General features: G+C 52.8%; 2 protein-coding genes across 4 annotated transcripts; both read right to left on the bottom strand.

Moving 5' to 3' along the window:
• Positions 1–292: 292 nt before the first annotated feature.
• Positions 293–20,906, bottom strand: EXOG (exo/endonuclease G). Of its 2 annotated transcripts, none has more exons than XM_084903004.1 (6): positions 20,688–20,906; positions 18,523–18,672; positions 14,460–14,599; positions 12,714–12,790; positions 9,884–9,998; positions 293–1,278 (listed from the first exon to the last, which is right to left on the bottom strand). In XM_084903004.1, the coding sequence occupies exons 1-6, from the start codon at positions 20,890–20,892 to the stop codon at positions 817–819; spliced, it is 1,149 nt and encodes a 382-aa protein (XP_084759130.1). In that variant the 5' UTR covers positions 20,893–20,906; the 3' UTR covers positions 293–816. The 2 variants fall into 2 exon arrangements, with proteins under 2 accessions (XP_084759130.1, XP_084759131.1); XM_084903005.1 differs by having other exon boundaries at positions 18,612–18,672; positions 20,688–20,888.
• Positions 20,907–22,874: 1,968 nt separating this feature from the next.
• ACVR2B (activin A receptor type 2B) lies at positions 22,875–52,722 on the bottom strand. 2 transcript variants are annotated; one of them, XM_084902824.1, is made up of 11 exons: positions 52,188–52,722; positions 39,293–39,500; positions 38,843–38,952; positions 38,537–38,688; positions 38,304–38,447; positions 37,389–37,532; positions 36,641–36,789; positions 35,053–35,167; positions 33,967–34,105; positions 33,708–33,838; positions 22,875–31,929 (listed from the first exon to the last, which is right to left on the bottom strand). In XM_084902824.1, exons 1-11 carry the CDS (start codon positions 52,237–52,239, stop codon positions 31,735–31,737), a joined length of 1,539 nt encoding a protein of 512 aa, XP_084758950.1. In that variant the 5' UTR covers positions 52,240–52,722; the 3' UTR covers positions 22,875–31,734. The 2 variants fall into 2 exon arrangements, with proteins under 2 accessions (XP_084758950.1, XP_084758951.1); XM_084902825.1 differs by having other exon boundaries at positions 38,537–38,664.
• Positions 52,723–52,975: the final 253 nt, after the last annotated feature.

Below are 52,975 nucleotides of genomic sequence, written 5' to 3'. Positions count from 1 at the left end.
ACAAGAAACCAGACGCCTCTGCCCAGCAGATCCCGTATGTGAGTCCAAAGCCTGTGTGTAGGGGAAGATTTGAACGTACCTTGTGGTTTCCTCTTAGTCCTTGTGCCTCATTCCGGGGGGAAGGGGGGGTCACTTCCTCAGAGAGGTAAATCTGGGACTTACCCACATATTTCCTCCCGAGTAAAATGAGGAGAGTGGTATTATCTCAGAGGGCCCATGGCAGAAATCACAGGCCCCAGGAGAAGAGTGACAAGAAACTAATACACAGCGTGGCCTGAAGTAGGCCTACAGGTGTGAGTATGCGAAAGTTTATTCTTGTATTATTACACATTATTGTATGAACTGTAAATCTGCTCTTGCCCCGCCCTGTATCATCCACGTCGACAGGATAATACAGAGGAGCTCCAACAGCTTCTCTGAGACCCACCCAGGTCCTCAGGAAGGAAAATGCACAATACCGGTCCCAGGAGCGCCAAGCCGATGCATCGGAGACGACGACTCGGGGACGTGAAGGTAAGACGCTTCACACACAGCACACTCCGAGGGGCACGGGCAGTGCCATCGCGCACACACCGTCCTCCGGTTAACCCGACCCAAGGTCAGCCCCGGATCCCGGGTGTTGAGTCCCTTTAACAGTTAGTTCCACGTCAAGTAAGATACTAACCAAAACAGGTTTTAGCTCTTTCGTCTTTTAGGGAGTTTAGTCCTAAATTTAGGATTCCATAATGTTTTTAAATAAGCAAAGCCTCTCCCATACATGAGCCCGAAGAGGGCATCTGCTTCACTGCAGGAGGCACCTCGCTTCCGAGGTGAAAACTAGGACGGCTTTCTCTCCGGGAGTCCTGCCTGCTCCTTAGCTTTGAGCTCTTCCAGTTTCCTCTGATAGCAGCTCATGAAGTAGTCGTCGGGCTCAATCCCTGTGCTCTTCAGGTTCTCCAGGATCTTCTCCAGCCTGGGCACTGATCGGGCTCCCTCAATCTTCCTCGTGCTCAGGTACAGAGTGAACGCCTGGAAGTCCAGGAGCTTACAGGTGTCCACAGAGCAGATATTCCTGATATCACTAGTTCTATCCAAATGAGGGAAAAACACCAGTCCCGACAGTTTCTCCAGGTCCTGGAGGCTCACTTGGAATTCACTGAGCTGGGGTTGGAAGCCGATGGCTTCATTGGGCACCACAAAGGCCCCTAGTGCCAGCGGTTCGGTCGAATCTGGGCTCCTGCGAGCCAGGATCACCTTATAAAGGTGTGAGGGGACTGCCACGTTGTCCTCACCAATCACCTAGAAACAAAGCAGCCGTATTAGTGATGCTAATCAATGCTAGCACTTCCCAAATGCTCCCTGTGAGAGCTTTAGATGCATTTCTAAAAATGCACTTAAGAGATACCTCATCGCAGTGAACTTACATTCAACTGCCAAAGGTAATAATAAACCAAAATACAGATTCGCAAGGAAGATGAGCATTTAATAGGCAGTTTCTGATCACATTCTTAAAAATGATGCCACCCCAGAGAGCAGGGGTCACATCTCTGCTGTCTGCAGGACAAAGGAATGCCAGGAGTCCTGGGTTTTTAATGGGCAAGAAAAGGCTGTAATTTTCACTGCATCTCATAATCAGAACTTCTGGCCTCTAAACATGTAAAGGTCAAACTGCCAGCTTGGGCACGCCCACTCTAGAAATAAAAAGATGGCCTGAGTTTATCAAATTCAAGAGGGAGCTCAACAAACAGCCTTTCCTTCTCAGATGAAGCACTAATGTAAACGCTGCGTACTCGGAGGCTCGCAGGCTCTGGGGCCAGACACGGACTTCCGCAGGTCATCAAACCAAACCCTCTGGAAGGTGTCCACACAGCGCCAGGGCCAGGGATAGGCCTGGAAACCTGGCTGCTTGTGTAGCTGGACTGTAATGACAAAATAACAGTTCCATATCTGTTTTCTCAAAAAGAAAACTGCACATGCATTTCCTTGATGGTCTCCCGTTAAACAATACAACCCAGCACCACTGGGCTCGGGCCCCACTGCCCTCCTCCGGCCTCCGTGGTGAGGCCTCCTTCCCCAGGCCCTCCTTCCCCACGGCCCTGCTGGGGCAGATGAGGCAGAGGCCGAGAGCTGCAGAGGGCTCTCTGCTTTCCCCAGGCTCCTACCTACATGGCACGCAGCCTGAAAACTCCTGGCCATCTGCTGTCTGGCACGTACGGAGGTCCCCCTGCCAAAACCAGCGCAGAGCCACAGGGAAGAGCCATCCCAGGGAAGATTTCTGTAACTGTCTCTGAAGTTAGTGAAAATGGCTGATCAGGGAGCAGTTTAAAGTCTATGAAATTATACAATCCACAGACACAAAACCCCCACCCCCTCCAACAAGTCATGTATGCAGCTGGGAGGAAAACACTCTTCGAGGCAAAAACACACTAAAGGTGAACTCCATGGAGGTCTACACTGCGCCCAGAGATCACCAGCAGATGTTAATTCAGCTAAGCCAGTGGTGGGCAAACTGGTAGTCAACAGAGCCAAATACCAACAGTACAAAGATTGAAATTTCTTTTGAGAGCCAAATTTTTAAACTTAAGTTTCTTCTAACGCCACGTCTTCAAAATAGACTCACCCAGGCCATGGTATTTTGTGGAAGAGCCACACTCAATCGGCCAAAGAGCCGCATGTGGCTCGTGAGCGTCAGTTTGCTGACCACTTATTTGTGCAACCCAGGGGTCCTGTGCCTGGCACTGCTGGAAACACAGAAAGGGATGAAGCTTTAAATACCTGCTCTCCAGAGCGCCCATCTAGAGGAGGAATCTCCACACACACAGCTTTCACTGCAGGTGGGATGTGGTGAGACACCCCTGCAGAGCGCAGCAACAGCACTGAGGGGGTCGGTGCAGGGAGGCTCCACTGCAGCTGAGCCATAATGTACAACAAGGGGGGGGGGGGGAGAGTTTAAATGAGCTTCAAGTGTTCCAGGCCCTAGCTGGGAGCCTGAGGTTGAGCAAATCCTTGGTGCCACCTGGCGGACACCCTCCATCACTACAGCACAGACCTCGGACCAGCTGAAAGGAGCCTTGGAGACCATTTGGTTATTTTCTCTCCTCAGGGGCTCTCAGTCTACAAACAAATGGCAATTTTCAAAAACAATTAATTGGTCGTGTTCATTTGCTGCCAACCAGGGCTTCTAACCCAGTTCATTAAATTCCAGCCAAAAGCAAATAAGTTTGACATTTTAAGAGTCGTCATTTTACCTCAAGGAAATGCATCATTTCTATTAGGTTTTCAAAAACTCTCACAATAAATACCTAGAGGACCTCGATTACTACTTTTGAGAAACCTCAGAGACCAAGAAGTTCCTACTAATCACAAGGTGTGATTCTTCCACCCACGACCTTCTCACAGTATTTCAACAAAGAGGGGGGAAATACTATCCCTGGAAATAAAGAGAAAAATGAAAAGTTAAGTCACTATCCTTTCTGAGTCAGTCTGCTTTGTTCTCAAGAAGTAAAAATCTTTAGAATAATATAGAAACCAGTCCTATTTGGAAATTGAGAAAGCCCAATGTTTCTTTCTTAAATTTAAGATTTAAAAAAAAAATCCTGAAGTATTTAGAGCTATCATTATCTTTGTAGACAATTCAACCTACATAATAAATTTTTCCACTTGCGAGATAAATGGAAGACTTTCAGAAATGTTTCTAGACACTACTAGGGTACTGAAGCAGAATGGTTCAGTGCCCTCAATCCCAGAGACCCGGTCAAGGCGTGGCTGTGCCACTAAGCTGTAAGACACGCCCACCTCTCTTCTTCACTGATTCATAAATAAGTAACAATCCCAACTCTGCCCATTTCATAGGATAGTTATGAAGATAAAAAGACATGTTCATTAAAAAAGATTTCTTAATCTGCAAGACTTTAATATAAAAAGGTGTTTTTATAGTACATGTCATTCAAAAGACAAGAATGCAACTCGTACAAAAGCTGGTTCTGCAGAGGGACCGTGGGGAAACCTGGGGTCAAGCAAGACGAGACCAGTTAAGGGAGACGCTAGTGTTTCAGGAGGAGAAAGCATACAAATGACACCCTAAACCACATGTGTCAAACACAAGGCCCGCGGGCCAAATCCAGCCCGCCAGGCCTTGCAATGTGGCCCGCACCGCGCTGTCATCACTGCACTTCGCTGTCAGTTTATGACATTGTCAGTTTATGACTGTTCAGTAAACCATTCAGCCCGCGATTTAGGCTGGATTTTAGATTTTGGCCCCTTCTCTGATTGAGTTCGACACCCCTACCCTAAACAGAGGACATGAAGACTGAACACAAACAGGTGACTTAGGTATAAAAATACTTTACAAAAGAAATCCTTGCCTTTGTCCAAATACCAAAAAGCACTGAACTCTTGTCAAGATTGTAACGAACACTGAAAATCAACTGAGAGTGACTAGAGAATACAATCTAGATAAAACCATACTCTGACACTCACTCGGGACTTGAAGTTAGTTTTAAGAGGTGCTGGCCTGGGTGTGTTTCCTTCCGTGTAAGAGACAGAAATGACAATTTGCTGCCTTCCCCCACCTCCATCTCTACCACCCAAGTCCACACACACAGAGCTGGACCTTCACGATGCATCAGCAACCAAAGACACCAGCAGCAAACAATACCCAATCTAAGGCTGCCGTTCTTCATATCAACTGCCTCAGGTGAAATACTAAGTGGGATCATGAGAAAGACATCTGTACCTGTAGAACCAGACAGAATAAAATACTTGGGTTTCAAAAATAAAACTGTTGGACACATCGAGAGACCAAGCCCTAAAAAAAGTCATGCCAATCAAGTGAAAGAAACCATGATCCTGTATAATAAAGAGCTAATATGCTAATTAGACCAACCAGTAGAACAGTCTGGGCAAAGCCAGGGCTGCGAGGGCCAAGCCCCTTGCACGAATTTTGTGCATCAGGCCTCTAGTAATGTCATAAATCAGGACTCCATACCTGAGAGGACAGAGAACAAGAGGAATCACACAAGGTGAGGAAAGTCAGCAGGAGCCTGTGTGCCATCTGTACTAGCAAAGTCTCTTAAAACAAACAGATACGACAATGAAAAGGTTTCTCTAAAGATATAAAAAGGAACTTTTTTTTTTTAATTACTCCCTGATCACACGTGACGCCTGAAGACCCCTGGGCATGGTTCCATGCCCTCCCCTCAGAGAGTTGGTGACAGTTGGTCAGTAATGCTGTAGAGGGAAAGACTGTTAAGCACCTCTGTTACCACCACCACCGGGTTGTAAAATCTGAAGCTCACTCAGTTGACAGGTCAATTATAATGTTCAGGCCAGAATCTTCAGGTATGTTTCCCTTGTCTGGAATCAATCTCTTCTGGAAACACGCACATCAGAGAAAGCACATGGATGACCTCAGCTATAAAAAAGGGGGTGATTCTGATTAGAGCTGTCAGATGACTCACTTCTGGTAAAATCACTGCTACTAATATTCCCTGAGGCTCACATTCTCTCACGTCCTATGATGCTGTGACCCTTCCCTATATATTCTAAGGGACATTTCTGCCCGCCTGTGAGGAATTCTCCTCTTGGCCCATTTTCTGCTATTTTTGCACGCAAGCAAATGCCACTTCTCACTGCTCTCCATCCACACTATCTTTTTCCTCCCGGCCTTAAGCTTCTGTATATGAGGAGTGCAGCGATCCCTCTGGAGATTTTGAGAGCTTCAGAACAATGCTCTGAATAACTGGCAATTCTCATACAAGTCAACAGACCCATTCTTGCATCTCGCCTTTGACAATTACTAGCTATGTGACTTGGACTTGACCCCTCAAAACCTCAATTTCCTTACCTACAGAAGTAGATAACTATTACTTGTATGTAAGGGCTGTTTGTGAGGACTGAATGAGATAGAAGTAAAGAGCTATTTATTCACTGTGTGGTACATGTGGCCCTCAATAAATACCAGTTCATTTGCTTCACTTAATCCAAAGTATACACATGTATGCTCCATGCTAGATAGAAATCTAAATACCCTTATTTTTATTAGATACATTTTCCTAAGGTTCAGATAATACTTGTAAATAAACAATAAATATTAAGTGGCGGGATCTGAGAAAACAAAATGCTCTGGGCACTCAGAATTCCCTGGGAAATAGAAATTCTTAATTCAAATATTTATTCCTTGTGAGGAACAGACCAACGTGTAGGGCTGAGCAGTGCTGTGCCCTCTTTCTCAGCTTCACTAAAGGACATGGTTTTACCCACAACTGTGTTACATGAATTGCTAGCAAACAGCTGAACTTTTTATCTGGGCACTCAAGGTTTTTAACACCTGGCCCCAACCACCTTTCCTTCTATTTTTGTCTCTTTCATAATATGAACGCTTCAACCCAAATGTCAGGAACTCACTGCTTCTCAGCTCAGATCCTACCGTTTTCTATGTCTTCCGTTTTCCTCCCGTTTCTGTTTTCCTTAACCAAATTATATGTCCATGCATACAAAAAAAATTTCTAGCCCAATTAAAGTGGCAAGCTCTGAGACAATTTTTCCAATTTACTCAGTGATTATATTTTGCTTTTAGACATAGATATATGCTAAAGATTTTAAGTTTAAAATTTCACCTGGACGCAAAATAATGCTAAATCTAACAAAAGCTGTTAGCTGTTTAGAGAAATTGTTAGTAAAAAATAAAATATATAAAGGTAGATTTTACTTTGATATGATTACAAGAATGAAAAACTATATGCTTCACCAGAAATATAGATTCCTATTAACATTAACTTTACATACACCTTTCTCTCTCTCTCTCTCTCACACACACACACACACACACACACACACACACACTATGCTTTATGACAAGGGACTATACATCGCATTCTCAAAAAAACAGAGAAAAATTGAAAATGGAGAGAAAAGGCTCCCGACAGCGAGCCACTAAAGAATAGAATTCACATACTTCTTTCTTAAGGCTCTCTCCACCTATTATAAAAGGCTAAAAATAAATGTGGTGAACACACATGACAAGCCAAACAGCCGACCAAGCACTCAAGAATCAACTTGTCATCCAGATCTTGGTTCTAAATACCAATCTCCATTAAAAGGAACGAGAGCTTCTCAGAAAAATGGATAATCCCAGAGTTTGGCCAAGATGAGCCTGGACAATCATGTTACCCAGAAAGTAGATAATGCTGAAATGAAGATTAGAACATGTCAAAAGGATACAGGCAACAGCTGGAAGAGGCTCCCACTGCCTAATATGGGAAAATCTGAGCATCAAAATGAATACACAGTAAACTGATTAAAACTCATTGAATAAACTAAGAGCCCATGAGTTCACACTGATAATAAATATGACGGATAACCTCTTTGTCAGTAGAATGCCAACTAATAAATGAAATGCAGAAGGGCCCTGACAGGGTGGCTCAGTTGGTTGGAGCGCTGTCTCATGCACCAAAAAGGTTGAAGGTTCAATTCTCAGTTGGGGAGTATGGCAGGCAACCAATAGATGTTTCTCTTTCTCTCTCCCCCCAATCCCTTTCTCTCCTTCTAATATCAATAAACATATCCTCTGGTAAAGATTAAAATACAACGTAGAAGGAATAAGAATTAGAAAATTGTCATTTGGCAACAATTGTAGTAATAACAACTGATTCGGGGAAGAATCATTAACAAGTGCTAAAACTGGCAGGTGAAGGGAAGAAAATTTACATGGTCTCAAAGTATTTCCAAAGATTACTAATTCACTTCAAAGGGGAAATGGTAACCGAGCAGCGGATCTGCAGGAGACCAGTTTGACCACGTGACCAAAGGGATTACCGTCAAGAGCAGGACAAACAACCCATGCATCCTGAAAGGACCACTGAGGCGCACCCAGGAACATCGCTGCGGTGTGCTGTCAGAAACGTGCCTGAACCGAGTCACGAGGAAACCACAGACCCAATTTGAGAACACACTGCAACACCGGCCTGTATTCTTCAAAATGTCAACGCCATTCAAGACAGAAAGGCTGCAGGACTGGCTGCCTCAGGTTCAGGCATCATCCTGGATTGCATCCTGAATCGGTTCTCCACTGATCACTCCTTCCATCAGGTGCTTTCGTCACCTGCCACCTGGACACCACTCTGCTGACTCTTCCACCTCAAAGGTGGCTCCTTCTGTCTCCTTTGCTGGATGACCCTCCTCCTCTCAGCCTCTAAATGTCTGAGTTCTCTCTGGTTCGGATCTCAGATCGGTCCTCTTCTATCTATACAGCTTTAAATACCATCTGAGTGCTGACCATTCCCAACAGCCTCTCCTCTGAAATCCAAACTCACAGCCTATCCAACATCTCATCTCCATGTGCACATCAATAATCGAAAATGTGCACAGCCAAAGCACAGCCCCTAGACCTGCTCCTCTCTGGTCTTCATGATCTCAGTCTGAAACCCTGAGGTTGCCTCTTTCCCTCTTATTCTATTACTAATCCATTAGAAGCCCCCAAGTTCTACCTGCAAGGCACATCCGACATCAGGCCACTCTCACCATTTCTACCACCGCCACCCTACTCCAGTCATCATTATTTCTCACTTAGACGACTCCATTAGCCTCCTAATTGGCCCCCTATTTCCATCTCGTTCTCTGTTCTTCACAGGCAGCAGCCAGCCTGGGCTTTAAAAATGTAAATGAGACTGTGCCACTATCCTGATCAAAACCTTACACGTGTCCTATCTCACTTAACACAACCCAGACTTCTCCCCAGTGCCCCCCCCCCGTGGCTTACCCGCTCTCCTCAGTGCGCTCTCGGCTCCAGCCACCCTGGCGTTCTTGCTGTTCCTGACACACTGAGCTAAATCTCGCCCGTGACAGCTCTTCACATGGGTTGCTCCGTCATTTCCCTTAGATTTCTGCTCAACCTCACTTCCCCGAGTGGCCTAGCCTTTCTTTCCCACCCCACTGTAACTCTCCACAGGTTTACTTTTCCTTGGCATTCTGTTGATGGTGTATCTCCTCCACCATAATGTAACCTCCATGTAGCACACACGGAAGCACACAGAACAGCACCAGGTATGTCTTGGAAGCTTAGTAAATGTTTGTTGAATAAAAGAAAGGGAGAGCGGGAGGGAGAGAGAGAGAGAGGCAGAGAGGGAGTAAACAAGTAGTCTAAATTAGAAAGGAAGTCAGGGGCTCCAAGAATAATGTCTCAAGAAGAAACTGATTTACTTTTTTTTTTTTTTTTTAAATAGTGATAAGGTTAAAAGCTCTGAATTAGAAAGAAAAAGCATATTATTACATTTTTAAAAGCAGTAATTACACTACTGTACACTGCCACCTTTACTTCCCACTTCTCGGTGTTTTGCTTGTGGCAGTACTCATCTCAAGTGGCACAGCCGTAATGATATAGGATTATATCTACTTCTTTACAAGTCCAAACATACTACTTATACATTGCTAACACTATAAATGCTGGTTTTATATTTTCGATAGACCCAGGAGGATAAACCTGACGACCAGCAAGAGCTACGGGGGAAATGTGAGTGGGTGGAACGGGCCGGTGGACTGCGGTGAACCGAAGGGCTTGCGCTCCGCTCGGGAGCCAGCTGCCGCTCTCACCTCGCGAGCGGTGCCCGTGGGAACCTATGCCAAGTGTGACCGAGTCATCTGACGCGTTTAAGGGAAGCTGAACTCTGGGTTTATGTGACAACTCCCAACTATTAAACATTCTCAACTAGTTCAAAAACAACATACTGTGCAAGCCAAATAAAGCCTCAGTTTATGAACTCTGATATAGGCAAAGCTTGGACTAAATTATAGCTAGCAAACATAAATGTTAACACAGTTCAGTAAGTGAAATAAAAAGTAGAAAACCAGGAGGAGATTATAATCTCATACAAAGAGCATAAGACTGAATGTTAAAACATGTCCCTACCTGGTAACTAACTATTTTCTTTCCATCACTTCCAGTCTGAGGTAAGGTCAACGGCCCAGATACAATCCAGACATCTTCAAACCTCTCTGTCAGTTCTCGACAGTACATTTCTATTCTGAAAAACAATGCAAAAAAATGTATGATATTCTCACAGGCTTAAACAGAGAAAAGCAGCACACCATACCACATCCCTAGGAAAGATGCCAAGGATACTTAGAGACATTAATATAAACAAGTGATAGGGCACAAAACATTATAAGCATGTAAGCAATGCTTTTCCCAGTTTGTTTACCACACAAAAAAACTTAAAAATCACACACATTAGCCGAAACCGGTTTGGCTCAGTGGATAGAGCGTCGGCCTGCGGACTGAAAGGTCCCAGGTTCGATTCCGGTCAAGGGCATGTACCTTGGTTGCGGGCACATCCCCGGTAGGGGCTGTGCAAGAGGCAGCTGATCGATGATTCTCTCTCATCGATGTTTCTAACTCTCTATCCCTCTCTCTTCCTCTCTGTAAAAAATCAATAAAATATATATTTTTAAAAATAACACACAGTAATACAATTATCTACGTACATTTTACTCTGTGTACATTGTGTTTATTTTAGAACTGAAATTTTGTTGTTTTCTCCCTTATTTTTCTATGCTGTAGTTCTTAAACTTTTACAAGAATGAAATACCATTCCAACTAAGTTGATCTTTTTAAAAAAAAAAAAAAACAAGTATATATATATATATATATATATATATATATATATATTATTGATTTTTTACAGAGAGAAAGGGAGAGGGATAGAGAGCTAGAAACATCTATGAGAGAAAAACATCCATCAGCTGCCTCCTGCACACCCCCTACCGTGGATGTGCCTTCAACCAAGGTACATGCCCTTGACTGGAATTGAACCCGGGACCCTTCAGTCTAAAGGCCATTGCTCCATCCACTGAGCCAAACCAGCCAGGACTAAGTTGACTTTTTATTTAAGTACTAGAGCACATGTGTCAAACACAAGGCCTGCGGGCCAAATCCAGCCCGCCAGGCCTTGCAATGTGGCCCGCACCGCGCTGTCATCACTGCACTCCGCTGTCAGTTTATGACATTGTCAGTTTATGACTGTTCAGTAAACCATTCGGCCCGCGATTTAGGCTGGAGTTTAGATTTTGGCCCCTTCTCTGATTGAGTTCGACACCCCTATACTAGAGGCTTGGTGCACAAATTCATGCACAGGTGAGGTTACTCGGCCTGGCCAGTGATCAGGGCCGAATGGGGCCTGCTGGCCATGAGGAGGGGGGAGGGAGTGGGAGGTTGATTGGCTGTGGGAGTGCACTGACCACCAGGGGGGCAGCTGCTGTGCTGAACATCTGCCCCCTGGTGGTCAGTGCAAGTCATAGTGACCAGCTGACCGTTCTTTTGGTCAACCAGTTGTAATGGTCGTTTAGGCTTTTATATATAGAGATTCCTATTGTGGGGCAATTGGGTTTATCCTCATACTTCTTATATAATGCAACATTATATTAATTCCTTAGGATAAATTTCAAGGGCCAAAATTACTTTATTGAATATTTTAGTGACATTTCATTATATGTTATACTAATATTTTTAATGGAATTGTCCCACTTCACTCTGTAAACTGCAAAATGACACAGAAGTTTTACAGCAATCTTTACCACACTGGGATGTGTCACTTAAAAACTGTTTTTGCTTATTTACTGGATAAAAATGGCCAGTAGTTTCAATATGCCTTCTTATACTGCAATTGAGCTTTATGAGAAAACAATGCATGTCACCATTCCTGTTTCATTATCTAAAAAGTAAAGTCATAGCATATATGCCCAATAACAAAGTAGAGTTTTCCTCCCCAAAATATAACTCTTAGGATGTTAAACACTTCCATATATCTGCAATCAGACAGCATATGAAAAGGAAACCATAGGACAAATATCCCAGATTTTCAACAAATAATTTACAAGGGGAAAAAAAAGGGGGGGTGGGGGGGGAGACACACTTATAGATTAAAAGGGACTGAAGAGAAATATCACCCAAATCTACATGTAGACCTTGGTTAAAGTCTGACTCAAACCAATCAACAACAAATTAAAGACAATCAGGAAAACTTGAATACCGACTGTAAAAGTGGTAATAAGAAGTACTATTAAAATTTTGAGAGGCAATAAAAGAATCTATCTTTAAAAAATATGTATTGAAATGGTAAAATAACATATCTATGACCTGCTTACAATAATCTAAGTAGAGTAAGAGGGGTATGTAGACAACACAGATGCTGCCACAACTGACAACCACTGCAGGCACCTTGAGTGCACAGGTGCTCTCTTAATTATTTTATTCCACAAAAGTACTATTTGGGGAAAACACGTCAACTGGAAACAATCTCATTCAGTGCTAGTTTTAAATGCTTAAAGAGATACCCTGACAGAACTCATTTAAAACTGGTTAATGGTTATATTTAGTTGTACCAATTTCTTTTTTTAAAGCTAGCAACTCTTGAAATACAAGTAGAGAAAAACACAGTGTTTTCTGGAAATATTAAAAAATATTTGATGCCTTAGCAATAGTACTTTCTTCGAGAATTTGACTTCTGACCAATGGCAAACAGGATTAAAATGACTGGCTATGTTTTTGAAGTCTGTCCTCCCATAGCAAACTATACTCCTGAAATACAGCAAAGAAAACTAGTCTGAAGCACTTCATGAAAGTTACTTCCACTAAAAATGGCTTTTGAAAACAAAGACAGAAACAGCTGATAAACAACTAGCAAATTCTCCTCACATCATTCATCTCCCACAGAACCACACCTTTAAAACTCTCACCTCACCTGTTCCAATAGCCAGCATTATTATCATAATCCTGAGGCACAATATTAGAAAGGTAGAAGGTTTCAGCCATGGCTTTCTGTGAAAAGAAATAACAAGAGTAACTTGTAGTGAAATGCCTGCCCCCTAGAGATTTTACAAAGCAGAGAACACTAGCTCCTTATTAATGCAATTACAGTCACTACTTACTTAGATAAAGGAAAGCCAGAGGTATAGCAGGACACAGAGTCATTATTTTCAATAATGATTATTCAAAATAAGGACTATAACAAAATAGATGTGCTAGCTTTCTTCATAATTTATAAAGCTCAAACCTTTAGTGTAGATTCTAAGAACTAAGAGTTTCCAATATGAAGCTAAAGAGTTTTACCCTAAATTCTGGTTTTAAGCCTCTGGCAGTTTTTCCAAGGTCAACTTTCAGGAATTTTACTTAAGTAGTACAGTACATATTAGTTCAACTGTGGCAGAGAAACATTCTTGTTCTGGCCACTACGTGTTCGTTCATTTTGCACGTCTGACCTGTAAGCACAGAGTTCTGTAAGTGTATTTCCTTTCATTGAGCTATACTAGTGGTTGGCAAACTCATTAGTCAACAGAGCGGCAAACCACGGCTTATAAGCCGCATAAGGCTCGTGAGCTGCAGTTTGCCGACCACTGAGCTATACTAATTGCCAAAGCCAATTATCTTCTCTTCGAGAAGTGACTCCCACCCTTGGCTGCACACTGGAATAACCCAAGGAACTTTAAAAACAGTTGGTTGAGCATCCATCCTGTGTACCAAAAGATTCCTGGTTTGGTTCCCAGTCAGGGAACAGCCCTGTGTTGTGGGTTTGGTTGGGGTACATACGGAGGGCAACAAGTTGATGTTTCTCTCTCTCCCTTCCTCCCTCCCTCTAAGCATGTCCTCAGGTGAGAGTGCCTGGGTCCCACCACCAAGAGTTCCTGACGTACCTGCTCAGGGTTATAGGTCTGGGCATCAAAAGTTTTTAAAACTCCCCTAGGTGACTACATTGAGTACCTCAAGTTGAGAACCACCATCTTAATGATGAAAGTCACCAGCAATTCATGCAGTAAATGTCAATGTCATAAAAGACACGTATCTTCTTTTTTTAGTGATTATCCTGAATTAAAGGAGACTGGAGACATATGACAACTAAATGTATTATGTGATTCATAATTAGATACTAGATCCAAAAAAAGCTGTAAAAAACATAATTAGAACAATCTGACATATCTGAAATGCAAACTGTGTATTGGAAATTATTGTACAACTATACAAAAACACATCTTGCACACATTTTTGGTTATAATGACATCTTGTCATAGCTACATATATTCTTTCTTAAATGGTACCATCTCCTAAGCCATATATTTTGAAATGAAGTGTTATGATGTCTGTGACGGTTAAAGTTTTATATACACACACTTGTAAAGTAAATATATCACAATGTGTTTGCTGTCCTCTCTTTTCCGCTTTTCTATAGGCCTGACATTTTAAAAATAAAAACAAGTAGCTTTTGCTCCTTTTGGCTTTTAGTTCCCTTTACATAGGATTTGCTTTCCTCAACCTGCTTAAAACTGTCTCAGCATCTGAGCAAGAAATAAAATCAGGGGGGGAAACAGAGTATAGAAAACCTCAAGTTTTGCAGTTTGGCTGCTTGGTTAATCTCCAAGTCCCACGGAACAATGCCAGCCCACAGGCCCCTCCCTCCCCCCCCCGCCCCCCCCCCCCGACACAATATGCCTACTGGTGAAAACTTGTTATTTCCTGCTGGAGCCATGTGGCCTCGGGACCACCCACTTCCAATGTAGTCCTTGTTGAAGGCACTGAAGGTTGGAGGGATGTTGGGATCCGGCTTGAATTTGCAATTTCTTCTGTCCGCAGCACCTGAAGAAAAACACACAACATGAGTAAGTTATCAGTGGACAATGTCCCTCACAATCCTCTAAGCAAGGCAAGCTGGTTGCTCTGGCCAGTATCTCTCTGAGCAGCTAGCAGTTAGTGACTGCATGCATGTGTCAAGTTCCTGGGATAGTTCAGATACTTCATCTGAATTTAGCAAGGACTGGTCTAGGAAAGAATGCTTTTCATACAGTGTAGCCATCTCATATAGTACTTTTGTTTCTGGCCTTTCAAGTTAAAGGGGAAAATATTTCCCAGATAGTATTTACATAAAAACAATAACCAATTAAATAGCTGAGCTGTCTAAATAAAAAGTTTAGCTACTAAAGTCTCGCTTTTTAAAAAGACCCTCATATACTGTATTTTGCACAACTGTATTTGACAAGTTTACATGGACTGAAATAATGGATATATATAGACACAAAACAATTTGTTCTGGGCAGGCACAGCCTCGCGGAGGGGGAGAGTGTCTCTGATATCTTGCTTACTGCCTCTTAAGCCATGACAAAACAAATATTTAAGTTATGAGCTTAATCCAGAAAATTCCTGAAATAAAATATCTAAGTACCACATGGGAGAGAAGAAATCTCAATTTTACTTATATTCTGATACCTCCAGAATAGTGTGCCACAGTGGACATCAGCAAATCCTAGCTCTACATTTTCTATCATTAGGACAGAACTTATTAAATTATAACAATTATGAGGATAGATGGAATATACTGACTGCTACTGAAAAAAAAAAAAAAAGTAAAATGGAGATCAATAAAGTTATTGACTGCAATGTCATTTCATTCAACCAAGAATAATTTTTAAATTATTTGATTTCAGCCGGGACCGGTTTGGCTCAATGGATAGAGCGTCGGCTTGGGGACTGAAAGGTCCCGGGTTCGATTCTGGTCAAGGGCATGTACCTTGGTTGTGGGCATATCCCCGGTGGGGGGTGTGCAAGAGGCAGCTGATCCATGACTCTTTCTCATCGATGTTTCTAGCTCTCTATCTCTCTCCCTTCCTCTCAGTATAAAATCAATAAAATATATATTTTTAAAAAATTATTTGATTTCAAGGTTCAGAGTAAAGTATCCAATACCTAGCTTTTTAGAATCTTCATTAAAAAAAAAAGTTACTGGATATACAGAAGAATCATTAGTAAACTTCTCCAAGTGTCACTACCATTGAAATCGCTTCCCTGCATGCCTGATGCTCACTGTCCTTGAAAACTCATTTGTGGGCCTTTCTAAAGGCCTGGGATGAAGATGCCTTCCTGGAGCATGCATACACACTCACTTCTTCGACCAGGGGAAGATATTTTAAACCAAGGCGTCAGCAGGGGAGGATATTTTAAACCACGCTCAGGACTGAAGCTTCCTTGAGCTGTCCAGGCTTTAGGCTATAAGTCTGCATAGGCAGTCTGTGGCCTTGACTTCCCCAGCAGCTTTTATTCTACTTTTTGACCCTTCTCTGCTCAGGGCAGGAGAGCCTGCCATGTAGTCCCCTAAGGTGGGCAGGCAAGCTAGTTCTGATTCACCCTAAGGTGCAGCCCTCTGGGGATCTGAGTTAATGCTGGGAGGGTCTCCGATAAGATAAGCTACTTGGGTGAACCCTAGGTCTTGCCTTCAGACAACCTCACCCTGAGGCTGCACTGTGGCTTTGGTTTGCCGGGACTGCCCTGACCTCTCTGGATTCTGGCTTTCTCCCAAATGTAAGTTGGGAACCACCACCTTAATGATGAAAATCACCAATAATTCAGGCAGTAAATGTCAATGGCATAAAATGCATGTATATTCTTTTTTAGCAGAGAAATTGTCCTAAATTAACGGAGACTGGAGACATATGACAACTAAATGTATTATGTGATTCATAATTGAATACTGGATCCAAAAGTAGCTGTAAAGAATGTAACTAGAACAATCTGGCAAATCTGAAATGCAAACTGTATTCTAGATACATAGCCTGGCAATTCTCCACTATCCTGTTGACTCTGCATTTACGTGAATGTATGATTTTTTAAAATACACTTTTTTCATACTTCTAATAACATTCTTCTTTTTTTTAAATTTTTTAAAAATATATATTTTATTGATTTCCTTACAGAGAGGAAGGGAGAGATAGAGAGCTAGAAACATCGATGAGAGAGAAACATTGACCAGCTGCCTCTTGCACACCCCCTACCGGGGATGTGCCCGCAACCAATGTACATGCCCTTGACCGGAATCAAACCTGGGACCTTTCAGTCCGCAGACCGCCGCTCTACCGCTGAGCCAAACCGGTTTCGGCTCTAATAACATTCTTGCTTTTAGCAGGAGAGTTAGTCTGATTGATTTTGTCATTACTAAAAACAAGACACTTTATACTATACTTAAGTAAATCACAGGTAGATTCCTTCCTGTTTTCAAATATGAGTAATTGGCTCTATTTTACTTCCTCAAACCTTACACAGCTCATGGGTTTATTATATGAAACTCAATGCTTTTCTTACATCCCCCTGAAAGAAATAACTTAATAGCAGGATAAAATTAGTACAAGCCAAAATACCTTGTATCTTGGGAGAATTTTTGCATTTAAAGGAAACTCGTTAGGCTTGAGACTAAATGAATTGAGTTTCCTTTGATGCAAATTTATAATCAAGTCTCAACTGCTATGATAACTGCTCATCAGTTCCTCTCCTGCAGCAAACACATTCCAAGCTCCGCTGTTATGCTGGTTGTGTGTACTCTATGGAGGCACACACTCATTTTAATAACAGCATTTTTATATACGTAAAGATGGCAGTGTTGCAAAGCAAAGGAGATATAATCTGTGAGCCATATAGCAAATTAATAGGCAAAATGCAAAATAAGAATAGAACAACTTTGACAAAAGGCAATATCCTTAATATATGAGAACTACTACAAATCAATTCAAAAAAGAATATCCCAACTGAAAATAGTAAAAGATAATTCACAAAACAGTAACCCTCACTGGCGACCAATAAGTGCAAGTAAATTCAGCTATTAAACTGGGAAAGCCCAGTAACGCCCATTGTGGGTGAGGGTTGGGAAAGAGAGGACAAATAGTGATAACAGGAGTGTAAATTGAAATAATTTACCCCGAAATCAATTTGTCACTGAGTATCAATACCTGGTCATCTTAATTACAAGAATCTACCAAGACATAAGGACACATGAACAGACTTCACACACCTACAACGTCTCCAGTCCCATTTCACATCATGTCCTCCCTTGCTTGCAGCCACTCTGGCCTTTAGTTCCCAAAGGAACAAAATTCTTCATACTGGGGCCTTGAAAGATGCAACTGAGCTTTCCTTTCTGCCTGGAATGCTAGTCTCTGTATCGCATGGCCCACCAACTCCTCTGCCATCGCCCCCGGCAGGCCACTTTGTTAGAGAAGCCTCGCTAATCAAAAACAAGGTTCTCCTGTTACGATCTCTCCACCTTTCCTTATTTACACAAACCCAAACTGCAATCATGTTTCCCCCAGAAAGTTATCACCAACTATAATTATACATTCATGACTATTTGTTTGATAAGTCAACCCACGCCCACTCCAACTCCAACCCCAAGTGCCATGGAGGCAGAGACCATCTACTCTGGTCAAGAATATATCCCCAAGATTTAGCAGTGTCAGACACACTAAAAGTAGTTGTGGAGATAATGAATGAACGTTGCTTGTTGCAGCAATGTGTATGACATACTTATGTGTCAAGATATAGATCCTCTCAGCCTCTGAGGCAGCTGGGAAGGGTCTGGGGCTCCCTGACTGCCAGACAGGGTCCATTTGTCTAGCGAGCTACACAAACATCCTTTGCTAAACGTGTTGTAATGCGAAAAAGGCTGAGCTGATCACTGATGTCCCATGTTCTAAATTTGGAAACATCTTTCAGTGATGGCTGTACTTCTAACCACCTACCCATGATCTTGCTTTTGGATATATGTTCAAGAACCCATCTAGGCACCCGCTTTGACTGGTCATAAGACAAGGCATGGTTAGTGTAGCACCTAGTCTCTGTTCCAGTTAAAGGAAATCCAAATTGTCCCAGGAGAGCCTTTTCTGCAGAACCTAAAAATGAAAAAAGGGGAAAAAACAAAAATAACAAAGTTAGTGACTCTTTAAAGGAAGAGGGGTAAGACTTACAAAGGACTGACTCAAAAGTTAATCAACCAAGAGATCTTGCTTTTGCAATTACTTATAACACAAAGAGGAGGCTGTAGACAAAAGACAGGTTTTGCCTAAATTCAGTTGTATAGTTATATCAAGATAAACTGTAGCTATCTCCTTTACTTTCAAATAAGGACCTGATCTGACTGCTCCTTCACATCAAAGTTTCAAATCTCTGCCCCACAAAGTACTGTGTACACAAAAGCAGCAAAGGAAAAACTCCTGTTGTTACTAGTCATTGGCATGACTGAATGGGGAATGAGCCGCTCTACTCATTATGTTTTAAGAGTTAATGTGGGGCCTGGCTGGTGTGGCTCAATGGTTCAGCAGGAACCCAAGAACCAGGGATGTCACGGTTGGATTCCCAGTCAGGGCACATGCCCAGACTGCCAACTGGGTCTCCAGTAGGGGCAGTCAATCAGTAATTCTCTCTCGTCATTGATATTTCTCTCTCTCTCTCCCTCTGCCTCTCTCTCTGAAATCAATAAAAAAATATTTAAGAGTTAATATGGGGACTAAAGCACAGCCCTTTTAAGTTTACTTATGGCCCTAACTGGTTTGGCTCTGTGGATAGAGCATCGGCCTGCGGACTGAAGGGTCCTGGGTTCGATTCCAGTCAAGGACATGTACCTCGGTTTCAGGCACATCCCCAGTAAGAGGTGTGCAGGAGGCAGCTGATTGATGTTTCTCTCTCAGCAATGTTTCTAGCTATCTCTCTCCCTTCCCCTCTATAAAAAAAAAAAACACAATAAGATATATTTTTTTAAAAAATAAAATAAATTTTATTTATGTATTTATTTGTTAATCCTCATCTGAGGATATTTTTTCCATTGCTTTTTAAAGAGTGGGAGGGAAGGAGGAGGGGTATAGGGAGGGATGGGGGAGAGAAAGAGAGACACTTTGATTGGTTGCCTCCCACATGCACCCCAACCAGGATGGGGATCCAACCTGCAACCCAGGTACCTGCCCTTGACTGGAAATCGAACCCAAGACCCTTCCGTGCACGGTCAACACTCTAACCATTGAGCGACACCTGCCAGGGCTTAAATTTTTTTAAAGGTCATCATTCACTGATGATGCCTCACGGTTCTGGTATTGCTGCAGCAAGACAGTAGTAAACCTGGCCTTTTTCCTAGCGGGAGAAACCCAGCGCATTGAATGGGGACTGCCTTCTCCAGCCTTTCCCCAAATACTAGTTCTCTTGCTATACCGAGGATCAGAAGAGCACGTTAAATGAGCTCGTGGGGGGAAAGTGTACAGGTGAGCAGAGCTCCTTTCCTTTGTCAAATACAGGGCACACCTGGTAACGTGGGGAAGTGTCAGCTCTGAAGGAGGGCTCGCAGGCATTCTTCCTCTGAACGATCCAGAGACCAACCCACTCACGTGCTTAAACTACGTGTGAATCCTTGCCCTAACCGGTTTGGCTCAGTGGATAGAGTGTGTGCCTGCGGACTGAAAGGTCCCGGGTTCGATTCCGGTCAAGGGCATGTACATTGGTTGCAGGCACATCCCCAATGAGGGATGTGCAGGAAGCAGCTGGTCGATGTTTCTCTCTCATCGATGTTTCTAGCTCTCTATCCCTCTCCCTTCCTCTCTGTAAAAAAATCAATAAAAATCTACATATACAGATGTGGCCCGCCTCTTAGGAGCTAACCGTCCAGAGGCGGACAGACGGGGACTCAGACATCCCAATAAATACTTGGAGGGGAAGAAGAGATGAAATCCCCGCAGGAAAGACGTGGGTAGAAGAGGCAGCCTAGACGGGGCGTGGGGAGCGGAGGCCGAGCAGGGAGACAGGAAAGGCCCCAGACCACGGGCGGGGAGGGAGCCACGTGGGGAGATGGAAGACCAGGTGGACGACGATGGACTCACGCCCCACACCTGGGTCGGGGAACGGAAACCAGGCCCAGGCTTACCTTCCGGCTCCCTCGCCGCCAACGCAGCCTCAGTGCCCTGACTCCGGAGGAACTGCAAGGCCGTGAGCCCGGCTCCCGCGGCGCCCACCACCGCTCCGGCCACGAAGCCGCTGAGAAAGCGCCGAGAGCGCCGGAGCCGCGCTGCAAAACTTTTGGCAGCCATCGCAGCAGCCGCGGCCTTGGGCGACCGCGCACGCGCACACATGGCGGTGCTGCCCGAGAGCCAATCACAGCCTCGGCACCAAGACGCGCATGCGCAACTGCAGGCTCTCCGGAGACTGGAGAGGCCCGGAATGCGCGCCCTCCCCGGGGAAGGGCCTCGCGCGCCCCCTGGTGACAGACCTGGAGGCCCGCACGCATCCCCCTCCATCCCTGGTCCACTGGAACGTCTTGAAGGCTCAGTAACGTATACCGTTCTAAGGAGGAAAAAAAACCTTGAGTCTAATCCCGAGTAAGCCACTTGCGCATGGTTAACTAAGGTCCTGAGCGCCGAGATTCTAACCCAGGTCTCTTTCCAAAACCTGTGCCACGTTGGATGTCTTCGTGACACCTGGCTTTGAAGTCACAGGGTATACAAATCGTAACTTCTGAAAATAGCTTCGTACCTCCTAAGGATTTCCTTGACAAGGCAGTACTCCATGGCACCTGCCTTTGACCGGGTACTGAACCCAAGACCTTTCACTGCATAGCCAATGCTCTAACCACTGAGCACCCCGGCCAGGGCTTAAATTTCTTTACTTTTCATACTCCATTTAGGCTCAGGATCCTGAATCTCAGAGTGCAGGAGCTCCCACCCCACCTACCCGCTCCCCAAAAAACAAACAAACAAACAAACAAACAAAAAACACCTTCTGTGTCCATTTTCTTTTAGGGGAAAAGTTCCTTTGTTGGAGGGAAAATTTGACCATAGGACTCTTACAATCCAAACTTCCAGCTCCTAGAGCCTCATTCAAAACCATGCCTTCCTCTCCTCTGTGCTCAGCATTAGGGGCACTCACTCATAAAAGGTGAACGTTCTGAACCTGAAAAGGCAAAAAGAAGCCAAACCCTGGACAACTGCTCCCTAAAAAAAGGGCTCCTTTATTAGAAATTAGTCCCCAAGAATTCCAAGCAGGTTGTTTTATCCTTATAAAGGGGCAAGTAAAAAGGAATCTGCCCCACCAGAAGGATGCAAAGCTGGTGTTTCTCCACTTACCCAACTTTAGTCACCAGCCAAAAAACAATTCTTTAGATGTCACGAAAGCAGTGGGGTGATTTCTGGGGCTTTCCGTGTTTTTGTTTTGTTAGGTAGTAGAAACTATTAAAACAATACAATTATTGTTTTAATAATTGTAACTAATAAAACAATACAATTATTTTATTAGCAGGGAACCGCGTTTCATTTAGTGAGATAAGTCAGGAACTCCACAACGTTAAGAGCTGGCTTGCTGATTCAGATCTGGGGTGGTGGCCCAAAACTCTGTTGTTGAACAGCTCAGCAAGTGACCCTGATCCTCAGCCACGTTTAGGAGTGGCAGAGCGTATATTCTGCAGTGGTCCTGCATATAACCCATTTTCTAGGCACCTCTGTTCTGCTTGCAAAAATATGGCTCAGGATTGCCTGCAAAGTATAAGACTGCTATCTATGTGGGGGATCTTGGAGATTTGGAAAATATACCCCTGCTCTAAGGAGCTTAGCCAAAGTCCCAAGACAGTTCATTTAGGACAGTGGTCGGCAAACCGCAGCTCGCGAGCCACATGCAGCTCTTTGGCCCCTTGTGGCTCGGCGTTAGAACCACTTCTTCAAAACAGACTCGCTCAGGCCGAAAACTGACTTCTGCGCATGGGCCACGAAGTTCCCATCGCACTATACATGCGCGCCCGCACGTGATATTTTGGGGAAGAGCCACACTCCAGGGGCCAAAGAGCCGCATGTGGCTTGAGAGCCACGGTTTGCCGACCACTGATTTAGGAGAAACCCAGGATCTCCAACTGGGCCCTGGGTTTGGGGAGGGGAGATGGGAGACCCGTGCCTAGCTCCTCCCCACAGGACCACGCTAGACGAGGCACTCAACCATCCACTACCCGACGAGTACCAAGTGGGACCTCACAGGTGTCAGAGTCGGCCAGAGCAGCCTTTTAATTATTCCGAATCCCCATGAAAAGAAACCTCAATCCCCTGCCCAGTGATCACGAGAGACAACAGGATTTTTTTCAATATTATTATCATTTTATTTCATTTTCATATACAAAAAAGATAAAACTTGAAATAGTTCTAGATTTTTCCTCCTATTCTGTTGGGGTGTGGCTGCTTCTTCACACATGGCGGGGGGGGGGAGGGGGGGGAGGAGGAAGGGGGCTACATTCACATCGGTTTGTTTGAGGACCCAGTGCAGAGTTCAAGCAGCAAAACCCCAACGTAGCAGAGCTAACTCCAAACTTGACACTCGTTTCTAAAATCACCACAGGAAAGAGGAACAGAGAGCCACTGCAAATGAATGAACTATGATACAATGTTCTTTCCAAAAATGTCTTCATTTTGCAACTGTAATTACATGGATGTCTGCTTTAGGCCATTTTCGATGTGTGCGTGTATAAGATATATATGTGTGCGTGTGTGTGTGTAACATATATATCAGCACACATTTGAAATCCAGACAGGGTAACAGCAACAAACTTTACTCTGTGTATATATAGATAGATATAGTTTTAAAAACATACTTCAGTACAACTTCTGTTAATTCAGTAGTACAAGCTATTTCTGTCCTACAAAATTTTCATTTTATAGCTACGAGGGTGAAAGTGGCCTATTACATTTACATCTCACATATCCTGGCATACAAACAGTACTTAACCGAATTTGAGCCAAAAACTAGAAGTCTTTCGTTTTAGCACTTGGAAGAGCTTCCTTGCTGCGAACAGCCTTAAGTCATAGACTAGTCACATCCCCAGAGTCTGCAATTACTGGTTTTAAAACCGCAAGGAACAGGTGAATCCAAACTTTTAATTACAGTGTTTTATATACAAGTTAGATAACACAGCTCAGTAAGGCTTCGCTATCATCCTAAACCCAACACACGCATTCTCCACTAAGTTAGACAAGTCTTAGGGTTTCCCTTCTCCTTACAGATAATGTACAAACTGAGAAGTCGCTGGTAAAAACGGATGTAGAAGATGGCAAAGGAGAGCTGACACTTCTCTGGTTCCAAAACCGGTCCAGCAGATGGTGTGCCCGCTGCTGTGTTCCTTTACGAGTCTGTGACCTGCAGGAGCTCTTTTCGCAAGAATGGACATCAAACGCGATGGAAGTTAGGCTTACAGTACTGTGTGGTTACTCAGATTCAAGGACAAATGTGGAGAAACATGAACAGGTGAAAAACTCGGCCTCTGACGCTGCCCTTTTAAGATCACGGCAAATCCATAAGCAGATTCTTTTGTACAGTTGAAAATGGCATTGTATTGATTTGTGGCGCGGAACTGAAACCTAGAAATACGTTTCCAATCTGCAGTAACCCTCACCCTCAAATCTCAAGTACCACTCCATGTTCTTTGCCTTTTTACAGAATTCTAGGGGGAGGGGGGGAGAGGGGAAGGGAAGGGGAGGGAAAGCCACTGGCATTTTTCACAATCCTCCCCTCTGCAGGTCTCAATGCTTTCAGATGAGATCGCCCAGGAATCTCTGTATGATCGATCACCGGCTCTCCGATGGCCTTGGACAGCGACTTGGATGCTTCCCCAATCAAAACCCAACTGCTGCCTAATCTTTCCTACTCTCATCTCTGCCGTGGCTGGTAGCGTTTTTCCCTCGAAGAGGAGTTATTTGGCTAAACATACACATAACTCTCGGCAGTGCTCAGAGTACACCCCCCACCCCACCTCACGGCTAACGCACTTGCAGGGACCCAGATCGACAGTCCAGCTGAGCGGGGCAGAGACCACGCACACACCATGAAGGCGGGGCCGGGACCCAGCGGGAACCCTGACCTCAGGTCCCACGGCCTGCAGGCCGCCACAGGCACACGGCCGTGACCGCTTTTGACCTTGGTCTGCTATCCATGCCCCAGAGATGAAGATTCAGATGTGGTGACTGCTGGTTCATTAAACTTTTTGAACTGGTAAAAAAGACTCTTTAAAAAATATATATATATATTTATTTAAAATACATCAAAACGACAAACAGCCAACAATCCCACAAAAGGCCTAATTTCACAGCAAAGTAAGCCACAGACATCTGCCCCCCCCCCGTGCACTGCGGTGGGGGGGCGGGCCTGACGCCTGCCACTCAAAGGAATGTTGGGCATGGGAGCTTGGGCGGCCGGACGTGCGAGCCCAGTCCGTGGGACCCCTCTGCCCGTCCAGATGCGGGAATACTGAAAACGGCAGAATTCGAAGGGGAACTCGGGAAGCACCGCGGGGGCGACCCTCCAGACCCCCGACCGCAGTGCACGGGGCGCTGGCCAGGAGCCTGCTCCTCGGTCCTAGCGGGGGGAGCTCCCTTCCCCACGCACACGCGGCCACGCGAGGCAGGGCTCCTGCCCGGGGACGGGGCCAGCCTGCAGGACCGAGGGCCCGGGCGGTGACACTGTCGACGTGAGGTCTGAGGTAACTGGTTCTGACAGTACCTGGAGCGCAGAAGCTGCACCCCGAGATCACAGCTGGGACAAAGGAAAAAGGAGGGGGGGGGGGGGCCTGGGCTAGAAAAGACAAGGAGGGAGAACGCTTACAGCAGTTGCTTTTAGGGGGAGGCAGGTGAGAAAACAAAGGCACAACAGAATCCCATTCCCAGAGGCAGGCGGGGCACAGCACGACCTTTCTCGGGACACGGAGAGAAACGATGGGGGGTCCCCGGGTGCGGCTGGATCTGCTGGAACGAAGCGCATGCCGAGCACAGGACGGGGGCAGGACAACTGCCCTCTGCCCGGGCTGGGCAGCAGCTGATTTAAGACGGCGCAGGAGGGGAGGGCCACCCCGACACAGCGGCCACTAGGGCGCCTGAGCCAGCGGCCTGCAGCCCGCGGGCAGGCCCGGATACGGACCCTGGGCTGGCAGATACGGAGACAAAGAACCAGCTTCCTTCTTCACGCCCCCTACTTCCCCACCAGCGAGGCTCCCCCAGATCACCACCCACGTCCCACCCCCCCATAAAACGGCGGACATGGAGGCGCCTCAAGAGACGCCAGTGACGCTGACCCAGGGGGAAGAGCAGGGCCCCGAGGAGACGGCAGAAGGACGCCCTGCTGGTGGGAGCTGCGCTTCCCCATGGGCTCCCTGGACTAAAGCAGCGAGCCACCCCTCTCCCCTCCCCACCTCCTGCCCAGAGAGGACGGGCTGCGCCTGGCAGCTCGCCATTCCATCCGACCACCCGCTCCACCCTCCCCCTTTCCAAACGAATGCTCAGCTGGCCATCTTGTCCTGCACACGGGGAATTTGGTCCTAGATCATCCAGTCTGGTGAATTACTCCGATCACCAAATCTAGTCCCCCAGCCTGCCCCCGTCTGCACCCCCAGGCACCTCCTGTTCCCCCAATCACCCTCCCAGGACCGAGGACAGGAGCTTACCCACTGAGTTTGAACCTCAGAACCCTTTGTTCAAAAGACATCTCAGGAGGAAGCGCAAATGTGAAACACCGCCAGGCTCCTCTCGCTCTGCCCAGGCCCCTCCTCCCTCTGCCAGGCGCCTGGCAGAGGCACCGCGGTCCCCCGGGCAGCCGCAGGGGCGTTCTGGCCCAACAGGACCCATCGCCAGACTCTGACCGGCCGCTGTGTCATGAGAATCCAGCTGAGCGCCAGGCCACCCCCGCTCCAGTGTACATACGTCCTGAAAGGTAAAGCTCATGACGGGGGTGCCTACATCACTCTTCTTCACACGCACGAGGCTTTATAAAAATAATCTGGTATAAAACAATCTCCACGCTGCGCAGAAGAGCCTGTCAGGGGATATAACTAAATACATATGTAGAGCTATAGATTCTTTTTTTCTTCTTCTTCTTAAAGTAAAATTTCAAGTGTCGTATCTCTATTATAGAACCTACTCTTTTATTTACAGTGCTAGCTAACCACATTCCGATGCCAACGCGACGGGACGGGCAGGGCAGGGGCAGACATTCATTCGCAGGACTCCAGACGGGCCCCCCCCCCCGCCCCCCGCCCGCACAATGACCCGCCCGCGCCTGCCTGGACCGCACTGGCTCACGGGCCCTCTCTCTCCCATGACGACGACGACGAGCCCACAATGTAAACTTTGGAGATGGGACGCTTTTCCACCCGTGTCCGGAAGAGCCCACATCTGTACAACGAGCCGCAAACGCGCATACATCCGTGTGTCTGTTTCTTTAGTGCCCTGTGTCCTCACACGTGCCCGGGCCCCAGACAACCCAGCGCTACACGCCAGGGCCACCGCCAAACACTGGCATTTAGAAAACAGGCATTTCCATTCACGAGGAAAAACCACTAAGGTCACCTCTACGAGCTGCCGAAGGGGCAAACCAGGCGACGCTGGTTTTGGCACGACAGGGACCCAGGGCGCGCCGCGGCCAGGAGTCCTGCTTCGTGCGCGCACGGAAGACACCCGCACGAAGCGTACGAGCTTGTGAAAACGCAGACGGTGGTGAACCCTTTCCAAAACGAAGATCCCAGCAGACCCAAGACGAGCGTAAAAATCAATATTCAGAACATCCCACTAGACCACCCGTACTTCCGTACGATGACTGTTGGTGAAAATGTGGCTGAGCCAACCGAAGTTCCAAGGGGAAAGGGGGTGTTGTAAACTTCAGCTTCTTTTTCCTACAAAACTAAATCATCATCCTAAAAAAAACAACAACAAAAAAAACTAGCCAAGCCTTCTAAGGGTTTGGGATACATTCATAGGTGAATTGCTGGTTACAAGTCAACGACCAAGGAACCTTACTAAAAAGAACTACGGGTGGGGGACCCTGAATTCATTCCACACGTACCAATCTAGACCGAGAGCATGGAAAACGTCAACGCAATTCCTGGGCCCGCTTCTTTACCAAAAACACCACAGCTCACCGGGACGGAAACCTGTCGTCGCCGGCTGGACCCGTTAGCTGCTGAGTACTGGACTGTATTAGCCGCCGACCAAGGAGAACTCCCATCGCCCCGATGAGGAAGAGCCCCCACGCCCTCTCCTCTCCGATCGCCGCCCGGGGTGAGGGTGAGGGGTCAGCTCCTCGCTGTGCTGCTCAGGAAGGTGGTGGGTGCCCCTGACATGCCAGCCGTGCCTGGCTCTCTCCCCAAACAGAAGCCATGACGAAGCCCATGGGAAACGGCTGAGACGGGCAATCCCACGGCGTTCGGTCGTGGAAAACGCTGTCCAATCAGGTCTTTCTCCAGGGAGTCAAGCTCTCGGGAACGACGCCTGGCTATGGTGGGCTTTGAGTACCAATGCTTAAAGACTTACCTACTGACACTTACTCTATGACTGAGAAACACCCACCCCTGGTATTCCCGATGAGTGCTGGGGATGCTACCGGGCATTCTAAAAAAGAGCAGAATCCCATTTGCAAGAGTGCCAACCAGCCTTCCCGCCCTAGATGGCACAGCCCCTCCTCGGCCCTCGTGGCTCAGCATGCAAGGGCCACGTGACCGGCCTTCTGAGCCGCACGCAGCACGTGGTGGACATTCAATACGCAGCTGGGCACGTCGCCAAGGGAACAGCACACTCACAACCCGGCGCCCAGTGCAGGGTGGCAGGGAGCAGGAACGTGGCCAACTGGAGAGAAAGGTGACACGCTCACTCGCTTTGCTTCCCAGAGCAGGACGTGACAAGCCAGGACAAGAGCAAGCCTGGCCCCCGGGGGCCACGGAAGAGCTATCGCAGTGGCCCGGAGGCGAGACCCTTCCCTCGGCGGAGAAGCGAATGTCACGTGAAATCCCTCCCGGAGATGCTCAAGGCTGGACACCCGGGCGCCGCATCTGGACAGGAGGGATCGAGTCCGAGGCGGCTGGTGCCCAGGGGAAAACCCTGCGCGGGCAGAGCTGAAGCCAGCACGCACGCCAGCAAGGCCGTGCTGAGTCACAAAGGCTGGTGATGCTCTCCCCTTCCCTCGTGGCCAGGCCTCCCTTCCTCCTGAGAACGGTCCATCGACAGCCCTGGCCCTGAGTAACTTGCTCAGAGGACTCCTGATGGGGACCGGCGGCCTCAGGACAAAGCCTGGCTCATGCCAGCTCAGGATGTCTGCTGGCTGCGTTCACAGCCTTCCCCGCCCATTTCTGGGGACTCTGAGAAACGGTGCTCTGTCCCCCCTGCCGGGCTTCTCTGGCTAACAATGTCTTCCCATGTGACCGTGGGTGTCTGCAGACAGAGCACATTCTTTCCCAAAGCCCATCCCACAGCCAGGCCCCCGGACACCAGCATGGAGGACGGGCGGGTGGGGAGGAGGCAGCCTGGAGCCTACAGAGCTGGTCAGACCCCGGGCCTCTCCCCTCTCCCCGGCCACACCCAACGGGACCATCTCCTGGCGCCTCCTCCTGGGGCCCAGGCCCGAGAGAGGTGCCCCCGCGGCCGAGCGCAGGGCCAGCGAGGAGGGAGCCCCCGGATAAAGGCATGCGGGCCGCCAGGAAGGCGTCCTGACCAGCAGGTCCCCCACGGCCCGGCCCGAGCTTGTCCTCCCGCGAAGCCAGCGGGCACACGACGGGAAGAGCCCCCGAGGGGACGCGGAAGAGCACGCGAGGAGGGGCCGGGTGCCCCCCGCGGGAACGGGACCCAGCCATTCCGGGGGAGCCCGCCGCAGGAGCCCGCGGTTCCCGGGCTTCTGGGGGCGAGAAGCAGGGCTGCCCAGCGCTGCCTGAGGAGAACGCTATGGAAAGTAGATATGGCACTTCTCAATAAATAGTTTAAAGCTTCTTAAAGAAATCCGTGAAAAAGAAAAGCAACTGCTGTAAGACCTGTTTTGCTGTTAAAAAAAAAAAAAAAAATTACTCCAAGGGGAGAAAAATACCACAGCACGAAATAGTGTTTGTTTGTTTGTTTTTTTAAAGTAAACAACAACATAGCTTCCCCAAACAACACAACAACAAGACCTGTCCCTGGAGCCATCTCAGCCCGCTCCCACCTCGGCCCACGGAGCACACACGGAGCCCTGGGAGGCGGGCAGAGGGCACACAGCGTGCCGGGCGGGCGAGTGAGCAGCGGGGCCCCGGGGGCCGCCCCGAATCACAGCGGATTCGGAGGCGACCATGGATCTCTCCCGAGGTCACAGCTGCTCATGTCCTCAGGCCACCGTTTTACCCAGCTACAGTGGGGCGGCCTGTCCTTCTGAGCAGCCACCCATCGGCCGGAAGGACACCCCTGGACCTCCAAACCACCCCCGGAGGTGTCCCTCGCAGGCTCCCGGGTCAGCCTCTCCCCATCGCCCTCCAACTCCCCCTGCAAGAGGGAGAGATCGGTTTTAGATAAAATTGTCTACAGGACCCAGAGAAGGAAAAGCCTTCACAAACACGTGTGACGGATGCCCGGATGGGCCCGCGCAGCCCGCCGGCCCACGGGCGGGGACCGCTATTTACACGGGGCGTCAGCCAACAGACACGGCAGCACTACCTACACCACTCAAACTTTTTTTTTTTTCTTTTTCCTTTTTCTCTATTTCTTTTAAACTTCCTGGTCGCAAAAGCCAACTCACATTAAAATACACTCGTTACAAGACAACACAACTAATAAAATAGACAATAAAACGCAGTACACGAGTAGAAAGTTCTGAGGTATTTCTGGTTTGAGGTGGTCTGTGGTCGCGAAGTTTTCTTTTTTCAAAATTTAAACCTCGGAAGCCACATAGCAAAGCGTGTGTGTGTGTGTGTGTGTGTGTGTGTGTGTGTGTGTGTTTCATGTTTGCTTTTTAAATTTTGCATGTTTCATAAATTAAAAAAAAAAGTCAAATGTTGAAACAGCAGCATTAGGAACATCCACGGACTAGAGCAAGGTGACGGCGAGACAGAGGACGGTTTTAGGATATGCACCACTGGAAGGGTCTGGAGAGAGCACACCCGCGAGCCTCACAGAGAGGACAGGGGTGTCACCGCGCGGGCAGAGCCACCCGGTCCCTCCTGCCTGGCTGCGGGGCGCCCCCTGCGGGCGCGTCCCTGAATGCTCCCGGAGGAGGCAAATACCCCGAGTTTCCCCGCCCCCCAAGGACATGGACAGCATCAGGTCTCAGAAAGAACCAAAGAACATACTCACGCGGCCGTGACTCCTGCCCTAACCTAAGGAGAACGCGGGGCAGAAGGAAGCGTTCAGTCTGAGGGGGGAGAGCCTGGCCAGGGCCTCCGGGCTTCCTCCAAACCCCACTCCGGCCTCCGCCCGGCCCTGCCCTCGGCTCCCGTTACCTGAGAAGTAGCCTCACGGCGAAGGGTGCTCTCCCATGCGCCCCGTCCAGTGCGGCTGGTTCCAGACTGCCCCCCGCCGCGCCCCCTCCGACGCGTCCGCCCAGCCTCCTCCTCCCGGCTGGCCTCGGCCAGGAGACACCCGTGAATCCGTGTGAGACACGGCTGCTGTTTCTTAAACTCGCTGTCTAAACAGGGAGCAAAAACACCCTAAAAGGGAGGAAGGGAGGAAGGGAGGGAGGGAGGGAGGGAGGGGAAGAGGGAGGGAGGGACTCCTCTGGAGGAAGGTGTGTTCTGATGTAACAGTCTTCAAAGGTTCCTCTCCAAAGAGTTTGCAGCATTAAGTGTCCTAAGACTCCCGGGAGGGGGGCTTCTTCGTGTCCCGGGTTCGGAGACAGGAACCGAGAGGAGGCGGGAGGGAGACACGCACCCACCGAGGACGGGAGGCGCCGGCCCGCGCTCACGGCTCAGCACCTCAGCAGCGCCGGCCGCGGCGGGCGATACAGTAGAGCCATGTGCTGGTAGAGCTGATCCGATCCCAAAAATAACATTAAAAATAATAATTATAATTATAATAATAATAAAAGGTCAAGGTAAAATAGCAGCTGCGTTGTGTGAGTCTGTTGGTGGTGTGGGACTTCCAAAAGAAAACACTTGTTTTTTTTTTTTCCTCCTCCTCCTTTCCTCTTCAGATCCAGGGAGTCCGGGGAGCCACCCGCGCGTCCTGGGCTCAGATGCTCGACTCCTTAGGGGGCAGGTCCACGTTGGTGACGGAGGTCACCAGGGAGACCAGGCAGTCCGAGGTAGTGCCATTGACCGACCTCCGGATCAGGGACACCCGCTCCTCCACGCAGCCCGCGGACAGGCGGGCCTCGGCGTCGTGGTCCCAGCACTCCTCGATGGTCACGCAGAGCTGGGCCAGGCCCTGCGCCCGGCGGGGGAGAGGAGACCCTGTCAGTGCCCTCAGGGAGGACACGCCCGGGGACAGCCAGCTTGGCGATGCTGCCTCAGCTCAGGCAGAGCCCACGGGCATCCCAACCCCAGAAGCTGCCCGCCAGCAGGAGTCACCATCCTGAGCCCACTGGCCTCCCCGACAGGAAGGAGGACCCCTGGCCGAAGCCAGGTTTGGCTCAGTGGATAGAGCGTCGGCCTGCGGACTGAAAGGTCCCAGGTTCGATTCCGGTCAAGGGCATGTACCTTGGTTGCGGGCACATCCCCGGTAGGGGGTGTGCAAGAGGCAGCCGGTCGATGTTTCTCTCTCATCGACGTTTCTAGCTCTCTCTCTCCCTTCCTCTCTGTAAAAAAATAAGTAAATAAATAAATAAAATAAAAAATAAAAAATAAAAATAAAAAGGAAGGTCCCCTGAACCTCCGTGTAGGGAGGGGGGGAACCAGGACCCTCCTGGGGCAGATACAGTGACGTTCAAACAAAATCTCATGGGAAGCCCAAGGGCCCAAAAAAAGCGGTGGTCACAGCGGAGACCAGAGGGCACTGTCCCGCCCCACGCCCCGCAGCCCCTGGGGCCACTCCCCAGAGTCCAAGGATGTGGTGGTGTGACACCCTAAGCGGGACCCAGCTGGGCGGAGCTGGGAAGGGCACACTGTGGACGGAAGGCCCGCATCCGGGAGCTCCCTGGCCCGCTTGGCCACTCTGAGACCTGCTGGACCTTGGACTCCTCGCCAAGGGGCGGGACTGGCTACCCCAGCACCTCCTCTGCCTTGGGAGACGGACAAAGTCTGAGGCAGCCGAAACCGGTTTGGCTCAGTGGTAGAGCGTCGGTCTGTGGACTGGGGGGTTCCAGATTCGATTCCGGTCAAGGGCATGTACTGTGGTTGCGGGCACATCCCCGGCGGGGGGGTGTGCAAGAGGCAGCTGGTCGATGTTTCTCTCTCATCGACGTTTCTAGCTCTCTATCACTCTCTCCTCCTGTCTGTAAAAAATCAATAAAATATATTTTTAAAAAAAAAGAAAAAGAAAAAAAAGAAAGTCTGAGGCAGAGGCCGGCTCCAGGCCCGCCGCCAGCTTCCCCACGTGCAGCCCTGGGTTCCAGCGAGCAGCTTGACCCCCGATGGTGCGTGTGGTGGAGCGCAGCCCCCAGGGACCCCAAGCCTGTCCTTTCTCTGAACTGACCCTGGAGTGGGCGGGGGGTGGGGCTCAATGGAGCTGACGGCAAATCTCCAGCCCAGAGAGGGGATGGTTTGCACAGCTGGAGTCTCTGTGCCCAGCGGAGGAGCCCAGGCCCAGAGAATGAAGATGGCGGGACACGAAACATTTACCCAGAGCGAATCCGTGTTAAGTGCTTACACAATGCAGGTGTCCTGCCAAGAGAGTTCTAATGGCAGCTCATTAAACCGATTACCACCCCGAGACAGAGGCTCCGAGAAATAGAGCGACTGGCCCGAAGTCACCCAGCCACTCGTGGGCCAATCCCAGCTGGTCGGGCTCAAGGCCAGCAGGCTCCACTGCACGGCGACCCACACGGGGCAACCTGGGTTCCCCGCCCGAGCGAGCCAGAGCCGAGAGCCAGAGCCGCCTCCCTGCAGAGCACTGCCCTCCCCAACGCTCCCCTGCAGGGAGGGGAAAGGCCCTAAGTGGCCCCTGACCTGGCCGATGAAGGGGGACTGTCCTGCGGCCTGAGGCTCCCTCTCCCTCTGCCCCATGCCCCCCGGGTCTCAGGTCCCCGCCACTGCCCAGGCCCTCACCGGATGCTTCAGCCAGTGCTCCTTGATGGCCGGCCGCATCTTCTTGTGCACGACCACCTCCTGCAGCTCCTCCAGCGAGGGGTGCTGGCCGATCTCCTCCTCAAAGGGCAGCATGTACTCGTCCACCGGTCCTGGGGGGCGAGAACGCGCCGGGCGGGTCACCCCAGCCCCGCCGCTCCCCACCCTCCCGCCCTCAGGAGGCTGAGGTCCCGCTGTCCCCCCCCACCCCCGCCCCCGGAGGCCGGGCCGGCGTGCTCACCGTCGGCAGCCTTGCAGCGGGACACGAGCTCCCACAGCACCAGCCCCATGGCGTACATGTCGATGCGCAGGAAGGCATCCCTCTGGAAGTTGATGGCCCCCTCGAGCACCTCCGGGGCCATGTACCGCCGCGTGCCCACCTGCAGGGACGGGGAGGGTCAGCGGTCAGCGGCCACACGCCGTGCTCTCACGCCCGCATGGCGAGCTGCACCCCTTGTGCGCCGGACGGGCCGGGCCGGGCCGGCGGAATTCAGAGCAGGACGCCGAGAAGGACGGCATTCCCGAAGAGGGTCCCGAGAGGTCCCGGTGCGGACTGGACCTCGGTGGGCCCTTAACACATCACACACTCGAGACAGCAGTGAGCTAACCTGGGACTGCCGCCGCCACCCCATTAGCGCCACACGGATGTGTGTGTGTGTGTCACTGAGATTAACACCAAAACTAAAGCGGGAGGACGATACTTAAGAATATCATCAGCAAGGGGCCGGAACCGGTTTGGCTCAGTGGATAGAGCGTCGGCCTGAGGACTGAAGGGTCCCGGGTTCGATTCGGTCAAGGGCATGTGCCCTCGTTGCGAGCACATCCCCAGTGGGGGATGTGCAGGGAGCAGCTGATCGATGTTTCTCTCTCATTGATGTTTCCAGCTCTGTCCCTCTCCTTTCCTCTCTGTAAAAAAAAAATCAATAAAATAAAATAAAAAATAAAAAAAGAATATCAGCAGGGACTGTTTTAGGATGGTCTGTTTCATTTCTTAGTTATTTGTTCTAGGCTGTTGGGTTGCGGATTTTAGTATATTTCTTCCCCTGCTATCTTGCTTCATCGTTATAACTAAAAAGAAAGAGAGAGAAACGGAGGCGACAAGGACGAGCGGCCAAAACCCCAACCGGGAAGCCTCGGTCGGCACGTCTCAGCTGCCAGGCCGGCTGCCTCGGCGCCTGCCCGGCCACGCTCTCCCTGGCGGTGGATGACGGCACGTTCTCTGAGGTCTTGGGAAGCTCTGAGCTCACGCGGCGGCCCTGGCTCCCGCGCCTGCCAGCTGGGCGTCACACTGGCAGTACCTCCCCCTCGCACACCCCGAGCCCGTTACCTGCCCGTGGGTGTCCCCGGGCGGTTTCCCCGGCTCAAACCGAACGGCCAGGCCGAAGTCCGCCAGCACGGCCGTGAGGTCGCTCTTCAGCAGGACGTTCTTGCTCTTGAAGTCCCTGTGGAGACAGGTGGGCTGCGATGACGACGAGCGGCACGGCCCGGCCTACCTGCTCCTGGGCGCCCATCCAGGACACCGGAGCCCGCGCCCTGCCCTGCAGCTGCCAGAGACCCCAGAGCAGGGTCTGCACCGGGGCGGAGGCCCATGAGGCCGCAGGGGGGCAGTTTTAGGACCACCACCCCCCCCTACGCTAGCAGGAGCACCCCAAATCGCATTTCCCCCAGAGCCGTCAGAGCGACACCTGTTGCTGAGTGGCAGGGCAAACTCCATCCCAGTGCCCACAGTGTCGGGGGTCAGCCCCTGCATTCGCAGAGGGGTTGAGGGCAGGCACGCGGACCCTGGATCCGTGCTTTCTGAGAAGGGTCTCGAGTATGTAGGATGTGAGTGAGCACAGATGCTGAGCTTGCCTGGGCTGCCGTCCAGGGCCCCGAGGGGCCCACGCCCACCCCGGAGGCAGGCGCAGAGCAGGTGCCGGTGTGCGCGCTCAGCCCACCTGGCACGAGCAGTTACTTGTGGTCCTCAGGCTCCCCACTGCCTGTCTCGGCCTGGGTGTGAGGGCCACGCCGAGGGGTAGTAAGCACACATGCTCGGGGCCGCCCCTGGCGCACTTACTAGGCACTACTGTTAGGTTGAACCGTATGGAAGAGTCGACAGTCAACCGTTTTTGACCTACAAAAATGGCAATTTCATACAGTCAACCTTTTGTGACGTCACTGTTAGTCCCAGCAGGGGCCCTTCAGCTTTGAACCCTGAATTCGAGGCTCACTCCCCTCCCTGGCAGCCTACTAAGCTACTCGGTGCTCTGTGCTGCTGCTCCCTCTTCGGCCGGGCTGAGGAAGTCACCGCATGGCAGCATGGCGGCTAAAACGGGCGGGTACTTCTGTGTGTGTGCTGCACTGGCTGCCAGGCACCCCACTGAGACGAGGAGCCGACACCGCGGCTCCCAGAGGGTGCCTGAGACGGTTTCGGGGGGTCTGCAAGGACAAAACTGTGCTCATGGTCACCTTACGTTCATTCCCTCAGAAACAGTTTCCCAGGGGCTACCTCTGTGTGACGTCATCGCTGACAGCTGGAGGGATGTGTGTGCTTTAACATGGTAAGTATCAGCAGACATAAGCCACATACACAAAAGGCTTTTTAACAGGAGAGAGAGACTGCAACCAAAAACTGGCCACTCCTGAGCCAACTCTCCCAAGTAGTGGAGCCTGCAGTTCCTCGTGTGGCCACTGGAGGGCGCCAGAAAACCGGCCTGGAGGCCAGGCCAGGCCTGTACCGGGGTGGCAGGCCTGTGGCAACGGCAGTGGGTGGGCCCTGGTGGTTGTGCCCACTCACTCTGACACACCACAGAGTGGCCAGGCGTGCTTGTGAAGTTGAGGACCCCTCCACCCCCCTGCCAGGCCTTGCTCTCGCCCTCCAACCTTCTCTGCAGCTCCAGGCGGAGCCCAGGGAGGCCAGCCGCTCCCCCAGGTACCTGTGGGCGATGGACGGCTTGTGGCCCTCACCACGGCACCAGGGCACGTCCTCGTGCAGGTACGACAGGCCTCTGGACATGGTCTCTGCCACGTGACACAGCTCGTTCCACGTGATGATGTTCCCCTTGAGGTAATCCGTGAGGGAGCCCTGGAGGAGGCGGCACCGAGTGTGGGGACGGGGCAGGACCAGCCCAGCCTGGAGGCTGTCTCCGGGGCTGACGGCTGCGGTCCCCTCCTGGGAGGCTGGCGCTGATACAGAAGATCTATGAAGCCAGCAGAGGTGAGGTAGGGAGGAGGCGGGGGGGGGGGGGGAGAGGGGGCACTCAGAGGTGTTCATTATGAAGCCACTACTCTGATCGGTAAGAATGTCCCCAGAGCCGAAACCGGTTTGGCTCAGTGGATAGAGCATCAGCCTGCGGACTGAAGGGTCCCAGGTTCGATCCGGTCAAGGGCATGTACCTTGGTTGCGGGCACATCCCCAGTCGGGGTGTGTGCAAGAGGCAGCTGGTAGATGTTTCTCTCTCATCGACGTTTCTAACTCTCTATCCCTCTCCTTTCCTCTCTGTAACAAATCAATAGAATATATTTAAAAAAAAAAAAAAAAGAAAAAAAGATGTCCCCAGAGTTAGGGGTTCCTTAAGGCCCTCGCGGCCACGCCGGCGGCAGGTCCCTCCTGTGGAAGGCGGCCGGGGCCGTGCTGGGCTCCCCCGGCCTGGGCGTGCGCCCCCTCCGCGGGCCGCGGCTCACCTTGTCGTGGAAGGCCGTGATGAGCCACAGCTCCACCTCCAGGTTGGAGCCGCGCTTCTCGGCGGCGATGAACTGCAGCAGGTTCTCGTGCTTCATGCCGGGCGTGCTGAAGATCTCCCGCTCGCTCTGCCACGACTGCTTGTCCTGCGGCGGGCACACGGCTGAGCCCCCTGCAGCCGCCCCCCCCATCCCCCCCCCCGTGACAGCACCGCCGCCCCCACCCTGCTCCCCACGCCCCAGCCTCAGCACCTGGAAGGCAGGCAGGCAGAGGCCTGCACCACGCTGGCCGGGCCGGGAGCCGAGGCCAGCGTGGCCCCTGAGGTCACTAAGCTCAGCACCTGGCGTACAAAGGGGCGCGCTGAGGTCCAGAGAGGGAGCGAGTGGCCCGGGATCACACACACACACACACACCCCCCCCAAGGGAGGCACTAGCCGGGCCTGGCTTTGCTAAGGGTCTCGGGAAACTGCTCAGAGCAGCCTGGTGTCCAGGATCTCTAAGCAGAACCTGATGTCAAATCAAGGCCCTGCCCTCGCCGGTGTGGCTCAGTGGATAGAGCGTCGGCCTGCGGACTCAAGGGTCCCAGGTTCGATTCCGGTCAAGGGCATGTGCCTTGGTTACGGGAACATCCTCGGGGGGGGGGGGGGGGGGGGGCGGGAGGCAGCTGATGGATGTTTCTCTCTCATGGGTGTTTCTAACTCTCTGTCCCTCACCGTTCCTCTCTGTAAAAAAAAAAAAAAAAAAAAAAAATCAATAAAATATATTTCAAAAAGAAGAAAAAAAAAAACAAAGCCCTGCAAACCAGAGTGGGTCTGCAGAGCCCTACCTAGCCGCACAAGGAATGTCACCACCCCCAGGGGGGCCCACGTCCCTCTCACCCCTACACGGGGCCTGCACTGCCCGGGCCGGACGCTCACCTGGAGGGGGAAGATCTTGACCGCCACGAAGTCGTTCATGAGCTGCGCCTTCCACACACAGCCAAAGCGCCCCCGGGCCTTGATCTCCAGCAGCTGCAGCGGCTTGAGGCCCACCAGAGGGGATGGGGGGGGAGGTCCAGGGTCCTGGGGGAGAGCGGGGCCGTAAAGAGTCTGCCCTGGCCTCGCCACCTCCGCCCTGCCCTGCCCTGCCCTGCCCCGAGCCCGCGCCTCACCTCGTGGATGTCCACGTGGCCGTAGGGCGCCTTGCGATGCCGGTACATCCAGAAGGCCAGCAGGACGATGAGGGAGAGGCCCCCGATGGGCAGCAGCGAGTAGGCCAGCACCGTGAGCAGGGCGGGGGCTGTCGGGGGTGGCTCGTACGTGACTGGGGGACACACGGAGCCCTGGGTCACACAGCCCGCCCACCCGCCGCCTCTAGGGCCAGAGGGGCCTGCGGCCACCCCCCACCGGCTCCTCCGGAGCGGAGCGCTCCTCCCGGGCCAGGGGGCGGCCCGCGCCTGCCTCTCCGCGGCCCTCACCTTCCGGGCCGCCCGCCTCCGGCAGGTGGGTGAAGCGCTCGTTGCAGAAGTTGCCTTCGCAGCAGCAGAAGTACACCTGCGGGTTCTCCTCGGTGGCCACACACTCCTGCCTGGGGGCACAGTTTCCCCGCACACCCCTCAGCGGAGGCCCGGCCAAGCTGTCCCTCCCCACAAGCAGCCTCACAGGAACCACCAGGGACAGCGTGAACCCGCCTCCCTGGCAGGGAGGGACAGCAGGGTGGATGCTCGCTGAGCTCCTCGGGACCAGGGTCAGGACCCCAACCCCGCAGTACCCCCGCGTGTCCCAGCTCCCCCGGGCCCTCGTCCTTCCTCTCCGGCCCTAAATGCCAGGCTCGGCCTCACAGACAGCCTGACACCCGTGGGGGCAGTGGGCAGGGGGCAGGGTGCCGGCGGAGCTGAGGGGTGGCCAGAGGAGGGGGCTCCGGGTACCTGTCGTAGCAGTTGAAGTCGTCCAGCCAGCAGCCCTTCTTGACGAGCTCGATGGTGCCCGAGCTGTTGCGCCAGGAGGCGTAGCAGTGCAGCCGCTTGTCCTGCTCGCCCTCGCAGCGCTCCCGGCCGCTCTGGTTGGTGCGCTCCAGCTCCCAGTTGGCGTTGTAGTACACGCACTCCCGCGTCTCCGCCTCGCTGCGCCCGGAGCCTGCGGGCACCCCGGGGGAGAGACCTGCTGAGCACCCCCCTCTGCTGCTCCCTGACCTGGACCCGGGCCACCCCGAGGGAGGCCGGGGGGGCGGGTGCCAGGCCCCACGCCACCCACCCCTTCGACACCAATTAGTGTAATGTGCCAGCCAGCACCCGCCTCCACCTCACTGCCCCCTGCTACTGCTCCCTGGCCAATCAAGAGGGAGGCGGCCACACACCCTCACACCACAGACTGGAGAGGCAGACACCCAGACTGCCGGCCGGATGCCACAAAGGGGGCTCCCCCGGCATCGGAGGCCCCTGGTGGGGGCCGTTGCCCTAGAGCAGCCATTACTAGAGGGGCCCTCCGAAGCACTGCCTGTGCAGGTGGCTGTTGTCTAGAGAGGGATATTTCAGACATCCGAAAAGAGTAAAAATGATGTAACCAAAGATCTCCCCCGGGGGGGAAATCACATAATGAAGGCTCATATGAGAAATAAAATATTACGAATGTGCTCGACGACAACTGCTTTTTCAATGTCAGCCTTCCCCAGTGAGGCTGCCAAGCTGATGTAGGCAGAAGCCGTGGCTGTCTTGAGTGCTGGGACCGGTAATGGACACGACGGATGGACGGATAGAAGGACCAAGGAACGGACAGAAAGACACGCCGGCAGTTGGCTCCTGGCCAGGGCAGGATTTCAAAGGGAGGGGACGCCAGCAGGGGTGGCCCGCTGCCCAAACGCCGAGTCGCCTGGGGAGTTTCCGTGTCCTCTCTGACCAGCAGCAAGCCCCTGTGCAAGGCCAGGAGCCAGAACAAGGGGGGCCCCAGACACCTAGTGGCCCAGCCCCTCTCCCAGGCCCCCGGAGCGGGCAGGGACCCCCTCTGGCAGGACCCCAGCGCCTGGGGCTGGGAACTCCAAATCTCAAGCCCCAGCGGGGGACACACAGATGTGGGTCACCAAACCCCGCTCTGACCACACCCTCCTACACGTGGCCAAGACGTGAGCTGCCCGTCTTGGGTCAAACCCTGGCTGTGATGCTCTGAGCTGTGTGACCCAGGCCGAGGGACCAAACCCCCCCAGCGCCTGCTCGTGACGCGGGCGTGCTCACAGCACATGCTTCGAGCGCGGCTCCAGGAGTGAGCTGAGGCGGTGCGCTTTCCGAGTGGCCAGGAGAGTGCCCGGCACTGGCGTGCCCGCTGGCATGTTAGAGCCACGCCCCGCCCCTGCTGCCCAGGACAACCCTCCACAGCACAAGCCACCCGGAGGCCCCGGCCCACCACGCGGGAAGGGTGCGCACCCACACCCGCAAGAGCCTGGTAATCCCAGCCTTCGGGGGGCCCGATGGCAGACCCCGGGCCCCTCCCACACCGCGCCCAGGCTCCGCTGCCAGCTGGAGACCCGCGGGGGGGCCGTCCCCTGCCTCCCTCCTCCCTGGCAAGCTCTGCTTCGGCACACACTCGGCTATTTATAGCCCCTGGCAACGCTCCAACCGCAGGGCGGCAGCTGCCTTTTAATAGGCACAGAGCTCCTGCCCACACTCCTGGGGCCGGGCACCCGGGCACAGGAGGCACCCCCTCACCCCCGGCTCACCCCCCCCCATCCTGCAGGAGAGGAGGTCGTGCTCTCGGGACAGGGGTGCCTGGGGTGCCCCCTCACACGTGCCGGCCCCGGCGGGCAAGCAAGGGGCTCGCTGTACCCCTGAGCTACAGCCAACCCAGCGGCCGGCCTCCAAAGGAACCAGCTACACAAGCGGCATGATCCCCAGCAGGTCGTCCCTGGGTTCCCGGGGTCTACATGAGCCCCCACGCTCGCCACGCCCTCATCCAGACAGGCGGGCAGGGACACGCCACTCCCGGACACACGCCCCCCCAAAAATAAGAGCAACCAACCAACCAACCAACCAACCGGAATGCACGCAGATTCCGCCCAAACAGACCTCAGGGGAGCAAGACCTCAGTGGGCCAGGGCTAACGGGCGAGGAAAAGTGCCGGGCGGGCTGAGTCCCCAGCCCAGGAGGCCTTGGCTGCGCCCCGCTGTGCCCAGGGGAGGGAGGCCCGGGAGAAACCCGGCCAGGACCTGCTGTGCAGGGCTCAGGGCGCACGGGGGACAGGGAAGAGTGAGGACAGATGGAGAAGGGCGGGGCGATCCAGACGGAGCCGTGGCGGGAAGGAGTGAAGCTGAAGCGGCCATGTGCCCGCCCCCTGGGGTTCTACGAGCTCCAGGCGTGAGGTGTGTCCGCCCAGCCGACACCTCCCCGAGGGAGGAACCGTGGACCCCAGCAGCCCATGGGCCGCTGCACTCTACCCCTGGCTCCTGGAGGCCGCCCAGAGAGCAGGGTTCCAGCCCCAGCCACGCAGGTGAGAAAGGGACGGACCCAGCACCACATCCACCCAGAAGCCAGCAGGCCTGAGAGGTGGCCACGCAAGGACTCAGGTGGCCTGTGTTCTCCTCGCTGTCCAGCTCCGGGTCTGGACAGGCAGGGGAACCCCGACAGACAGCGGCCAGGCTGCCTTCCGGGGGGCTCCTGCCTGAGGCTCCCTGCCCTGGCCCATCGGAAGGCAGCCCTGCCGTTTGCTGGTGCCCGGAGGGGCCACCCAGTGCCTGTGTTCACGACTCCACCGCTTCAGTCCACACAGCGGCATCGTCACCATCTCCCCCCACGACCCAAGTCAGGTTGTGCGTGGTGACTCCAATCTGGAGCTCATCCAGGTCTGCTGCAACGGCAGAGTGCCTGCTGGCTATTTGTTTAGCCTGGTGCACGACATTTGTGCACTGGGGTGCGTGGGTCCCCCTCAGCCAGGCCTGCACCCACCCTCTCGCAGTCTGGGACCCCTCGCTCCTTACCGCCCACCTGCAGCAGAGGAGAGGCTCCCACCACCTCCGCTGCACTCGCCAGCTGAGAGCCCGGCTTCTGGCTGAGGGGCACTCCCTCTGTGGGAGCACAGTGACCACCAGGGAGCAGCTCCTGCTTTGAGCATCTGCCCCCTGGCGGTCCGTGCATGTCATAGCAACCGGTCGTTCCCCAGTTTGGTCGATTTGCATATTAGGGTTTTATTATATAGCAGGGGTCCTCAAACTTTTTAAAGTGGGGGCCAGATCACGGTCCCTCAGAGAGCTGGAGGGCCAGACTATATGAACTACTAATTCCTACTGTAACACCTCGGCTGCGCTCACTGCCCAAAAAACCTGGCGGACCGGATCAGACTCCTCTGCGGGCCGCATGTGGCCCATGGGCCGTAGTTTGAAGACCCCTGTTATATAGGATGACCAGCTAGTCATTATATGTGCAAAAATTGTTTGTAGAAATGATCTGAAGCCTAGAATGATGTTCTATTCCACCAACGATGCTATATGTGCTTCTGGAAAGCAGCTAAGGGCACCATTAGTTCTGCAACATCCTAATCTAACTTCAGAGTTTGTCTTCTCTCGGCTCCCCCTCACCTCTTTGTGGTATCAACCCAGAAGAAGGCACAGTGAGCACTCACCCACTCTCTGTTGATAACTCTAGTTCCTGTCTTCTTAGCAAGGCTATCAAATGCAATTCTCAGTTGCCCAGAGGAAGAGCTGCATACAGACTCCAATGTCAAAGACACCACCCGGGGCCTCTCTTCCCACAAGCCCTGGCCTACTAGATCTTCGCCGGCGTCTTAGCTCTACAATGCTTTTAACCAGAGACGTCTCCTGAACCTGTCTAGCTTGTCCGGCTGCCTTCAGAAAGAGCTGTTTCTGACTGTCAGAGAGAAAGTCTCCATGTTTACCTTTACCCAGCTTTCAGACATATCTTCAGGGTCACATGACACCCAAAGAGATATAGCTACACATACATGGACGCTGAGGTCACCAGTACAGATAAGACTGCCCGTGGAAAGTCTTAAGAGCACAGACCCCAGGGCAGAATCATGAAAAAGGCAGTTCCCATTCCAAACTGTAACTCAAGAGGAAAACAGAATTCACTTCCAACCAAGTTTACTATTTCATACTGATGGGCTCACCCGCGCCCCTCAAAACTCACGGGCTATGCCGATACTGGTTTGGCTCAGTGGATAGAGCGTCGGCCTGCGGACTGAAAGGTCCCGGGTTCGATTCCGGTTGAGGGCATGTACCTTGGTTGCAGGCACATCCCGGTAGGGGGTGTGCAAGAGGCAGTTGATCGATGATTCTCTTTCATCGATGTTTCTAACTCTCTATCCCTCTCTCTTCCTCTCTGTAAAAAGTCAATAAAATATATTAAAAAAAACAAAAAAAAACAACTCACGGGCTAAATCCCTAACTCCCATGTGACATATTGGGAGATAGGCCTTTAAAGGAATCAATTAAGCCAAATAAAGTCACAAGGCTGGGGCTGTCAAACAGCAGAACCGGTGCCCTTACAAGCGGGAGGGGCACCAGGAGTGTGTGAGGACAGAGAAAAGGCCACGTGAGAACACAACAACAACAACAAGGCAGAGACCTGCACGCCAAGGAGAGAGGCCTCATCGGAAACCAACCCTGCCAGCACCTCGGTTTTGGGCGTCCAGCCTCCAGGACTGTGAGAAGATAAATCTGTTATGTGAGCCACCCAGCCTGGGGTATTCCCTAGCTGCCTGACACACAGACAGTGCGCGCCGCCTGGACGGCGTGGGAAAGCTGCCCGCCACGTCCCCTGGACTAGAGACAGGACCTCAAATCCAGGGTCACCTAAATCCACAGGCGGGGCCTGACAAGTGGGCTCACACGAGGAATCCCAGGAAAGCCAGGGAAGAAGCAGACACCGGGCTGAAGTGGGAGGCCAGGAACGCAAGGGCTCTGAGGAGCAAGACGTCTCGAATCATATTCCCTACGTCTCCCGTCAAACGGTGGCAGGAGGTGGTGCGAGGGAACAAGGCATACACCCTCGGCCCGGAAATGAGGCTCGCCAGGGCCTCTTCTTTCATGAGCAACTCCTCACAAGACTCAAGTAACTCCTTTTTTTTTTATTTTTATTTAAAAATATTTTATTGATTTTTTACAGAGAGGAAGGGAGAGAGATAGAGAGCTAGAAACGTCGATGAGATAGAAACATCGATCAGCTGCCTCCTACACACCCCCTACTGGGGATGTGCCTGCAACCAACATACATGCCCCTGACCGGAATCGAACCCATGACCTTTCAGTCCGCAGGCCGACGCTCTATCCACTGAGCCAAACCAGTTTCGGCTCAAGTAACTCTTTTACAGGTTCCTCCCACACCCCCTACCACGGTTGTCATCACATGTGAGCTTAGGATCTTCACGGGGGTCACTGCCAATGCCCTAGTATTACCCACAACTCCCCAGCAGCCTTTAGCAAGCGGCTCCGTCTCTCTGCAAACCCAGCAAACCCAGGCCTGCTAGTCCACTGCTCCCCGCCTCCCATCCCCTCGCTCCTCAGGCTCTGCCGGCACAGCAACCAGGCTCTCCGCAGACACTGGCCAGAAGAAGGCCACACTCGCCCTGTCCGAGCACCCTTCCTGGAGTGGGCCAATTCCTACCCCTGCAGCCTGGTTTCTGCAGGGGAGGAGGTGCCCCCTGCCACCTCACCCCACTGCCACCACCTGGGGAGCCTCGGGGGAAAACACCAGATAGCCATTTCTTAGCCCTCATTAAAATTTTAAATGGGCATGTCCTACAACCCCCAAATTCTTCCTCTTGTCATCTGCTCTTCAGAAACCATAAGGTGTACACACGATCAGAAAGCCCATCAGTAAGAGACAAGATAAAAAACGCAGCCCATATATCCAACCTTTGAAATTTCATACAAAGTCTCAGAAAGGCTGAGGGAGATCCATCCGCATTAGAAAGACTGCGAAAACATGCCTCTGAGTTCAAGAAGCCATGATGTGCAGCCACACAGCTGCAAGTCACAAACATGGTAAGCAAAAGATGAACACAAAACAGTTTGTTCTGTATGATTTCACCCATGCACAGAACGAAACAGGCAAGACTAACGTCTGCTGCCGCTGGAAGTCAGAATAGCAGGTTAGCCTTAGGGGTGAGGGGAGGAGAGGGGGGCTGAGGCTGTTAAGTTTCTGATTCTTGACCTGGATACTCACTGCATGCATGTGCTTTCGTGTGTGGAAAACGCATGAAGCTGCCGCCTGTGACAATTACACTTATACATGTATTGTACAGTTCAAGGGGATGTTTGAAAAGGGCAATAGCACGTTAGGTTAAAAAACAACCCTATTTAATCCTCTCTAGACCAGTAAGATGTCTAGAAGAATGAACAACCACCTGAGAAAGCTCACTTCTGGAGGGAGACTTAGATGGGAGAACCTGGTTTTATCTATAATATCTGAGTCCTTGCCAGTAAATGTATGTATTGGGGGGGGGGGGGGGGATTAATAAAACTTAAAATGGGAAGAGAGAGAAGATATGGCCACAGTGACCTCTGCTCCTCCAAGTTACACCCAGGGGAGCTACCCCGGAGAGCTGCGGTGAGAGGGCGGGGGCACTGTTCACCATAGGGAAGACTGGACTGCACACTCTGGCCCTCCTTCCCCCCCAAATGATGCTCCAGGCCCCACTCTCAGGCGGAGGGTCCGGAGGAGGACCAGGTGTGGAATAAAAACAATTCACCTCACTTTCCTGCGGCTCTGTTTTCCAGGCCCCCGAGCACCAGGCCTGATGCCCTGGTCTTCAGGGCACAGAGAAGCAGGGCCTCCTTCTGAGACCTGGATCTCAGGGCTGGCTCCCCTCTAACTCACACCCCGCACAAGCCAGCAGTTCCAAGAACGTCAAAACTTGAATGATGCCGAAACCAGTTTGGCTCAGTGGTAGAGCTTCGGTCTGCGGACTGAAAGGTCCCAGGTTCGATTCCGGTCAAGGGCATGTTCATGGGTTGTGGGCACATCCCCGGTAGGGGGTGTGCAAGAGGCAGCTGGTCAATGTTTCTCTCTCATCGACGTTTCTAGCTCTCTATCTCTCTCCCTTCCTCCCTGTAAGAAATCAATAAAATAAAAAAAAATAAATAAAAAAACTTGGATGAAAAGAGTCCTTCTTTGAGGAACACCCATGCCTTTCATATACCATCTAAGTCCTTGCCATTAAATGTACCGTTTCCCCGAAAATAAGACAGTGTCTTATAAATTTTTGCTCCCAAAGATGCGCTAGGTCTTATTTTCAGGGGATGTCTTATTTTTCCATGAAGAAGAATACGGTACACATTGATTGTTAAATGAAAATAAAGGAAATTTATTACCTGTATACGGTACGGTAGTACGGTAGTTGTCAACACAAACCAGACAAACTATGAATCCTACATTATCAAGAATTTACTCATTTATTCCATGACAATCGTGTCATCATCTTCTGGAACATCATCATAACAATCCAACTCCTGAATTTCCTGGTGAATTTCTTGTGACTCCCATTTCTTTCAGAATCAGTGGACCAAATCTCTCATGTTTAGCAATAGCATTCTGAGACAGGGGGGCCTTATTTTCGGGGGGTGCCTTATATTTCACTCAGAAGGAAACCTGTAAGTAGGTCTTATTTTCGGAGGATGTCTTATTTTCGGGGAAACACGGTATGTATCCAGGTCGAGAATCAGAAGTTTACCAGGACTACCAGTCCAGGGCTCTGAGACCTCGTGCCTGCTCTGAGTCAACGGGTGGGGGCACAGGAAGAGGGCTGTCCATGACACTTGGACATGAGAAGGCACCGTCCTCATCCCTCAAAACAACGTGCATCCCACCCTACAAGCCGGGGGAAACGTCACCCCAGCATCAACCCTCAAGAAAGCCAGCTTCCCGGTCGGCCTTGTGCGTCCACTGGTTCGGGCCGAGGAGGCGCCCAGGGGCCCCTCCTGCTCCTCAGACGGACAGACGACAGCTGGCCTGATCACATCTTCTGCAATGCTCGGCCGCAAGACCCGGGAAGTGGCCTCCTCCCTCCGCCAGCCAAGGGCTTGGGTTTCCAGCCAGCCTTCCTTTTCCTTCCCCAGAACTAATTTTAGCCTCCCTGCTTGTCAGAGTGGAACTGAAATCGTGGGCAGGGGAACGTTTGCACACAAGAGCATGAGCTCACCTCACAGAACATCTCACCTCCCGCCCGGAAACCCGGCCTGAGAGGGGACCCTCCCTGGGGGAGGTCTGCTGGGGAGGAGGGACGCGGAGCAGGCTCCGTCCCCGCGCCAGCTCCCAGTGGCCGCATGCACATGAATGAAAACACCCATGTGGAGGGCCGCCAGCCTCTGAGAGGGTCTGGAAAAGGCACTTATCTGTGCAGAGCAAGGCTGGCATAACCAGGGCAAAGCACGTGGCTAAAGGGAGAAGCATGAGTCAGCTGGGGTCAGGGAGAGGCACGGGTGGTCCCCAACAGCACCAGCCTAAGCCATCAGTTGATTTCAAGTTCCCACCGTTGTCTCACACGGAGACATCACTGAGCAACTTACAAAGCCAAGACTCAGAAGGCAGCAGCCTCTCCTCTCTCCCACCCCCTCCCCCACCCCCACCCACACCCCCACCCCACAACCCTGAAGTGGCACCACCAGGACCTCAAGGAACAAGCACCGATACTCGGGCTGGGATGCCCCGGTGAGTCTGGCAGACAAAGACAAACCAAAAGGCCAAAAAGGAAGCCCTACACAGCAAGGGGGGGCGGGGGGGGGGGGAATGTGGGGCCGAGGGGTGTCTATTCTGGAAGAATTGGTGATATGAGTGAGAGGGAAGAAATATCAATAGAAGATAAAAAAAAATTCTGAGGCAGCCAGGCTCCTTTGGAAACACCCCAAAAGAGATGGAACGAGGAAGTGCAGCCCAGCAGACCACCCTTCCCACCCTGGGGATGCGGAGCACCTGGAGACTGAGGCCTCTGAGGCTGCTTCCTCCACCCAAGACCACCCCCAGCCCAGAGCAGCTCCCACGGCAGCGAGCTGTGTCTTGCTGAGACCACAGCAGAGCCCCCCCCAGAAAGCCCTTCCCGGCAAAGCCAGGAGCAGGGCGGGGAAGAGTAGAAAGCAAGCAGGGGCTGCCAGCTGCCAAGCCCAACAAACAGGCGCCCTCACCCCTGGGTGGGCACCTCCCGGGGCCAGAGGAGGAGGCCTGGCCCTGCCCTCCGCCTATCTCCCCGAGGCCAGGGTCGAGACCTGTACCGGTACCTTTAGGGGGAAGCTGGGCGTCCCCCCGCTTGGAGCTCCAGGCCCACAGCCGCCTCGGCTCCTCGGGGCGCCAGGCAGCGGGCCCGCCCGGGGGAACGGGCATGCCAGCGGCCGGCTACAGCCCCCGGCGCTCCTCGGGGCCCACGCGCACGGCCTCGGCGCCGGCGGCTCCCGGGCCCCGGCCCCGGGCCCTGGCTGACATTCTGTGCGCGTGGGAGGGAGAGGCACGAGTGCAAACCTCAAGGTGGCCGTCAGAGGCGGGTGGGCGGGTGCGGGCGGGCAGGCTGCCCGGCCACCCACAACCACCGCCTCCCTGAAACCCGAACCACTTCTGGGAAAACTCAAGGACGCCAGGATTCTCTCCGGCGGCCAGCGGTGCTCCAGAGCCACTCCTTTCCGACCAGACTCTCCCACGCTGAGCAGGTTTAGCGAGGCACGAATCTCCTAGCCTGAATCCAATGGGGCAGGCCTGGGGAGGCATGAGCCAGGAGCCCCATCTTCCAAAACTGGCCTCTTTAAAAGCATGAGGACATTCTAGATCAGGGTCTCAGCCTGAGGCGGTTTAGCAGCCCTCTCCCCATGCACACCAAAGAGTCATCAGCTTCAAATGTCAACAGTGTCAGGGCTGAGAAACCCAGTTCCAGAATGAGGCCCACCCAGCCAGGACCCTGCCTGAGGGCTGTCTACCCACAGCCGTTCGCGTAAGCGTTATCCAGACGTCCCAGGCTATGGCAACAGGCCAGAAACTGCAAGTGGATCCGAACTCCGACCTGAGGCCCTGTGGTTCCCACTTGCACTACCCTGAGCTCCCAGGCAGGGAGCTAAATGTATTGGCACTTAGGGGAGGGCTTCCTGGAGGAGGAGGAGGAGGAGGAGGAGGGGGAGGAGGGGGAGGAAGAGGAGGAGGAGAGCAGCGAGAAGGGAGAAGGCTGGGGCTGGAATCTGCACATTGGGCAGAGTCTGAACAAAAAGCAAAAGTCCAGTGGCCAGAACAGGGTAAATCGAAGCAGCAAGGTGGGGACCAGTCCAGTATCCCCCAAGGACAGCACGCTGCCCCTCAGGACTGGTACAATGGGTATGTGCCGGGCAGCCAGGACTTCACCGAGTTCAACCCAGGGAGCCAAAGTTTCCCAGCATCGGTGCAAAACAGCGAGGTGCATGTATGTTTGGATGCATGCGTACGCACCTACATACACACGAGTATATTCCTGGGGAAAGGGTCTACGCCTCCCATCAGATGCCCAGGAGCCCATGGTGCGAAGGACCACGGTGCAGCCCGAGGCCCTCTTCCTGGGTGTCCCTGAAAAGGGAGTTCCCTAGGTGAGATGCCAGGGGAAGGGGATCTCCGTGCCCAAAAAGACCCCGAAAGTAGTGCACCACAGAGGCCAGGGACTTCCAGGTCTTGCTTGCTCAGTGGATAGGGCGTCAGCCTGCGGACTTGGGGGTCCCAGGTTCGATTCTGGTCAGAGGCATGTGCCTTAGTTGCCGGCACACCCCCAGTGGGGAGTGTGCAGGAGGCAGCTGATCGATGTTTCTCTCTCATTGATGTTTCTAACTCCCTATCCCTCTCCCTTCCTCTCTGTAAAAAATCAATAAAATATATATATTTTTTTAAATTAAAATATATATATATATATTTTTAAAAATATAGACAGGTGAGCTGTTCGTGCCTATTTTTTTTTTAATATTTTATTTATTTATTAAATTTTATTGATTTTTTACAGAGAGGAAGAGAGAAGGATAGAGAGTTAGAAACATCGATGAGAGAGAATCATCGATCAGCTGCCTCCTGCACACCCCATCCTGGGGATGTGCCCACAACCAAGGTACATGCCCTTGACCGAAATCAAACCTGAGACCCTGAAGCCCGCAGGCCGACACTATCCACTGAGCCAAACCGGTTTTCGGCTGTTGGTGCCTATTAAGTCGGCTGGCTGCCACTCTCCCCTCTACAGGCCAATGCTGCCTTCCTTTTCTTGGGAAAAAGCATCTCAGGGCAGCACTTACAAGGGAGCAGGGGCAGAGAGGGGGACAAGTTCAACAGCAATACTTTGCCTCCACCACACAGGAAGCTGCTCCAAAAGAGCCACGATGCTCCCTCGAGAAGAGTGCCCAGGCCGAAACCGGTTTGGCTCAGTGGATAGAGTGTCGGCCTGCGGACTGAAGGGTCCCAGCTTCGATTCCGGTCAAGGGCATGTACCTTGGTTGCAGGCACATCCCCAGTAGGGGGGTGTGCAAAAGGCGGCTTATCGATGATTCTCTCATCGATGTTTCTAACTCTCTATCCCTCTCTCTTCCTCTCTCTTTATTGTAAAAAATCAATAAAATATATATAGAAGAAGAAGAAGGAGGAGGAGGAGAAGGAGGAGAAGGAGGAGGAGGAGGAGGAGGAGGAGGAGGAGGAGGAGGAGGAGGAGGAGGAGGAGGAGGAGGAGAAAAGAATGCCCGGGTACCAACGAGGAGGTCCTTCTCCTCGGGTCTACACTCCGGCTCCGGAGCACCAAGCCCAGCAAAGAGCACTCGCTCTGATGTAGACAGCCAAGTCAAGCAGCGCCAAGAGTCTGACAGACAGGGAGGGTGGGCCGGGGATCCCGTACCCCGCCCCCGCAGCGGCGCGGGGTTCCCGGCCCCGCCCCTGCGCCCGGCCCCGCCCCCCGCGGGTTTCCCAGGCTCCGCGCTGCGGCCACGGCGGCGGCCCGGGGCCCGCGCCGCATGTGCAATGGGGGCTGGGAACAAAGGCGAAGGGGCCCGGCGCCCCGCCTGCGGCCCATCGGCCGCCCGACGGCCCGAGCTGCTCCCCGGAGCTCCAATGCGCCCACGTCTGCACTCCTCACGCTTCCCGGGGCTCCCCCGAGCCACCCCGAGCGCGGAGCCGGTCCTGCGCGCACAGCCAGCTCGGGCGAGCCCCGGCGACGCTGAAAGGAGGGAAATCGGTGCCATCGCTTTCCCAGTAGAACCCGCACCCTCTCCGCCACACGCGCGCAAGTCAAACTGGCCGCGCGGGGCACCCACCCCCGCCACGTGCTGCCTCGAGGCCAGAAGGAACGGGGACCTGTTGGTTTTCCTTCGCGCCCCACCTCCCCTCCGCTCCCCTCCCTTCTCCTCCCCTTCCTCCCGGGCACCCAAAACAAAGCGGTCCCGCGGGGTGGCTGCGCCTCGCGCAGGTGGGAGCCGGCGCCAGAGGCCCGCCTTTGGGGCGGGATGGGGTGCAGGGGGCTCCGAGCTGTGCCCGGCAACCCCGTTCGCTGCGCCCAGCGGCCCCGAGGGTCGCGTGGCCCTTCCCACAGCCGCCGCTGCACCCGCAGCCCCGCCACCCCCGGATCGGATCTGCCCGCCCAGCTTGGCCCCCTTTCCCACGCTCTGGTGTTCCTCTCCCGGGGCTCCCCGCGCCCGCGGAGCCTGAACCCCGACCCTTGGCTCCGGATCTCGGCTCCCCCCCCCCCATCCACCGCACAGAGAACACGTCCCCCCAACACCAGCTAGCGGGGTGCGCGGCGCGCCCCGAGTCCCCGCCCCGGTGCAGGTGGCGGCGAGGAGGCCGCGGCCGCCCTTTGTTGGTAAACACGGCGCGCCCTCCCCGCGCCCCGCGCCCCCGCGCCCGCTCTCACCCGCGCACAGCGATCCCCAGAGGAGGGCGAGGGCCGCCCAGGGCGCCGTCATGTTCCGCGGCGCCGCCCCGCGGACGCCCGGAGCCGCGGGCAGGGCGGCGCGGCGCTCCCGGGGCGCACGGGCCCGGCGGCGGCGGCCGCGCTCCGCTCCCGCTCCCGCTCCCGGCGGCGGCCTCGCTGCCCGGAGGCTCCTGCGCCGGGTCCCGCGCGGCGGGCGCTCCGAGGGCCGGGCGGCGCGCCGGGCTCAGGGCCGCTGCGGGCGGCGCGGGCTGCGGCCCGGACTCCGGGAGGGCGACGCGGGGGCCGGGGGGCGGCGGCGGGGCGCGGGCCGGGGGGCGCCGGGCGCGGGCATGGCGTGGCGGGGCTGGGCCCGGGCCCCGGGCGCAGGGGCCGAGTCCGGAGGGGCCATGGACGGGGGGAGGGGCGGGGGGAGGGGAGCTGAACCGCGTCCAAAATGGCTCCCGAGCCGCGGCCGCGGAGACGAGCCAGCGGGGAAACCCGGATGTTGGATACAAAGAGGCGGCGAGCCGGGCGGGGAGGGGGAGGGGTCTTCGGGCCGCGTGGTCCGCGCCCCTCTTAGGGGCGGGGCCCCGAGAAACAACAACAAAGAGGCCCCGCCTCCGGCCCAGGAACCCCTCCCCGCACCCCCCCGCCCCTCGCACCCGAGCGCCAGGCGAGACGGGGCGGGCGCATGCAGAGGGAACGGGGTTGGACCCGGAGCCGCTCGGCCCGGGGACCGGGGGACCTCCGGCCGCCGCACGTGGGATTCCTGCTCCGCGCGCTGCAGC

This window comes from Pipistrellus hanaki (assembly GCF_964339955.1).
Source record: "Pipistrellus hanaki genome assembly, chromosome: 13".
Classification (NCBI taxonomy): Eukaryota; Metazoa; Chordata; class Mammalia; order Chiroptera; family Vespertilionidae; genus Pipistrellus; species Pipistrellus hanaki.
Note: the sequence above shows the minus strand (reverse complement) of the source record. Positions and strands in the feature narration are given on the sequence as shown.

Excerpts from the sequence above, each read along its gene's own strand:
- EXOG (XM_084903004.1), bottom strand. The coding sequence starts at position 20,892 with ATGTGTGCGCGTGCGCGGTCGCCCAAGGCCGCGGCTGCTGCGATGGCT. Across the intron at positions 18,673-20,687 it reads GGCGGCGAGGGAGCCGGAAG|GTTCTGCAGAAAAGGCTCTC; the intron begins GTAAGCCTGGGC and ends TTTCATTTTTAG. Across the intron at positions 14,600-18,522 it reads ATCCAAAAGCAAGATCATGG|GTGCTGCGGACAGAAGAAAT; the intron begins GTAGGTGGTTAG and ends GTTTTTCTTCAG.
- ACVR2B (XM_084902824.1), bottom strand. The coding sequence starts at position 52,239 with ATGACGGCGCCCTGGGCGGCCCTCGCCCTCCTCTGGGGATCGCTGTGC. Across the intron at positions 38,689-38,842 it reads GGAGGCGGGCGGCCCGGAAG|TCACGTACGAGCCACCCCCG; the intron begins GTGAGGGCCGCG and ends TGTGTCCCCCAG. Across the intron at positions 38,448-38,536 it reads GCCACGTGGACATCCACGAG|GACCCTGGACCTCCCCCCCC; the intron begins GTGAGGCGCGGG and ends GCTCTCCCCCAG.